Source organism: Balaenoptera ricei, chromosome 12, assembly GCF_028023285.1.
Source record: "Balaenoptera ricei isolate mBalRic1 chromosome 12, mBalRic1.hap2, whole genome shotgun sequence".
NCBI classification, from domain to species: domain Eukaryota; kingdom Metazoa; phylum Chordata; class Mammalia; order Artiodactyla; family Balaenopteridae; genus Balaenoptera; species Balaenoptera ricei.
Genome location: NC_082650.1, coordinates 77796377 through 77868465, shown reverse-complemented (window position 1 = coordinate 77868465; position 72089 = coordinate 77796377). Strand labels below are relative to the sequence as shown.

Here is a 72089-nt window from a genome sequence, read left to right as displayed (position 1 = left end):
AACATAATTTTATTGTAATAACAGAACTTACCACTCAGTCTTTGACAGTTCAAGTAGGTGAATGACAATAACAATAAAAAAAAAAAAGATAAAAATGATCTGGTTGATCTTATTAATAAAAATTAGCAAGTAGACATATATCAAACTCTGTGGCCAAAATAAAGCCCAGATGGTCCCCAACTTATGGTGGTTCAATTTAACAATTTTTCAACTTTATGATGGTGTGAAAGTGATATGCATTCAGTAGAAACTGTAATTTGAATTTTGATCTTTTCTCAGGCTGGTGATATGCTGTATAGTCAGCCAGGAGATCATGAGAGTAAGCAACTGATAAACTCACAACCATTCTGTAACCATATAGACATTCTGTTTTTCATGTTAGTACAGTGTTCAATAAATTAAAGGATATATTTAACACTTTATTATAAAATAATCTTTCTGTTAGATGATTCTGATCAACTGTAGGCTAACGTAATTGTTCTGAGCATGTTTAAGGTAGGCTGGGCTAAGCTATGATGTTCTATACTGTAAGTGTATCAAATATATTTTCAACTTATGATATTTTCAATTTATGATGGACTTATCAGGGCATAACCCCATGTAAGTCAAGGAAGATCTGTACCCCTTTTTTTTAAGCACCCACTTAAAACTTATGAAAATTGCATTGTACTCACAAAGACAGCATACCTTCAATAAAGTAGTTATACTGTGTACAATCTGATCACAAAGCAATGACACTAGACATTACTAACAAAGAATAAACAAATAGAATAAAATGAGCTAGAGGATTTTTTTGCATAAACACTTCTCAACAACTTGTGTCAAATAATAAATTTAAACTTTGTTTACTAATTAGATCCAAATTGTTGACAGAGTCAAATACAAGACTTTAAATGCTTTAATTACTAGCAAGCTATATTGAGTAAAAAGATAAATTTGAATCCTGAATGTGTGCTTCAAATGGTAATTGCACAAGCATAGAAAGGCGGATATTTCATGAGCACAAGCTCAGTAAGAACCTGCACTGTCTCATGGAGGACGAAGAAACCAATGCAATCTTGGACTATGTTAATAGGCATTAAATGACTGGATAAATGCCAGAGATGATCCCCATTCTACTATGTATGGTGTCAGCCTCCATTTCTCTCCCATATCCCACCTCAGGTGTAGAAAACATCATATAGCTCAATGGAAGGAGAAATAAAGAGGAAATACTAAAAATATTGGAAAGAGTAAAGAATCTCTCATTTTCCTTTTTCTGCCCCACTTCCAGGGTCAAGACAGCGTAAAATATGGTGGGATGAAGCAAAGATGATGGCTATCTTGTCAAAAGAGATAAAGAGATGAGCAATGCTTTTGTCATCTCTTACTTTCATTTCTCCCAGGGATGGTGATTTTGCAAAAATGTGCATTTGGGGTTGGAGGATTCCTTTTCATTAGGAAGCTTTTTTTTTTCTTAATTTTAAGTATTTCATTTGTTTTTCTTTTAATTTTTATTGAAGTATAGTTGATTTACAATGTTGTGTTAGTTTCACTTGTGCAGCAAAGTGAATCAGTTATACATATACATACAACCACTCTTTTTTTTTTTTTTTAAAGATTCTTTTCCCATGTAGGCCATTACAGAGTATTGAGTACAGTTCCTTGTGCTATACAGCAGGTTATTATTAGTAATCTATTTTATATATAGTAGTTTAGGCAGAGAAAACCAGCAGGGTAGAGACCCAGGAGAGAGTGCAAGGAGGAGCTGGCTGCGTGTGAAACCTCTTAGACCTGTTTTTTTTTTTTAATTTATTTACTTTTTGTTTATTTATTTTTGGTTGCGTTTGGTCTTCATGGCTGCGCGTGGGCTTTCTCTAGTTGCAGGGAGCGGGGGCTACTCTTCGTTGTGGTGCGTGGGCTTCTCATGGCGGTGGCTTCTCTTGTTGCAGAGCGTGGGCTCTAGAGCGCAGGCTCAGTAGTTGCGGCGCACGGGCTTAGTTGCTTTGCGGCATGTGGGATCTTCCCGGACCAGGGTTCAAACCCATGTCCCCTGCATTGGCAGGTGGATTCTTAACCACTGAGCCACCAGGGAAGCCCTAGACCTGTTTTTAAGAGTGACAAGGAAAGGGCATGCTCAAGTTTCCTCCTAACTAGCTTATCATAGTAGGAAAGCTAAGAAGGGATTCAGGACAGAAGCATGATCACAGAAGGAAGAAAGTGCATGTGGCCGAGATGACCTCCAGCTGCATTTTCTGGTTATCTTGAGCTCAGTAGGCAGCAGGACAGCAGACAGATGCAGAAAATGAGAATACCAAAGTCATTGATCAGGCTAGGTCAAAGGAATGTGTTCAGGGTTAAGTGCCACATTTTAAGTAGAGAAGGTGATAAATCAGAGAACTTCTAGAAAAAGAGAACTGGGGCTGAGAAAGAGTCTGAACACCACATTCTATGAGGAAAGGTTAATGGTTAGCCTGCAAAAAGGTGAATTGGGTCAGGTGACTTCATTAGCATATGAGAGGCTTCCATGTCTCTATTGTTTCAAAAGAGTAAAACAAGGTGGGAAATGGTCCAGATTATAAGGCGGCCAAATATGCCTCCAAATTAGGAATGTTATAATAATTCTAAGATGAAAGGGTTGCCTTATGGAGCTAATGGCCGTGTCTAAAATAAAAGATTATCTTATAGTTCATAAAAGGAATTTATGACATCCCTGCTCTCATTCATTCATTCATGCATTCATTTTATTAAGCATCTAGTGTGAGCCAGGCCTATGCTAGGTGCTGGGGAGACCAAGAAGAATAAAACATGGTCTGGCAAACAAGGAGTTCTCATCCTCTGGAGGATACTGATACTATACAAAAAGGGTGATGGGAAGGAAACCAACAGAAGGGGAACCCGCCCAGACCGGCAGGACTTGACTTAGGTAATTCTAGGAGAAGAGGTCTAGGAAGAGATGCATCAGACCTCAGAACCTCCCTCTGCAATGTATTAGCAACCACACAGGTGAAGACTGAGGGGCCAAGGCCCCCCCGGAGGAAGGGCTCCCCAGGTCCAGGAGGGTGAGCTTGTAGGCCTAGAACCTTAATCGAGATCTCCCTCTGCGCCCTCAGGATTATTAACATATAAATAACCAACTTAGTCATGTCAGGACTGATGACCTTGTGAAAAGTTGAAAATAATATATACTGCCATAAATATAATCTCTACTAGATGCTCATACAGTTTACACTCACCAAAGTGCCTGCCTACCATCTCAATAAGAGCATCTGCATGAGGACAAAAGGGAAAACAAAGCCCTAATTTTTTTTGACCTTTGATTAGCATAAGGAGGGTAGGCTTTGCCAGCATCAGCCTCATAAAAATAACTGTGGGCATGGGAAGAGGAAAAGGAAAAAAAGTGGGCAGAGTGATAAAGGAAGATAAAGTTAAGTACTGTACATATAACCAACATCTACTTCAAGTCAGTACAATATATCACAATTGTTTTTCATTACATACCATTTTCTGGCAGTACCCACAGGGGAAGATGGTAAGGTCACCAATGTGGGTAGATGGCATTAAGGCCCACTGAGTGAGGACACTCCAGCACCCTGAGTTCTCTCTCTCTCTCTCTCTCTCTCCTCTACTTCTCTCTAGATAAATAGATGATAGATAGATAAATAGATAGATAGGTGAGACATTACTCAGTAAGAGTTTGTGACCTCACACCTTTACTCCACTTCTTTGGTCACTATTCAAATGCATATTCTTTGGAAAAATAACATATTATTCTAGTAGACATTGATACTCTCTAGGGCTGGGGTACTCTGGGGTATCACAGCACTTCAAAGCTTGACTTGAGAGGGGTTGAGGAAATGAAATGAGAATCTGCGTAAACTGATGAGCATGGTGTTGCCCATATAGGAGGTGAAGGCTAGTTTCCGCCTTCTATAGCTCTGCCTCCTGTATCTTGCTGCTCCCCTCAAAAGGGTAAAAGAATCACGTTGCTGGAGTCATGCTAATTCTCTAACTAAGTGGTCCAGGCTTGGGGTGATGACAAGAATAAATTTCTTGTCTGCCTCTCTTCTTTACCGTAACACGTTATCCTGACAACTATGTACCGCTCCCTTTCTCTTGGCAAAGGATAATCCCCCCTAAAGTGCTGATTCCCTCTGTTCATCCTTCTTCCAGAGAAAATGAGCTTTCAAGCCTTGGTTTCTCTTCCATTTCACTCAACTACATTAAATTCAACTCAACACCTCTCTAGTGTCTTTTAAATTGTATATGCTACGCTGGGCTCAGCTACCTAAAGTTACAAAGTGCGCAACCGTGGTGTTCCTGGACACCTAATAAATTCTGAGAGACTCAGGCCAGGCTAAGTGTGGTTGGAGGACTTCTCGTAGATGGGTCTCACTTCACTCCTCGCTTTTAACCCGAGGTCCAGGGGGAATGCTGTAAGTCAGCCTTCACTCGTAAGCCTTACAGAGTTCTGCACATGCTCAATTCTTTTTTGGTTTTATCACAATTCTAGATTCGAATGAAACAGCTACATTGCTGCCTTTGAAGCCCAGATTAACTCAGTTTGCTGAGGCCATGATGAAATTTATCTGATATCAAGGATTTGGCAATGGAGGCATTAAAAGGTAGGCACATCTTTTCCTGTGACCATAGGGCGTGGCTAAAGCAATAAACCTACTTTATTTCCAGACACAACTAGCATTTGGCAAATTGGCTCATGCTTACAAAATTACCAGCTGAAGGAAAATTCTTGCCATCCAGGCATCTTTTCCCCTGGCCCCCCAATGTGTTTTGATTAATGCTCAGTACACATCTCTTGTTTTGAAATGGCTTAAAACGATGACGGTGTGATCAGAAAAGAGATGCAAGACATATTATCTATGGAAGTTCCAGAGTTTTCAAAGGTACCAAGGGTGTGTGTATTCTAGTCCAACCTATAGAGAAGGTAAGAGGTAACAGGTACACAGGCAGGTGGACTTGGCCCTCATGTGACCACAGCCTTCTTTGACACCACCTAAGTTTCCTAGCCTCTCATTCTTGCAGAGAATTTTTCAGGAAGACAGTACAACACTGATGCCCAGTCCTCAGGGTGACACATCTGTGCCTGTTAAGGGGAGGCTACCTTATTAATTCAAAGATTTTAACTCCTAATACCTAACACTCACTGAGTCTGTGCCATGTGGAACTACGTATGTGAGGCACTTTACATGAATTGTCTTATACAAGATAGATAATATTATTATATCTACCTTATGAGATCAGAAAACTTGGGTTTAGAAAGTCATTGAAACAATACCCCCAGTAAAAGGCAGTGACCAGGCCTCACTGAACCCAGAGCCACACTCTTAATGGCTGTGCTGGGCTTCCACGGGGAGAAGAAACACTTTAGAGTCAGGACAGCCTGGCCACTATGATCCCCTACAAGACCAATCTCTCTCTTCTTGTGCCATAAGCCAGATTATTTTGATCAAGCAGAATATATTGTGCTCACACCCCTACACGTATACTTTTCACAGAGAAAGTCCTCATGGATGTATACAGAAAGTAAAGATATTTACTAACCGTCACATCTGTGGGAAAAGTGTACATCGCTGTAGGGCTCGTCTCAACGTAAAGTGATAAGGTGTTTACCAATTTCTTGCAATTTGAAGAATTCTGGTAAGTCTTTTCTCCCTTCTCAGAAAATATGACATACTGATGTTGGAAAGCATATTGTATACAGTCCACTCTTTTGCTGAAGACTGCCTCAGCAGTGGTATCCCTCTTCTAAAATGCAAACATTACTGAAGAGTAACATATGAAGTCATGAACAACTTCGTGTAAATAGTTTTATTAAAACCCGCAGTGCCTATGAGCCAGAGAAAGCGCTTGCAGTGTTTGAATACACAGTGGGTCTCAGCAAAAACCAGACTGAAAAAATCCAATAGGTATCTTGGATTCGTCTCAAAAGCAGTGAACAGGTTTGCAGACTGACCAGCATAAAAGGGGTGATGGTACATCTTCTGTTTTAAGGGGGATCTAGATGTTTCTGTTTTCTATCATAGCAGTAACTTTCTTAATGCAATTTTGGTATCTGGATTATTTCCAGATGTTATCTGTGGCCTCTAGGCATTTTCAACATTCTCACAGTCTATGCCTAATAATTAATTTGCTTACAATAAAACACGCTGGGGTATTTTCTAAACTTTCCTACTGAATAAAAAGATAGACCTGGACATCCATTTCTGGGAAGATGGAGTAGACATGTCTTTCTCCATTCCTTCTACTAAGTACAACTAAAAACCATGGATGTTATATATAAAACAAACAGAAGAAGACTCTGAAAGGTGGAGAGAAGATGACAGATTGGCTATGGAAATCAGGACCCAAGGAACAACACAGCAGTGAGTTCTCTGGATTTTCTTTTTGCTTCCTATATCCCAAACCGAAAGCTGGAAAAGTCAAAAACAACGAAATGCCAATGGGTTCAGATTAAAAAGCCCCCCAAAAGTTTGCTCTCTCCCTAGCCAAAGGGTCATAAAAGGGAAGAAAGAAAGGAAGGAAAGAAGGAAGGAAGGGAGGAAGGAAGGAAGGAAGGAAGGAAGGAAAGAAGAAGGAGGGCAGGAGGGAACACATTTATACACGTGCTCTATCCAAGCCAAACATAAGAGAAAACCTGTAGCACCAGCTACACATGCCAGCAAAGGCTCAGTGGGAGCCTAGACTTCCACCCTCATGAAGCTGTAACAGGGCACCTCAAAACCCTCACCAGGATGTTGTCAGAGAAGGCTAAATATGGAATGGAGTTTTCATCCCCACCTGGTGGTAATAAGCCATTCGGCCCATACAGTGTCCGCGGAGACCATGTGGGAAGTGTGGACTGCCGCCCTCACCTAGCAGAATGAAGGGCTCCCTCCCCATTGGGGTGGTGTCGGAGGACACATCATGGAGAGTTCGGTCTTTCCAGGGGTAACAAAGCCCCAAAACACAGCGACAAAAACTCAAACAGTCCTATTAGAAAGTAGGCAAAGGACGTGAAGAGATATTTTATCAAGAATATAGAGATGGCAAAAAAGTACATGAAAAAATGGTCAACATCATCAGCCATTAGAGAAATACAAAGTAAAACCACAATAAGATATCACTTCACAGCTCTGAGAATAGCTAAAATTAAAAATAGTGACAATATCAAATGCTGACGAGGATTCAGAGAAACTGGATCTCTCTCATTGCTGCTGAGAATGTAAAATCCTACAACCATTCTGCAAAACTTTTGAGCTTTCTTTAAAAATTTAAACACGCAGCTACCATGTGGCCCAGCAATTGTACTCTGGGTACATCTTTTTTTCCCCAGGGAAGAAAGGCATGTTCACATAAAAACCTGTACACATATTTTTATAGCAGCTTTTTTTGTGAAAGCTCCAAACACGAAACAACCCAGAAGTCCTTCAACAGGTGAATGATTAAACAAACTGAGGTACATCCATACCGTGATGCAATAAAACAAACTGTTGCTCTACAGAACAGCTTGGGTGACTCTCCAGAGAGCTATGCTCTGCGGAAAAAGCCAGTCAGAAACAGTTGCATACTGCATGATTCCATTTTTATAATGTTCTTGAAACAACAACATTATAGAAATGGAGAACAGATTTGTGGTTCCCAGGGGTTAAAGGAAGGATGGGGACAGGTGAGAAGTGGGTGTGACTATCAAGGGCGACAGGAGAGATCCTTGCGGTGATGGGCATGTCCGTATTTGACTGTATCACTGTCAACACCCTGGTTGTGATATTGTACTCTAGTTCTGCAAGATGTTACCCCTGGGAGAAACCGGGAAATGGGTACATGGATATTTAGGTATTATTTCTCACAGTTACATGTGAATCTAAAATTTTCTCAAAATAAAAAGCTTCATTAAAAAAATAATACCCAGAAGCCTCCAAATAAAATAAACACAGGTTATTTGAAATATATATATATATATTTTTTAACATCTTTATTGGAGTATCATTGCTTTACAATGGTGCGTTAGTTTTGCTGTATAACAAAGTGAATCAACTATTCGTATACATATATCCCCATATCCCCTCCCTCTTGCATCTCCCTCCCTCCCACCCTCCTTATCCCACCCCTCTAGGTGGTCACAAAGCACCGAGCTGATCTCCCTGTGCTATGCAGCTGCTTCCCACTAGCTATCTATTTTACATTTGGCAGTGTATAGAAAGATATATATTTTTTGAGTTGTATGCTACTTGACATCTTCTAGCAGATGTTTGGAAACTGTGAGAAATTTGATCATGGAAATGAAAAGACCTGGAAGAGGGATGGCAAATAGAATGGAACTCGGAGGCATTCTTGACAGGACGTGTGATGGTGAAAAAGCGTGGTCTGTTATCATGGGCCTTGAGAGTAGGGGAGGTACAGCCAATGTGCCACATAATTGCCATTCCTGACTCAAGGTTTATCAGTAGGGTCTCTGACAGCTTGGGAGCTCCAGAGACTGGAACTTTCCAAAACAGTACCCATTTTACTTTCACTCAAACCCCCGAGTTTAAAGACAAGTGTCTAAATCCCCTGGGCTGTCTCTCTAGCTGTGCCCAGTGAAATCCTGGGCTACAGAGTTGGCTGTTTGACTGATGTTCTGTTCTGATCATTTGCTGGCCCACAAATACATTATGCAGTTCATTGCTCAGGAAAATTTTCTGTTTGTTTGAGTTACAGGGATTAAAAGCATTACAGCTTAATCCCTTTGATGCATCCAGGCCATTTTGAAATTGGATGTTTTTCTATGAACTCTCCTACTGGGAACCAATTCACTGCCACTGTAGCAGCAGAGCCCGGCAATCCTGATTAATTACAGAATTTCTGCCCTTCTGCCTCTCTGAGTCTTTTAAAAATATCTAATAACAAAAGCACTTAGCTAAATCTATGGTGTTAATCAATGTTTCATGTAATTTGGAATAAGAAACTTCAGAGCCTTTCTCAATACAAAGAGTAGAGGAAAGAGATAAGAACTAGTAGATTAAAGAAACCAGTGTTTAAGAATTCATATGAGTTAAAGACGCAAGCCACATCAACTCTCAAACTTACCGAAAAACAAATCCATGTTAGAAAATCAGCACACACTCAGTTTATTACAGTTCTTGAAATGGAGAACATGAGTTTATAAATTAAATTATACATTCAATTCAGAGGCTGTAATGCTGCTGTCAGATTTATAGCCTCCAATTTACAGACCAATAATAACCTGTCAAGGAAGGAGGCTGACTGCTCATCAGATGGGCTTTGGGTAGATGGTTTACACTGAATGTCCTCCATATGGGAGCCAAGAGATAAATAAGGACCTTGACTTTGCTTCCCTTTGTCAGTGGTGCCTATGGAGAGAGGTCTATCAGAAGGACGTCTGCTGTAGTAAAAATGAATATTATACTTCATTTTCTGCACTACAGAAAATGGAAGAAAGCAGTGTCGGGGAAATTTTAAGCAATTCAAATGTAGGCTAGCTCATGTTGAGAAATAACTCTGCCCACTGAATAATAACAGAAAAAGTGGTGACCTCAGAAGAATTAGCATCACGGGGAGACCACAGGATGGAACGTGTGCTTTTATACTTAAAAACCAGAATTTGTACAAACTTAAAATTCACAACCATTTCAACCTATTATTTTTCACAGGCAACCTTGTTACTATTTGGCAAAATATTTATTTCATACATCAACAAGGATCAGCTCTACGCATGACTGTTTTTTTACTGTATTATCTTATTTTCTTACACTCGAAGACGTGATTCATTTCTTGAGGCCTACTTTATAGACTTATGCTAAAGAAGGACCACAATGCCGGGGAATTGTTCGTAGTTGCTTAAGGACAAAGCAGCATGCTAAATAAATTGTGAAATTATTACATGATGCCTACACATACACCGTCCTTAGAAATGAATTTAGCCATTTTCACGTGTACAGTGAAATACGCCTCTTTGAAATTTGAGAGATGAAATTCCTTTAAGAGGTGTCACTTGTCAATCTCATAAGAAAATCATCATCTCTGCTTTTCCCTAAATATTTTCCTGGGTGTTGTATTATTTCCTTAAGATCATCCGTGCATTCAAACATTGTAAAACCATTTCTTTTACTTAGCAAAATTGATTCACTTGGGATATCATAGACTAGTCACAGGTTTTCCATTTTTATTTTCTAATAAATATTTTCTTCCCCTTTTCCTTCTGTATTTGCGGTTTACTTTTTGTAATTTGAGTTTAATCATTGTTACCAGTATACTTGGGCTTCTAGATTTGCACAAGGCATTATGCTAGATGCTGGGAGAGATACATAGTTATGAGTCCTAGTTTCTGCCCTCCAGGTAGCTTGCATTCTGGTGGGACAAAAAAAACACATAAATCAAACCCAGAAGGAGCATGACTGAGGGCCTCGCTGCTCAGAGGGTTCTCAGACAGGAATTCCCATCTGGGAGTTGGTTAGAAATGCAGAGTCTGAGGCCCTCCCCAGTCCTGTTGAAGCAGAAGCTGCATTTTAACAAAATTCCCAGCTGATTAGCATTCTCAGTACAGTGTGAGGATGGAGCAATGGGGCTGGTGTTTGTTGAAGGTGGATTGAGTGTGCTAAAAAAACAGTTCCACACAGTAGAATTGGCAAAACAGTTTCAGAAGAGCTGCTTCTCTGTCACTTTCTAGTGTTATCTTTAGATTTTGAACTTACCTGGGTCCGAGGATAGCTGAACAAGGTAAATGGATGTGGATCCATTTAAAACAAATACTTTAAAGGCTTTTAAAATCTCTCAAGTTAAAAGATGCCCCAGTTCTGCTTATAATTTTATGTATTAGATTTTTTTAATGTAATTCAGAATTCTCCTGACCTCACTAGCTTAGTAATTGAAAATCAGGTCAGATTTGCTTAAATACTCAAATTACATAGATTTCTGGCTCCCTGGTGATCAGAAGAGCAAAAAAATGCAGTTATTCACCAACCCAACCTCTAACACCTTACTCTTTAAAATTTTTTTTTATTGTTGTAAAATATAGTCAACATTAAATTTACCATTTTAGCCATTTTTAAGTATATGATACAGTGGCATTAAGTATTAATACATTCACATTGTTGTGAAACCATGACCACTATCCATTTCCAGAATTTTCATCACTTCAGACAGAACCTCTATATCCATTAAATAATAATTTCCTCTTGCCCCTTCCTCCAGCCCCTGGTAACCATCATTCTACTTTCTGTCACTATGAATTTGACTAAGTACCTCATATAAATGGAATCATACAATATTTATCCTATCATGACTGGATCATTTCACTTAGTATAATATCTTCAAGGTTCATCCGTGTCATAGCATGTTTCAGAATTTCATTCATTTTTTATGGCTGAATAATACTCTGTTGTCTGTATATAACACATTTTGTTTATCCACTTATCTGTTAGTGGACATTTAGGCTGTTTCCACCTTTTGGCTATTGTGAATAATGCTGCTCTAGCAGCTTACTATTTTATGTTACTGAGTGGAAAGCTATTGAAAGCTACCCTTGCCTCGCTGTTAAGCTGGACAATGCAGGCACCTATCATGGAAGCCAGCGGCACATGTGTATTGGTGTCACTGGGGGGAAATGTACCCCATCCCACTCTGTCATTGCTGAAGTGCAGCATCACTGCCAAAACCAAGGCACTCCACTGAAATTTCTAACCACCGTTGCTGCTGATACTTTTCACCAATACACAGAATTCCTAGGGGGAAGGAGAACACATCCTCCCCCAATGATAAGCTTACACTGACCTGGCTGTCACATGTACAGTACTGTCAGCTGTATCCCATCGTTCAGAGGCAGCCACTTCCCCCAAAGCACCTGATAGCACTCCTAGGTGGGTTAGAGGTGATCCTAGTACCAGTCGAACATTCCAGAACCAGTTCTCCCTGCCAACAATCCATGCCCTGCGGTGCCGTCTAATGAGCCAGTTTGGATCTCTTTCTTCCAACGTCTCTCAACTACCTCTCGATGACTTTAATTTCAGAGCAGCTCATTAGTCTTTTCTTGCCATCTCACCTCTGTGAAGGTTACTACCTGTCCCTTGGAGGTGTTTTTAAAACTTTGAATCACAGAGTGAAAGAACTGAGATCTTGTGTGTCAACTTGAATGCATACTTAATTATAAAAATTTTTATTTGCAATGTCGGAAATTCAGAAGTCAATGTTTTTTTGTAAGCACTAAAGAAGTATGATAGAAACTTATCCTAGCAAGACTTTACAAGGTAGGGTCGAATTCTAATGGAATTGAGGCAGTTTCTTATCCTTAATGTTTCCTCCCTTTTTACAATCTCTGTCCAGCAACTCTTGGTTAAATAACGTATGCTCTGAGACATGAAATTAAAACAGAACTAAGAAATAAATTATTTTAAAACCAGAAAAAAATAAGTGTTTCCATCCCATGAGCCTCTGTGTAGCAAGCACTTTCTTAGAATGTGTACCCCATAACCTCTAAGATCTATAGAGCCCTGGGTTTCGTGGAGGGGCTTGAGGACTCCATCCACCTACAGAACCAGAGCCAGGCTCCGCTAATCAAGAAGTCCCATTGTATTCTCTTCCAGAATAGGGGTGAGTATGTGCTTCATGCCTCCGTGTAACAAAAAGATGCCATTCAAGTGGTTCTTCCCAGACCAAGGAGTCCACCCAAAGGAGAATAGACAGCTCTTATTCAAGACATGGGGAAGGAGAACTTATTATAAATGATTTTCCAACCCACAAAAGAATTTAAATCTGATTTTTTCTGGATACTCTATTTATACTCATGTGCACTCAGCTTTGGACGTCAGCTGGGATGGGCCCACGAGAACTCCAATTAAATCAAGGAGTAGCCCTCTGAAAGAAGAACTCATCCTGGAGGGAAAGAGAATCAGGCAAATGAGCTTGACCCAATAACGAAGCCTCAGGTGTCCGAGGGTCATGGCAGTTCTGAATCCCGTATGGCACATATCTCTCAGTTCCAACGCCACACACAAACAGCTGAGTGCTAGAGAGCAGAGGTATTCTGAGAAAAAACTGGAAGGGCTCTCTTCACTCAGGACTCTGTAAGGCACTGAAGCTTAGTGACACCCTAGTGACAGTATATGACACAAAAGAGGTGGTTGGTGGGGAGTGATCACTCCAGTTCCGCAGGGAACATGATGGAGTTTGGGTGCCAGCATGACGTGAGTGCCGTGATGGCCCAGCTCAGGCTGCAGTCGAGGAAGCGTGCGGGTGGAGGCCGTGTGCCTGGCATGAGAGAGCAGCACTGGGGTGACTGGAGTGGCCGCGATGCCTGCACAGGGCTTGGTGCCCACAGAGATGCTGGCGCCAGTTGGCGTCATCATGGTTAGAAAAGGCTGTGGGGAGACCCTGGGGAGGCAATTCCATGCAGCTTTGCTAGCCATGGGCTTTTGCTTAAGGGGACTGGGGCAGGAGAGGAGGAAATGGCGAAAGCTGAGGTGCGTCTGGTAGGTTCTGTGCCTGAGCATGTGGGATTCACTCCTGGGGACTCCCAGCAGCACCCGGGTGGACAGCCTCAATGTGGGTGAGATGAAACTCTGACTCAGGCTGTCAGAGGGCTCCCATTACTTTTACCCTGGATTTCCTTGAACTTTCCACAGTGCCTTCAATTAGGTACATATATGCAAATTTGAGAATGTTTCTTTAGGATAATCAGAGAATCAGAGCTTCACTTCTTACCTCATTTCCAAACAGGATTTTTTTTTTTTCACTATGCTGTTTGTTTCTGTGTCTTTGATGTTTTTAAGAGTGAGGAACATTTCACCAATCTCTGTGTTCTGTCTTCTTATAATGGATAGCAGGGATCACAACTTCAAGGACATTGAGGTGATCAAAAAGTAAGCATGTGTGAACGTATGACATGATGGCTATAAAACAATAGGGAGTGATGGAGAAGGTGTGGTCCCCGTCTAAAGGCACACTAGTTCACCGAAAACAAAACCAAAACCAAATTCCCTGCTGGGCCAGACAAAACCTATCTTTGGGCCATATTAAGCCAAGAGGTCACCAGGATTATCACTTTACCCATTCTTCTAATCCTCACCATGTGGACAGTTGATCTTGTTCCCACAGAGCTGGGATAAACCATCTGAAGATGGTTAACATGGATGGAAACCAAGAGAAGCATATTATAGTATCCCTCCAATTATCCCAGGAGCAGGGCAAAAGCAAGGACCGTACTGCTTTATCTTTGTATTCTGTGTATTAAGTCCTTTTGCAAATACTAGTCATCGTGATCTCATGGGGAAATCACATCAGACAAACGGGAGTGTTAATATTTAACGATCACTAGGGCTCATGCCTTGCTAGGCACTATCCTGAGAGTTTTCTGTCCACTGCTTTCATTTGCTCTTCCCAACTCACCTGTGACGTAAGTACTATCATTTTCTCAACTTTACGGGTGAGGGAGTGGAGGCTAGAGTCACACAAGTGGCGAAGGGGGACATTCCGTGGCTCCAAAGTCCATGATTGTAACCCAAATGCAAATACTTCAGATAAAGCAAGAGTGAGTCAGTGGTTCCAAGATTGTGCAAGAGGGTGGAGGGAAGAAACTGACCGTAGGTAACATTTAACAGGGGATTACTGCTGGCAGAGACAGGCCCTGGGAACATTCTAGAGAGGATAAAAGCAGCGGGTCCAGGGGAGCTTGGTGGTGGGAGAGGGCAGGTGGGTAGGGGTGGAGTGTGGTCTGACGGGGCAGATGGAGGCAGTGTTGAGACCACACTTTCTCCCTCTCCCCCACCTCCTCCACCCCCATCTGTCCACTGACACAAGTCCCAATGAGAAGAACTGAACGTAAACTTAGAAAAAATACTGTATTTCATCTATTGGGAGCACATTTGACTTTCTCTCCATCTCCCACCCCACCCCCGGGGGTCTGGCCTCTATCAAGTCAGGAAAACAGAAATGTAAACATTAGTAATGTGGAGAAAAGGACAGAGCCTCTTCCATTCACAGCTCACCAGAGGTGTGCTCTGCGGGGTGGGTTTGATTGTATTGCAGATGTTTCCCTCAGAGGGAAGGGCCAGAAGAGATCAGAAAGGTAAACCCCAACCCACAAAAAAGCCTAGACAGGTAGAGCCAAGCGCTGCTCTGCCTGTGTCTGCACACTGTGACAGGGTGAGTTCTAGTGCTAAGGTTTCCCACAATGAACAGAATCTTCCCACGCTTCCTAATGCCCCTCTGCCATGGTCAGTTTTATGTGCCATACTGGCTAGGCTACAGGGCCCATATATTTGGTCCAATATTAGCCTAGATGTTTCTGTGAAGGTAATTTTTAGATGAAATTAACATTGAATTCAGTAGACTGCGAGTAAAGCAGATTGCTCTTCATAATGTGGGTGGTGGTGGGCCTCATTCAATCAGTTGAAGGCTGACCTTCTTTTTCCAGTGAGGAAAAAGACTGACCTCCCTGGAAGGAGAGGGGATTCTGCCAGAAGACCACCTTTGAACTTGAACTGTAACTCTTGTAACTCTTCCCTGGGTCTGCAGTCTGCCATCCTACTCAGATTTTGGACTTTCTAAGCCTCTACAATTGTATGAGCCAATTTCTTAAAATCTCTCCATAGATGATAGATAGATAGATAGATAGATAGATAGATAGATAGATAGATAGATATTGATAGATATAGATATATGACGTATACATATCCTGTTGGATTTTCTGTTTCTCTGGAGAAACTTGACTAATACACACCCTATTTTATCAGTTCTAAGATGTACATATTTTCACATTTTAACATCCCTGAAATCATAAGATATCTTGTTAATTTTCTTTTAAATGAAATATGATTGTTCTTAGTATTTGACAAAGTATTGAACATTCCCCCAGCTAGATCTAAATGTAGAACATGAAGGTCAATAGTTTGCTGTGTTGAGTCACCTGATTGTAGTATAATCACCGTCCATGATTTGGGTCACCGTGCAGTGACCTCTCTCCAAAGATCCAAGAACTCTGTGCAGCTTTTTTTTTTTTTTTTAAACATCTTTATTGAAGTATAATTGCCTTACAATGGTGTGTTAGCTTCTGCTTTATAACAAAGTGAATCAGTTATACATATACAATATGTTCCCATTTCTCTTCCCTCTTGCATCTCCCTCCCTCCCACCCTCCCCATCCGACCCCTCTAGGTGGTCACAAAGCACCGAGCTGATCTCCCTGTGCTATGCGGCTGCTTCCCACTAGTTATCTATTTTACATTTGGTAGTGTATATATGTCCATGACACTCTCTTACCCTGTCACATCTCACCCCACCCCCTCCCCATATCCTCAAGTCCATTCTCTAGTAGGTCTGTGTCTTTATTCCCGTCTTGCCACTAGGTTCTTCATGGCCTTTTTTTTTTTTTTTTCCTTAGATTCTGTATATATGTGTTAGCATACTGTATTTGTTTTTCTCTTTCTGACTTACTTCACTCTGTATGACAGACTCTAACTCCATCCACCTCATTACAAATACCTCCATTTCATTTCTTTTTATGGCTGAGTAATATTCCATTGTATATATGCGCCACATCTTCTTTATCCATTCATCTGTCGATGGACACTTAGGTTGCTTCCATGTCCTGGCTATTGTAAATAGAGCTGCAATGAACATTTTGGTACATGACTCTTTTTGAACTATGGTTTTCTCAGGGTATATGCCCAGTAGTGGGATTGCTGAGTCGTATGGTAGTTCTATTTTTAGTTTTTTAAGGAACCTCCATACTGTTCTCCATAGTGGCTGTATCAATTTACATTCCCACCAACAGTGCAAGAGTGTTCCCTTTCCTCCACACCCTCTCCAGCATTTATTGTTTCTAGATTTTTTGATGATGGCCATTCTGACCGGTGTGAGATGATATCTCATTGTAGTTTTGATTTGCATTTCTCTAATGATTAATGATGTTGAGCATTCTTTCATGTGTCTGTAGGCCATCTGTATATCTTCTTTGGAGAAATGTCTATTTAAGTCTTCTGCCCATTTTTGGATTGGGTTGTTCGTTTTTTTGTTATTGAGCTGCATGAGCTGATTGTAAATCTTGGAGATTAATCCTTTGTCAGTTGCTTCATTTGCAAATATTTTCTCCCATTCTGGGGGTTGTCTTTTGGTCTTGTTTATGGTTTCCTTTGCTGTGCAAAAGCTTTTAAGTTTCATTAGGTCCCATTTGTTTATTTGTGTTCTTATTTCCATTTCTCTGGGAGCTGGGTCAAAAAGAATCTTGCTGTGATGTATGTCATAGAGTGTTCTGCCTATGTTTTCCTCTAAGAGTTTGATAGTGTCTGCCCTTACACTTAGGTCTTTAATCCATTTTGAGTTTATTTTTGTGCATGGTGTCAGGGAGTGTTCTAATTTCATAGTTTTACATGTACCTGTCCAATTTTCCCAGCACCACTTATTGAAGAGGCTGTCTTTTCTCCACTGTATATGCTTGCCTCCTTTATCAAAGATAAGGTGACCATATGTGTGTGGGTTTATCTCTGGGCTTTCTATCCTGTTCCATTGATCTATATTTCTGTTTTTGTGCCAGTACCAAACTGTCTTGATTACTGAAGCTTTGTAATATAGTCTGAAGTCAGGGAGCCTGATTCCCCCAGCTCCATTTTTCGTTCTCAAGATTGTGCAGCTTTATCTAATTATTTCTCTATACCCCTTCATTCAGATGCCATCTGTAAGCTCTGAGAAATATATATATATATATATATTTTTTTTTAGGGGATGCAAAATATGAACCTTATGAGGGAGATAGAGCCTAAAAGGAATGTTTTGAAAGAGGGGAAGAGGAAAAGAAAATGGTCAGTAGTTCTCCTCAAATAAGCCTCATTGCATTACTTAAGCCCCACTTTTCTTTCAGCCCAAGTTTATAGCATTTTAATCAATAACTGTGCCTTCTATATTCTGTTGCATGTGGCATTTTGTTTTTCTACCTGGTACATTTTCAAAAGAACTGGAAAACTGGCCAGTACTATAACACTTTTTTGACATGTCAACTCTTATGCAAAACTAGGGGCTCCTTGAAGGCCGGACTAGATCTGAGGTATGTGTGTATCTCTAGGACTTAGCATGTGCACTCAGAGTACATGGACACTTGTCAGTACATGCATGTCATTGAATGTGTAGACTACAGTGTGAAGTGCTGACAAATGTCCAGGCATCCAAGAGAGCCCTCAGAATCTAGGTACTCAAGTGTGAGTATTTGTCTCTCTTTTAGATATTTATATATATCACATTCTCTCTCTTATATTAGACGAGTGTGTGTTTGTGTGTGTGTGTCTGTGTGAGAGAGAGAAAGAAGTTGAGCAAATGAAAGAGAAAATCTCTTCTAGGTTGTGAATACCTTGAAGGTGGCTTAGTCAAAATAGCATGGGTGTGGCACCATCAAAACATTGGTTTAAGTACCGGTTCTGCCACGTATAGGCTGTTTGACTTTGGAATATTACTGAACTTTTCTAATCTTCAGTTTTTGTACTTGGAAGGAAAGTGAACATTATAATTATCTATGTTGAAGAGTTTCGTGAGACTTAAACATAACTTCTGAAAGAAACAGGCACGTCACATGCTCATAGAAATGGTAGCTCTCATTGTTCTGCCACCATCTCCTGCTGTTTCTTCTGTAGCACTAGATACAGGGCCTTGCACTTGGAAGAGAGTCATGTTTGTTGAATGAGTCACAAAGAGGTGTCTGAAAAAAACACACACACTATTTTTGGCTCTCTATACAACATGTAATAAATTTTACAGCCTGACTCGTATAGGTACAAAGAAAAGAATCATTCATGATGTGATTCTTTTTTCATCCCCAATTTTCAGTATTTTCAACTGAGGAATCATCAGCTTCATTGTATTATTCATGTTCTAATCTCTCTCTCATTTAGAAATATCATCTTCACTTAAATGAAAGCAACGACCAACCAACCAACCAACAGAATTCCAGATACTTTAGTTAAACCACAGAAATTACCCCAAGTTCATGGTTTTACTAATTTGAATTTTCACATGGGGAACCAAAACGCTTATTTCTAGTTTTTAAGAGATAATCACAATACAGACATCCTAGTGTCAAAATTATTTCCTCTCTCATTTCTTCCTTCCCCCTTTTTCTCCTGTCTTCTCCCCTACCCCTTGTCCAAATTCCTTTATAATAAAACACTGTACTAGTAAAATAAAGAACATAAGTATGTGGATTTTACTTACAAGAGCAAAGTCCTTTCAGACCAGTTTCATCTCATAACGTTGTCCATGTGAACAGTACTTTCATCCCTATTTTACAAGTAGGGACATTGAGGTTCAAAGAATGTTTATGACTAAACACAGTGAGTCAGTGGTAAGGGTCATGGAAAATACATGTCCTGGGCAGCATGCAAATGACTTCATCTTATGTGGGTTTGGCCATGTCAGAAGTGAAACTATTTCAGTAATTTTGTGAACACGATTTTCTTCACGTTTATCCCTCTTCCTGTCTGGCTATCCCCAAAGACCTAATTATTGAGTAAAGCTCGTTGAGAGCTAAGGGTGAGTGCAAATGCCTGAGAAACAACATAACAATATACAGAAAGTGCCATGTGACAGAGTTTCTCTATTGAAGGAATTCAGGAAAAGACTAAATACTGCCAAAAAGTTTAAGTTCCAAAGTTTTTGGGTTTTTTTTCCTCCTAGAAAAGTGCCTTTTTGGCTCTCACTTCATAAGAGAATGACAAAGTCTTTACAGTAAGTCCCTTATCTCCTTTCACTTTTTGAATCTTAAGAACATGATTAATACCACGTATTTGTGATTCAGCTAATGAATTCACTGATTACACTTGGCAAGTGACACCCATGCCAACAGCCCCACAAAACTTAGGTACTAATGATGATTTCCTTAAATTTGGAATTCAAGATAAAATTGGGAAATCCGTCAAGGATGAGTACGCCTTTTAGGTTGTCCTATCACGTGAATTTGAAATCTGCGGCGAAGAGCATGCAGCGAAGTATTTGTTTTATATCACTTGTTCATTTTGAAAGTTTTCCAAGTAACTGCAGACTAAACTGAAAGCAGGATGTTGTGTTAATCAGTTCTTAAACATGAATATGGCCCTGCCAAACTGGCTTCCTTGAAACCTCTTTCATTTGCGTTCCCCTCCTGTTTTCTCATGTAAGAGATGAAGATAAATGTGCAGTGCCCTTAACCCATTTTGCTACTTGGATTATTATGTTCACACATTTACACACACACACACACACACACACACACACACACACACACACGGGGTGTACCTAATTATCCAGGAAAAAGACCACTAAATATTCAAACTATTTTTGCCCAAGGCTCTCCCCCCCACCCCCACCCCCGCCAAGGCTCTTTATCTGCCTGTCACTCTGTTAGTGGCCGTTTTCCTTCCCTAAAAATGTGTAAGGGGACTTCCCTGGCGGTCCAGTGGCTAAGACTCCGTGCTTCCACTGTAGGAGCACGGGTTCGATCCTCAGTCGGGGCACTAAGATCCCGCATGCCAAGTGGAGCGGTATGGCCAAAAAAAAAAAAAATTCTGTCAGGACGACAAACCCCAGGAATTTCAAAATAAACAACTCCTCCTTCTCTCTGGGACCTTGCCCTGCTTCTTCCGACCTTTACCCTAAAGCCCAGTGACCTTATCAGCCAGTCAAGCTGACTTGGGTTAGGGTTGACCTAATGAGAACTTGAGCGTGCCATTGGCTATGTGAATGTTCCTCCTCTCCAGAAAGAGACCAGAATCGTGAGGATGGAGCCCTCAGTGGTGGTCTGGTCTGGCTGCAGAGAAATCAGCTGGCTTCTAAGGACCCCTGTGATGTCTTGTCATCAAGTCTCTCAGCTGGATTACAGCTCGGTGCCTTCCATGCGGCCACTCTCAATAACAATGCAAGGCTATCAGAGGGAAACTTGAACTGGCGAGAACGTGGTGATTGTGCTGGAGCTGCAGCTGTGCAGGAAACTGGGCACAGGGTGACACGCATGGGCTCCAGAAGGGCCGAGGCCTTCCGTGTGGCTTCCAGGAACAATTCAAGGTGTTGATTCTGATTTATAAAACTGGCTGTGTTTTGGATTCTAGTTACTTTAGAAATCAGCTCTGAGGTTATGGTTAAAGAGTTCCCAAATTTACACCTCAGACACCCAGAAGCGACACCTTCGCTGGGAGAGCCAAGATGGCAAGAATTAATGGCTGCCTTCATCTGACAGAATCCTACTTTGTAAATAGACATTTCCCCCCGGCTTGCCTCACTGAGTATGAATACTAGTGTGGAGGAGGTACCGCTTGGAAAACTTTGCCCTTCACACCTTAGTATTGCTGAGTGTTAACACATTTAAAATCCAATTTTTAAAAAGTGTAACAACAAATCCCAGTGTATATTTTAATAAGATACCTGTTTATGAGTCCATACCACATATTTAATTGTATTAGATCATATATTTGAGCCATTGTCTTCTCACTGGCAAGCACATATTCCCATGACCAATAAGATTTGAATAAATTAAGTGTAGGTACCCTGTAAATACATTTTTTAAATCTGCCTTTTATTTATACCAAGTTTTTAAGAGGATTTGGAAGGTTTGTTTTGTGTGTGTGAGATTGATTTAACCTGCGTAAGCTTATACCATTCCTACTATATCCTAGTTACTCAGCCGTCATCTCATTCTCCCAAGAAATTATGATTATGCTTGAATGATCCAGTGAACTATTGGGGTTGTCTGATAATTGACCGTAAGGATTCCCTGGAACCAGCAACATCATTGACAGTCAATGACGCTCTTTTTCTGTAGTCTACAGAGTGCTTTAGGACCATTCTGTAACATTCTTTTCACCTGCAGGTCGTCTTCCTAATATTTTCTTCACAACGAATAAAACAGAAGCAGAATGTGTAAGAGCTTTGCCCAAGGCCATCCAACAGGTTAATAACAGAAGTAAGATTGGCATACTGTATCTCCTTGAAGAAAGCTTTTTATGTATGTGCATTTCTCTACCAACTAAATTACCCTGTAACCTATCAGCAAAGTCAGTCTCAAGGTAAATTGTTCTTGTTCTCCTGTTAAAACATGGATAATGGGCGCACATATCTGAGAAAGCCACATGTAGGAAATACGCAGAGCGAGAGCCAATTCAAAAAAAGCACGTAACTGATTATGCACAACTGAAGATACATAGCTTTGAAACTGAACAATTATCAACAGCTTCAAATACTCTTACATTGGTGTAAAATGCTGGGGAGACCCAAAGTTATTCATTCCCTTTCACAAACTTACCAGTACAGTCATTAGCCTAAAAATTAAAGATTGTTAGCAATGCCTAACCACCTAATTGCCCAAGTAACTGTCTTTTCTTTGACAGTCCTCATTGTCTTGAGCATGAAGGAAGTGGCAAACCAGTAGGACTGTTATCTATTATCTGTTACCACTGAGAGCAGTGATGCATTGTGACACTCGGAGAAAAAGCCTGGGGAGACTCATCCGATAAAGGTTGTGCTAGACGCTGCCTTCATCTTTCCTTCAAATGACTCACTTATAACTGTGGGTACCCCAGGTGTGTGGGGCAGGGGGAGAAAGAAAAGAGAGAGATTTGGTAGAAGAGTTTGAATAGGGTGGGCAAGGGATGACTACACGAAAATAAGTCATCTCCTGGTCCTGGTCCACATGCCTGTGAGTCAAACACACACACACACACAACCATGAATTACTTATCTCTCCAGATTTCTTTCTGTTTTTCACACCTTTATTGAGATATGACTTACATATAATAAAATACACCCATTCTAAGTATAAAGTTCAATGAGTCCTGACAAATATATACATCTATATAACCACAACCACAATTAAGATATAGAATATTTCCGCCACCCAAAAGAAGTTCCCTCATTCCACTTTGCAATCACCCCTACCAGCCACCACCCTGGGCAAACACTGATCAGTTTTCTGTCATCGTAGATTCATTTTGCTTGTTTTAGAATTCCCTATAAATGGAGTGTCTCCTTTTCTCAGTAAAATGTTCTTGAAATTTATCCATGACATCGCATATAATAAGAATAAAATAATCTCTTTCTTTTTAATGTTCAGTAGAAGTCCATTGACTAGTTGTATCACAATTTGCTTATCCATTCACTTATTGATGGATAGTTGTGTTGTTAGCTGCTTTTTTTTTTTTTTTTTTGGCTATTATGGATAAATCTGCTATGGCTATTCTTGTAGGATAGACATGTAATTTACTCATTCTTGGGATTGTTGGGTCATATAACAGATATATGTTTAACTTTATAAGAATCTGCCAAACTGCTTTAAAAGTAGTTGCACCATTTTACTGGCCCACCAGCATTGTTTGAGATTTCCACTTGCTCTAGTTTTTTTACTTTTAGCCGTTCTAATGGATTTGTAGTGGTCTCTTAATGTGGTTTAAATTTGCATTTTCCTGTGCACTAATGTAGTTATGTATTTTTGATGTACTTAGCTGTCATTTGTATATCTTTGTTTTTAAGTGTCTTTTCAAATCTTTTTCTTTTTTTTAAACTAAAGTATAGTTGATTGACAATGTTATATTAGTTTCAGGTGTCCCTACAGATGATTGAATGGAGAAATGTATACACTAGGTGGCAGAACACAGGATGAATTCACATGCCAGGACCCTTGGTGTATACAGTGGACACTGGGTAGCACCTATCAAAGCCACACTTGTTCTAGTCACTAGACAGTACGCGAATAGAAGTAAATCAAAAGGAGCTGCAATTGTAACACTGTTTTACTAAAGCTAATCTGGCTGCCAAGTATAATCAAAAGAGATTTTGTTTGCTTGATTTAAGCCCTAGAGCTTGTAGCTGTTGGCGTTTATGATTAAGACATCCATTTTGAGAAAATCCTTTAATTGTTCAGCTTTTTAAACCTTAATGCCTGGAGACCACTCTGAAGGTTTTCTTGTCTCCCTTGTGTCCTACATTCTGTAAAATGTCAGCCCCACATCATTCTTCCAGGATCCAGTGGAAAGCTGACCAGAAACATCATGAAATGTGATGACCAAACACATTAAAATAAAAGTTATCTCTTTCCCATGAATGGGAAACTATTATAAAATTTTAGATAGCTCAAAATTAAAATTAAGTTTCAAATAATCCTAGAATCAGTCAATATGAATTATGGGATAACAGCAATGAAGAAATCATGTTTCTATAAACACTTTCATCCTGTAGAAAACATTTTTTAAATATTCTTAATGAAATGTTTCAAGAACCTAGATTGAAACAAAGAGAAAAACTTATTTGAAATACTGATAGGAAGTCTGATTGAATTATTTTGGTATAAATTAGAAATTAAATATAGATAAATATTAGATATTAAAATAACATCAATTAGCTATAAAATGGTGTGGCGTGTAAACATATTCTGATTGGACCCTACAAGATCCATAGATGGATTTCAGAGTTAGCATATCCTGTAAAGTTGTATGAAAACTTGTGTACCTATATGAAGATATCTTCCATCCAAATCTCAAATGGGTCCATGACATATATAAGAAAGCTTTAAAACCACTGACCCAAAGGATATATTTTATGCAATTCAAGTCTTTTTTAGTAACCAGTAATGCTTTTCTTTTTTTCTTTTCTTTCTTTTTGTAAGATTTTTTTTTTTTTTTTTTGATGTGGACCAATTTTTTTAAAGTCTTTATTGAATTTGTTACAGTATTGCTTCTGTTTTATGTTTTGGTTTTTTGGCCAAGAAGCATGTGAGATCTTAGTTCCCTGACCAGGGAACGAACCTATTCCCCCTGCATTGGGAGTGCGGAATCTTAACCACTGGACTGCCAGGGAAGTCCCCTGCATTGCTTTTTTTTAATGGTTCTTCCAACCCAAAGTTGTTGTACTTACAACTGGTAAGGCATTATCTCAAACTTTTGTAATATTTGGTCTGTGCACTCATTGCAAAATGCAAATTCCTTTTCATCATCCATGCTGTACAGAGAAAAGGAAAGAAGAACCTAATAAAGATGATCATAAACTAATAAGAGTGGTTTTAGAACCTTAGAGGATTTATTTAAAAACCAAAACGTCTGTATTTTTATGTCTGTGGTAGGTTAATTATGCTTCTTGAACTTGGAGAAGTGGCCTCCTGTATTAGGTGTCCTTTGTGTCCCAGCAGTGCATTCCTCTCTCATCACCCAAGCAGTATGTCCTAGGGGTTCCTCCTAAGAGGGCTGCGTGGGTCCGTCCGTTGTGGTGTCTATGTAGGTGGTCTGGTAGGCTTGGTTGGCCCCCAGTCTGGTTGGTTGCCAGGCCCTGCCTTGTGCAGAGGCTGCTGGCTGCTGTTTAGTGGGGCCTGGTCACAGGTGGCTGGATGCAGAACCCTAGGGGGCCCCAGGGCTAGTGCTGCCTCACTGGTGGGCGGAGTTAGGGTTCTGAAGATTCTGGGCCTGTTGCGCACCCACTGGCAGGTGAGGCCAGATCCTGGGGTTAGTGCCGGACCTCTGGCAGACAGAGCTGGTTCCTGGAGTCTGGCTGCAGGGCCCAGGGATCCCAGAGCTCACTTCAGATCTTGTGGGGGGTGGTGGGGAGGAGTTCCTGACACAGTTGGGTATGGGGTCCGGGTGTCCCAAAGGTTACATTGGCCTGCTAGTGAGCAGGGCCAGGACCCAGCTGGTCCCAGGGTAGGGTCTGGCCTGCATTGCCGGATTGTGGTTTTCTTGCTTCTGGTGTCTGCCCCCTGGTGAGGGGGGCTGGTCTAAAGGCTTGTGCAGGCTTCCTGGCAGGAGGGCCTAGAGCCCGCCCACTGGTGGGTGCAGCTGGGTCTCGGCCCTCTGGTGGACAGGGTCATGTCTAAGGGCGTGTATAGAGGTGGATGTGGGCTCTTCAGTCTTTAGGCAGCCTGTCTGCTGATGGGTAGGGCTGTGTCTCCACCCACTTAGTTGTTTGGCCTGAGGCATCCCAGCACTGGTGCCTGCAGACTCTTGGATGGGGCCAGGTATTGGTGCTAATAACCAAGATGGCAGCCTTCAGGAGTGTTCATGAGGTTGAATATTCCCCAATATGTCTGACACCAGTGTCTATGACCCCAGGGTGAGCTGCAGGCCACCCCCTGCCTCTCCAGGAGACTCTCCAAAACCAGCAGGTAGGTCTAGCCCGGGCTCCTATCATATTACTGCTTTTGCATGAGATTTCGTGTGGGCCTTTAAGAGTGAAATCTCGGGCTTCCCTGGTGGCGCAGTGGTTGAGAATCTGCCTGCCAATGCAGGGGACACGGGTTCGAGCCCTGGTCTGGGAAGATCCCACATGCCGCGGAGCAACTGGGCCCGTGAGCCACAACTACTGAGCCTGCGCGTCTGGAGCCTGTGCTCCGCAACAGGAGAGGCCGCGATAGTGAGAGGCCCGTGCACCACGATGAAGAGTGACCCCCCGCTTGCCGCAACTAGAGAAAGCCCTTGCTCAGAAACGAAGACCCAACACAGCCATAAAATAAATAAATAAATAAATAAATAAATAAATAAATAAATAAATAAAAAATTTAAAAAAACCCAACAACACGGCTTTATTAAAAAAAAAAAAAAAAAGAGTGAAATCTCTGTTTCCCTCAGTCCTGTGGGGCTCCTGCAGTTAAGCCCTGCTGGCCTTCAAAGCCAAAGGCTCTGGGAGCTCCTCCTCCCCATCCCAGACCCCCGGGCTGGGGAGCCTGACGTGGGGCTCAGAGGCTCTCCTGTGGGAGAACCTCTGCAATATAATTATTCTCCAGTTTCTGGGTTGCCCACCTGGGGGCTATAGGACTTGATTAGATTATATCACAAGTTTGCCCCTCCCGCCTGTCTCATTGTAGTTCCTTTTTTATGTCTTTATTGTAGAAGATATTTTCTGGTTCCAGTCTTTTTTATTGATGGGTGTTCTACAGATAGTGGTGATCTTGGTGTGCTCATGAGAGGAGGTGAGCTATAACTGAATCACTTTGCTATACACCTGAAACATTGTAAATCAACTATACTTCAATAAAAAATTAAAAACAATAACATATATATACTGCCCAATTTCATTATCCATAAATTACAAAGCAGTTTTACTTTTTTAATTATCTTTCAGAGAGAGAAAAAAAACTTTCTCTGCATTTTAAAGGTATTCATAGGCACTATAATTACCTTATATAAGATTATTTGGCAATATGTTTAATGGTTTGAATACTAAATAGTAACCTTTAAACAGCATGCACTTTCTTTACTTAAACAAATAAGCAGTCTTTCATTTCCAGAACAATCTCATAAAAAATTGAATAGCTTCTCTTCTTTACTGTCCAGGAGAAATGAGCAAAGGCCAGAATATTTTTTTTATCCAAAAAATGTATTTTTCTTCTTCTCCAGACTTCCGTGTATCAAAAGCTTCGTAACTAGGGGGGACAAAAAAAAAGTTTTCACAAAACTGATGGACAGTCCAAAGTTCTCTGTGCAATGGAAAATAACTTGTCAACACAATGAGGAATTAATGCTCAATTGTTGTCAATATGTATCATGCAGATGAAAGTAATGCTCAATTGTTGTCAATATGTATCATGCAGATGAAAGTAACACATGGTTCTTTGACAATTTGTGTCAACTTGTTTTACTAACATTATGTAAACACAATTCAAGTGAAATTTTGAAGAAGCCGTAGACTGCCAGTATTGAAACCTTGTCTTTATGTGTATTCTGGTTAAGTATCATCAAGTTTTTTTTGTTGTTGTTGAAATATAGTTGATTTACAATGTTGTGTTAGTTTCTGGTGTACAGCAGAGTGATTCAGTTATACATATATGTGTATATATACATATATGTGTATATATATACATATATTCTTTTTCAAATTATATATATATATATATACACACACACACACACACACATCTATATTCTTTTTCAGATTCTTTTCCCTTACAGGTTATTGCAAAATATTGAGTATAGTTCTCTGTGCTATACTGTAGGTCCTTGTTGATTATCTATTTTATATATAGTAGTGTATGTATGTTAATCCCAAGCTCCTAATTTATCTCTCTCCCCCTTTCCCCTTTGGTAACCATAAGTTTGTTTTCTATGTCTGTGAGTCTGTTTCTGTTTTGTAAATAAGTTCATTTGTATCATATTTTAGATTCCACATATAATTACTACCACATAATTTTCTTTCTCTTTCTGACTTACTTCACTTTTTATGGTAATTTCTAAGTCCATCCATGTTACCACAAATGGCATTATTTCATTCTTTTTTATGGTTGAGTAATATTCCATTGTGTATATATACCACGTCTTATTTATCCATTCATCTGTTGAAGTAACACCAAGTTTTGAAAGTTGACTACAGACTCATGTAACTCATAAGGCATGATCTCAAACTTTTGTAATTTACAGCCTCTGCACACATTACATCCCAGTTAGTCATAAATGGACTCCAAAATCAAAAGAAAAAAAAAATCAAAGGAGGAAAGCAAAAGATGTTTAGACATTTCACTTTTGGTCAAGTTTTCAAGGGTTTGGTTATTGGTTTTCTATATAATATTACCTTGCAGGACAACATTCAAACTCCTTATTCTCTATATTCATTTTTTATAACTTTATCCTAGAATTACATGTCTAGATTTGATTCCCAGTTTAGCAGTGTGCTTACGGTCATGGGCTTTGGGACCAGACAGACCTGAATTCCTGGACCAGCTCCACCATCTACAGACAGAGAGACCTCGGTCACTTATATAATGTCTGTAAGCCTTCATTTTCTTGTTTATGAAATGTGTATGGTTCACTTAATACTCCAAACAACCTGACTCATAGTGTTTCTATGAAGAAGATCAAATGAGCTGATCTATATAACTGTGCAATGTCTGGCACAGAGGAACTGCCCAGCAACTGTCAGCCATTGTTATGAAACTATATCTATACAAATGTCTGCTCCTGCCTAACTGTTAACTCACTGTATGCTAAGGTGTCTTCTGCCTCATCTCCATCCTTCTCGGAGGATGCCCCTCTTCCAAGTGCCACTCATACATGAAGGCTCTCTGATATACCTCCTCATAAAACCTTCTGTAAGAATTTTCTCACTCTTTTCTCATCACATAATTATTGACTACATATATCATTTGATAGTTAATTCTTTATTGACTATCTGCTATCTATCTGTATTTTCGTAAACTATTAGTTACACTATTATTTCAATTTTTGTGGTTTATGATGTCAAAGATTTATGTTCAGTATCACAAACCAGTCTGTAAGTTCTTTAATGGCAAGCATAATCTTTAGCTTTTTTTATTTTCCATAATACCTAATAGAATGTCCTGTCCTTGAATGCACTATATAGTGTTAATTTAACTTGAAGTCTGGGAGATTGGTTCAAGATGGTGGAGTAGAAGGATGTGCTCTCACTCCCTCTTGCGAGAGCACTGGAATCACAAATAACTGGTGAACAATCATCAACAGGAAGACACTGGAAATCACGAAAAAAGATAACCCACATCCAAAGACAAAGGAGAAGCCACAATGAGATGGTAGGAGGGGTGCAATCACAATAAAATCAAATCCCATAACTGCTGGGTGGGTGACTCACAAACTGGAGAACACTTATACCACAGAAGTCCACCCACTGGGGTGAAGGTTCTGAGAGCCCCATGTCAGGCTTCCCAACCTGGGGGCCCAGCAATGGGAGGAGGAATTCCTAGAGAATCAGACTTTGAAGCCTAGCGGAATTTGATTCCAGGACTTTGACAGGACTGGGGGAAACAGAGACTCCACTCTTGGAGGGCACACACAAAGTAGTGTGTGCATCAGGACCCAGGGGAAGGAGCAGTGACCCCAGGGGAGACTGAACCAGACCTATCTGCTAGTGTTGGAGGGTCTCCTGCAGAGGCGGGGGGCAGCTGTGGCTCACCAAGGGACAAGGACACTGGAAGCAGAAGTTCTGGGAAGTACTCCTTGGCGTGAGCCCTCCCAGAGTCTGCCATTAGCCCCAGCAAAGAGCCCAGGTGGGCTCCAGTGTTGGGTCGCCTCAGGCCAAACAACCAACAGAGGCGGAACCCAGCCACACCCATCAGCAGACAAGTGGATTAAAGATTTACTGAGCTCTGCCCACCAGAGCAACAGCCAGCTCTACCAACCACCAGTCCCTCTCATCAGGAAACTTGCTCAAGCTTCTTAGATAGCCTCATCCACCAGAGGGCAGACAGCAGAAGCAAGAACTACAATCCTGCAGCCTCTGGAACAAAAACCACATTCACAGAAAGATAGACAAGATGAAAAGGCAGAGGGCTATGTACCAGATGAAGGAACAAGATAAAACCCCAGAAAAACAACTAAATGAAGTGGAGGTAGGCAACCTTCCAGAAAAAGAATTCAGAATAATGATAGTGAAAATGATCCAGGACCTTGGAAAAAGAATGGAGGCAAAGATCGAGAAGATGCAAGAAATGTTTAACAAAGACCTAGAGGAATTAAAGAACAAACAAACAGAGATAAACAATACAATAATTGAAATGAAAAATACACTAGAAGGAATCAGTAGAATAACTGAGGCAGAAGAAAGGATAAGTGACCTGGAAGGCAGAATGGTGTAATTCACTGCTGCGGAACAGAATAAAGAAAAAAGAAGGAAAGAAATGAAGACAGCCTAAGAGACCTCTGGGACAACATTAAATGTACCAACATTCGCATTATAGGGGTCCCAGAAGGAGAAGAGAGAGAGAAAGGGACCGAGAAAATATTTGAAGAGGTTATAGTCAAAAACTTCCCTAACATGGGAAAGGAAATAGCCACTCAAGTCCAGGAAGTGCAGAGAGTCCCATACAGGATAAATCCAAGGAGAAACACACCAAGACACACAGTAATCAAAGTGGCAAAATATAAAGACAAAGAAAAATTATTGAAAGCAGCAAGGCAAAAACGACAAATAATATACAAGGGAACTCCCATAAGGTTCGGCTGATTTCTCAGCAGAAACTACAAGGCAGAAGGGAGTGGCATGACATATTTAAAGTGATGAAAGGGAAGAACCTGCAACCAAGATTACTCTACCAGCAAGGATCTCATTCAGATTCAATGGAGAAATCAAAGGCTTTACAGACAAGCAAAAGCTAAGAGAATTCAGCACCACCAAACCAGCTCTACAACAAATGCTAAAGGAACGTCTCTAAGTGGGAAACACAAGAGAAGAAAAAGACCTACAAAACAAACCCAAAACAATTAAGAAAATGGTAATAGGAACATACATATCAAAAATTACCTTAAACGTGAATGGACTAAATGCTCCAACCAAAAGACACAGGCTCGCAGAATGGATGCAAAAACAAGACCCATATATATGCTGTCTAGAAGAGACCCACTTCAGACCTAGGGACACATACAGGCTGAACGTGAGGGGATGGAAGAAGATATTCCATGCAAATGGAAATCAAAAGAAAGCTGGAGTAGCAATACTCATATCAGATAAAATAGACTTTAAAATAAAGAATGTTACAAGAGACAAGGAAGACACTACATAATGATCAAGGGATCAATCCAAGAAGAAGATATAACAATTATAAATATACTTGCTCCCAACATAGGAGCACTTCAATACATAAGGCAACTGCTAACAGCTATAAAAAAGGAAATCAACAGTAACACAATAATAGTGGGGGACTTTAACACCTCACTTACACCAATGGACAGATCATCCAAAGAGAAAATTACTAAGGAAACACAAGCTTTACATGACACAATAGACCAGATAGATTTAATTGATATTTATAGGATATTCCATCCAAAAACAGCAGATTACACTTTCTTCTCAAGCGCCCATAGAACATTTTCCAGGATAGATCACATCTTGGGTCACAAATCAAGCCTCAATAAATTTAAGAAAATTGAAATCATATCAGGCATCTTTTCTGACCACAACGCTATGAGATTAGAAATCAATTACAGGGGAAAAAACATAAAAAACACTAACACATGGAGGCTAAGCAATACGTTACTAAATAACCAAGAGATCACTGAAAAAATCAAAATACCTAGAGACAAATGACAATGAAAACACAATGATCCAAAACCTATGGGATGCAGCAAAAGCAGTTCTAAGAGGGAAGTTTATAGCAGTACAAGCCTACCTCAAGAAACAAGAAAAATCTCAAATAAACAATCGAACCTTACACCTAAAGGAACTAGAGAAAGAAGAACAAACAAAACCCACAGTTAGTAGAAGGAAAGAAATCATAAAGATCAGAGCAGAAACAAATGAAATAGAAACAAAGAAAACAGTAGCAAAGATCAATAAAACTAAAAGCTGGTTCTTTGAGAAGATAAACAAAATTGATAAACCATTAGCCAGACTCATCAAGAAAAAGAGGGAGAGGACTCAAATCAATAAAATTAGAAATGAGAAAGGAGAAGTTACAATGGACACTGCAGAAATACAAAGCATCCTAAGAGAATACTACAAGCAACTCTATCCCAATAAAGTGTACAACCTGGAAGAAATGGACACATTCTTAGAAAGGTATAACCTTCCAAGACTGACCCAGGAAGAAACAGAAAATATGAACAGACCAATCACAAGTAATGAAATTGAAACTGTGATTAAAAATCTTCCAACAAACAAAAGTCCAGGACCAGATGGCTTCACAGGTGAATTCTATCAAACATTTAGAGAAGAGCTAACACCCATCCTTCTCAAACTCTTCCAAAAACTTGCAGAGGAAGGAACACTCCCAAACTCATTCTATGAGGCCACCATCACCCTGATACCAAAACCAGACAAAGATACTACAAAAAAAGAAAATTACAGACCAATATCACTGATGAATATAGATGCAAAAATCCTCAACAAAATACTAGCAAACAGAATCCAACAGCACATTAAAAGGATCATACACCATGATCAAGTGGGATTTATCCCAGGGATGCAAGGATTCTTCCATATACGCAAATCAATCAGTGTGATACACCATATTAACAAATTGAAGGAGAAAAACCATATGATCATCTCAATAGACGCAGAAAAAGCTTTTGACAAATTCAACACCCATTTATGATAAAAACTCTCCAGAAAGTGGAGAGGGAACCTACCTCAACATAATAAAGGCCATATACGAAAAACCCACAGCAAACATATTCTCAATGGTGAAAAACTGAAACCATTTCCTCAAGATCAGGGACAAGACAAGGATGTCCACTCTCACCACTATTATTCAACATAGTTTTGGAAGTCCTAGCCACGGCAATCAGAGAAGAAAAAGAAATAAAAGGAATACAAATTGGAAAAGAAGAATTAAAACTGTCACTGTTTGCAGATGACATGATACTATACATAGAGAATCCTAAAGATGCCACCAGAAAACTACTAGAGCTAATCAATGAATTTGGTAAAGTTGTAGGATACAAAATTAATGCACAGAAATCTCTTGCATTCCTATACACTAATGATGAAAATTCTGAAAGAGAAATTAAGGAAACACTCCCATTTACCATTGCAACAAAAAGAGTAAAATACCTAGGAATAAACCTACTTAGGGAGACAAAACACCTGTATGCAGAAATCTATAAGACACTGATGAAAGAAATTAAAGATGATACCAACAGATGGAGAGAAATACCATGTTCTTGGACTGGAAGAATCAATACTGCGAAAATGACTATACTACTCAAAGCAATCTACAGATTCAATGCAATCCCTATCAAACTACCAATGGCATTTTTTACAGGACTAGAACAAAAAATCTTAAAATTTGTATGGAGACACAAAAGACCCCAAATAGCCAAAGCAGTCTTGAGGGAAAAAAATGAAGCTGGAGGAATCAGACTCCCTGACTTCAGACTATACTACAAAGCTACAGTAATCAAGACAATATGGTTCTGGCACAACAAGAGAGATATAGGTCAATGGAACAGGATAGAAAGCCCAGAAATAAACCCACACACATATAGTCACCTTATTTTTGATAAGAGAAGCAAGAATATACAATGGAGAAAAGACAGTCTCTTCAACAAGTGGTGCTGGGAAAACTGGACAGCTACATGTAAAAGAATGAAATTAGAACACTCCCTAACACCATACACAAAAATAAACTCAAAATGGATTAGAGACCTAAATGTAAGACCGGCCACTATAAAACTCTTAGAGGAAGACATAGGAAGAACACACTTTGACATAAATCACAGCAAGATCTTTTTTGTTACACCTCCTAGAGTAATGGAAATAAAAACAAAAATAAACAAATGGGACCTACTGAAACTTAAAAGCTTTTGCAAAGCAAAGGAAACTACAAACAAGACGAAAAGACAACCCTCAGAATGGGAAAAAATATTTGCAAATGAATCAACGGACAAAGGATTAATCTCCAAAATATATAAACAGCTCATGCAGCTCAATATTAAAAAAACAAACAACCCAATCCAAAAATGGGCAGAAGACCTAAATAGACATTTCTCCAAAGAAGACATACAGATGGCCAAGAAGCACATGAAAAGCTGCTCAGCATCACTAATTATTAGAGTAATGCAAATGAAACTACCATGAGGTATCACCTCACACCAGCTAGAATGGGCATCATCAGAAAATCTACAAATAACAAATGCTGGAGACGGTGTGGAGAAAAGGGAACCCTCTTGCATTATTGGTGGGAATGTCAATTGATATAGCCACTATGGAGAACAGTATGGAGGTTCCTTAAAAAAGTAAAAATAGAATTACCATATGACCCAGCAATCCCACTACTGGGCATATACCCGGAGAAAACCATAATTCAAAAAGACACATGCACCCCAGTGTTCATTGCAGCACTATTTACAATAGCCAGGTCATGGAAGCAACCTAGAGGCTCATCAACCGACGAATGGATAAAGAAGAGTGGTACATATATACAATGGAATATTACTCAGCCTAAAAAAGGAACGAAATTGGGTCATTTGTAGAGACATGGATGAATCTAGAGACTGTCATACAGAGTGAAGTGTCAGAAAGAGAAAAACAAATATCGTATATTAATGCATATATGTGGAACGTAGAAAAATGGTACCGATGAACCGGTTTGCAGGGTAGAAATTGAGACACAGATGTACAGAACAAGCATATGGACACCAAGGGAGGAAAGCAGTGCGGGGGGTGGGGGTGGGATGAATTGGGCAATTGGGATTGACATGTATACACTGATGGGGATAAAATGGATGACTAATAAGAACCTGCTGTATAAAAAAATAAATAAGATAAAATTCAAAAGCAAAAAAAAAATGATTAAGATGGTAAATTTTATATTATTTGTATTTTACCATGATCAAAATTTAAAAAAATAATTTAAGTCTGTAGCTGTGAGAGATAGAGAGAGAGAGAGACTTTCCAAAATTATCTCAAATATATTTATGTCTACAAACCCAGGCCTGTAGCACTGAGCTACACAACTGGACTTGGAGGTATGAGAAATTGTTGTAGCCAGTGGTATCCTGAGCTAGACTGTACTATTGCAAGAGCCAGTGATGTACATCTCTTTCCCAACTCTGCATACAAGGAAGTCTCATCAGCAGTTTGAAACAGGCCATAAAGGGAGCATTTATACCATGGGAATATGCAAAGTGAAAATCAGGGCTTTCTCATTCTCATCTCTTTAGTTCTTCTCTTTCATTCTCTTTCTTTCTTCATTTCTTTTATTCTTTTCTTTCCTCCCTTCCTTCCTCCCTTCCTCCCTTTATTCCTTCTTTCCTTCCCTTCCTCCCTCCCCCTCCTCTCCCTCTTCCTCCTCCTCCTTCTCATCCTTCTCCCCCCTTCCCTCCCCCCTCCTCCTACTCCTTCTTTCTCTCTCTCTCTCTCTCTCTTTCTTCCTTTCTTGGTGACCAAGCTGTTTTACATTTACCAGCACATCACTGGTTAGAATCCACAAAGAGAGATTTACAGCCATCCATAAGGTGTATATAGATTTAAATACATCTTTAATTATTGCGCAAACTCAGATAATCTGTGCTTCTTTGCCAAAATCAGAGGGCATTCTCTGCACATGGAAATAACCTAGTCATACTATTAGTGGAGAGAATCTATAGTTACCATTTAAACATTAATTTCCTTTGCAAATCATCCTGATATTTAGCAGGGAGTCCATGTATTTGTATAGTTCAGCTATGGCTTAGTAGTTATTTTCCAGGGATAGTGTGTATGTATAACTTGTAATCCTTCCAAACCACGAGCACCTTAGAGGAATTCACTAGATTAAAGACAAGTGTCAATCAAGGGCTATATTAATGACCGTGCTAGGCTCAGAGTATTTACACAGGAAAAAAAAAAAAAAAAAAAAATATATATATATATATATATCCATTTATTAATTAATTCTAAAATCTAACATTTCTGAAGATGAGACGCAATTTAAAAGAAAAAGAGTATGTTCTGGAAACTAAACACTTATCAATGCACAGGTATATTCTCAGCCTTGGAGATGTACATAGAGATTACAGCAGCTTTTTCTTTATGTGTCTCTTTTTGTCATTTGTTGTGTAATTCAAGCTTCAGTTTTTAAAAGTTTCCATTGTCTGTATTAGGTCAGCCATATAATCCTTAAGAAACTTACGTTTGTTCTTTAAAACCATGAGCCAGAATGTTGTTGTTTTAAAGCACCTCCAATTCAGATCCTGGAGTCAGCTCTGAGCCTCCCTGCATGGCACCCAGGAGAAGCATTCTGTAGGTCATTGTGAAAAGGAAAAAGGAACCAGGGGAGGGCACATTAGTACAATCTTGGTTTACATGTGGTACATTTTTCTGCCAAGAAAAGATTTCTTATGAAGGCAAATATAAACACCACTGAAGATAAAAACATCATTCCACACCAGAATCACATACTGGAAGTCCAGTGATCCATCAGATACACTCAAGACAAGACTTTATTGTAGATGAGCCTAGAAATATATCTCGAATCTCAGGAAAACCAGAAACTTTCTCTTACCACAGAGGCACTGCTATAAATCACCTTAAGCGAGAGACCCAGAGGAGAGCTGAATCCCTAGGACACAAGTGGAACAGACAAAGGACTTCTAACTCCCTTGTGATAAACAAAACTTTAATGACCAGATTTCCTCATTTTGTCACTTCCCAGTTTTTCCAGTTCAGGATTCAGGTCCTGGAAGGCTTCCCGTGCTCCCCTCCTCCCTCAGTGGTCACCTGCAGACAGACTGAATCTAGGGCCCACCTTCTCTGTTAAAATGGGGACCAGCCATGTTACAGGCATGTTAGTATTGTCAACTGAAAAAAAAAGCCCAACCTAAAAGTTGAGAGCTATGTTTTATTCAGTGGACAAATCTGAGGACTTAAGCCCAGGACACAGCATCTCAGATAATTCTGAGAGACTGCTCAGAAGAGACAAGGGGGGGGAGCCTGGATATATTGGAGTTTTTGCAACAAAAGACCAGGTAGTCAGAATATCAAAAGATGACTGTTAATAAAGGAAAACCAGATATCTCAAGTTAAGGAATTTAGCACTTTTCTATATATGGGAAGATGCAAGAGACTGGGGTCTCTGAAATCATTCCTTTGATATGCATCTCAGCTATCTGGGGCCAGTATCCTGTGCTTTCTCATCCTGAGTCTCCTCAGGGTGCACCGTCGGGGTGGCTGCAGCTGCTGACTGCTAGATGGGGGGGCGTCCTGCCTCCACCCTGAGTTCCCTCAGGGTTCACCTCAGGGCGGATGTAATGTGATGGCTTGATGGCTGCAACATCCTTTGTTTAGTGATATGGCAAGCAATACTTTAGTCCACAGTATTTAGGTGAGGATCTCATGCAGATGTTAACAGAAGAAAATAAGGAAATTTTTTGGACAGAAATTGCACATCTCTGGAATACATTCTGTGACAGGAACAAACATTCCAAGCACTTGCCTTTTGTGGGATCACTTGAACCTCTGTGCTCACATTCTAAACTAGGAGGGCATCCACTACGGAATGTCTAAATAGAGACCCGAGATTATGGTGCTTCCTAGGGCACGGCAGCAAGGAAAAACATCCCAACTAAAAAGGCAGTTTACTCTGTAAACAGTAATTTTAAATTGACATTTGACTTCAGATAAGTTGAAACATCTGAGCCTGAGTCCCATGCCAAATTAAAACATACATAAAAACCATACTTTGGGGTTACAAAGCATTCAGAGGTGGAGTGGGGATGTAAGTATATTCCTTACACAGACCTGTTCCTAAACATGTCTCTTCCGTGTTTAAAATGCATCAGTTGTTTCCCATTACACCATATAATCGAGTCCAGTGCTTCAGAATCGCATGCAAAGTGCTGATGGCTCAGCTTCTCCTGCCTCGCCAGCCACTCCTAGCACCCTTCCTGAACATTCTTTGTGCTGGTCATGTTGCATTTCTTTCAATGATCTTGTTCTCAGGCCTTTATACAAGCTGCTCTGTACCCAAAGCTCTGACTAATCCCCGTATATTGGGGGGTGGGGTCTCAGCTTGGACCTTTCTTTTTCTGGGAATCCTTTGCTGAGTCCTAAAGGCATGGTTAGGGGCTTCTCATGTTTCCCCCACACCCCAGCTGCTTCCTCAAGTGACACGACAATGTCTTCTAAGAGTCCACTCCCTTGTGTGTCTCTACTAATGGGCAGTCCGCTTGCTAAGGGCAGGGACTCTGTTCATTCCATTCATGCTGTGTCCTCAGTATACTGCCTGCCTGTTAATAATCATTTGCCTAATTAATGAATACATTAATCTCTTATAACTTTATTCTTTTTTTAATTTATTTTTAAATTTTTAATTTTTTAAAATTTTTTTAAAAAATTTTATTGCAATATAGTTGATTTACAATGTGTTAGTGTCAGGTGTACAGCAAAGTGATTCAGCTAAACATAAATAAAAAAGAATAAATATATATCTATAAAAAGAATATATATTCTTTTTTTAGATTCTCTGTCATTATATGTTATTACAGGGTATTGAGTATAGTTCCCTGTGCTATACAGTAGGTCCTTGTTGGTTATCTATTTTATATATAGTAGTGTGTATCTTTTAATCCCAAACTTCTAATTTATCCCCCCTACCTTTCCCCTTCGGTAATCATAAATTTGTTTTCTGTGTCTGTGAGTCTATTTCTGTTTTGTAAATAAGTTCATTTGTATCATTTTTTTAGATTCCACATGTAGCAATAACAAATGACATTTGTCTTTCTCTGTCTGGCTAAGTTCACTTAATATGATAATCTCTAGGTCCATCCATGTTGCTGCAAATGGCATTATTTCATTCTTTTTTACGGCTGAGTAATATTCCATTGTATACATGTACTACATCTTCTTTATCTATTCTTCTGTCGATGGACATTTAGGTTGCTTCCATGTCTTCGCTACTGTAATAGTGCTGCTATGAATATTGAGATGCATGTATCTTTTTGAACTATGTTTTCCTCTGGATATATTCCCAGGAGTGGGATTGTAGTTCTATTTTTAGTTTTTTAAGGAACCACCATACTGTTCTCCACAGTGGCTGCACCAATTTATATTCCCACCAACAATGTAGGAGGATTCCTTTTCCTCCACATCCTCTCTAGCATTTATTGTTTGTAGACTTTTTGATGTTGGCTGTTCTGACTGGTGTGAGGTGGGACCTCATTGCCGTTTTGATGTGCATTTTTCTAATAATTAGTGATGTTGAGCACCTTTTCATGTGTCTTTTGGCCATCTATATGTTTTCTTTGGAGAAATGTCTGTTTAGATCTTCTGCCCATTTTTTGATTGGGTTGTTTGGTTTTTTCTTTTTTTAATATTGAGCTATGTGAGCTGTTTGTATGTTTTGGAGATTAATCCCCTGTCAGTCACATTATTTGCAAATATTTTCTCCCATTCTGTAGGTTGTCTTTTTGTTTTGTTTATGGTTTCCCTTGCTGTGAAAAAGCTTTTAATTAGGTCCCATTTGTTTATTTTTGTTCTAATGTATAGAACATTATTCTATAATGATTAAAGACCACATGTGCCTAAGTGGTTACTGTCATTGCAGGGAAATTCATGAGAGAAGAGAACTTGCCCTGTCCACCATTGTATCCCCAGCACTAATATCATACCTGACACACAGTAGATGCTCAATAAATATTTATTGAATAAAAAAATTTGGAATATTGAGTAACATTTAAAATGTAATTAAAGTCCTTGACATAGTGGTTAATGTGATGTTAATATTAATATCTCTAACAAGAATGCTAAACATTTTCAGATCTGTTAACATAATAATAACCCAGGGGGGAAATTACTATTCTTTCTATAGCAATCATTGCTGCTGTCAATATTTATAACTTTGCCTACTGCAGATCAAGAACTTTTTCTCTCTTAGGTATTGTCCTGAATAAATAATTCCTAGTCTGTTGCATAGTGTTTTCAGATTAGCATCTTTGAATTTCAGTAACAGCTAGTCTCCTTGCAATAGGTTACTTTGCAACTACATAAAAGTGCTTCCTGGCTCCCATAATAGAAACACGGTTGGGTTTCTGTATTCCTCAAAGAAAAAACCAATGAGAAAAGATATTTGTACACATATTCACCTGGACAGCTTTTGGAAAAAATAAAAATAACTAGAAGAGTATCTGAGGGATGTTCTAGTTCAGTACCACACTTAGAAATGAATGGTTTCTTCCTCCTTTTAAAAGGAAGAGGGTGGCAAGTAGTATTTGATCAGTCTGCTCCAAATAGTTAAATATTTCTCCTTTAAAATAGCTGTAGTCCAGCAGGCTTCCCTGGTGGTGCAGTGGTTAAGAATCCACCTGCCAATGCAGGGGACACGGGTTCAAGCCCTGATCCGGGAAAATCCCACGTGCCGCGGAGCATCTAAGCCTGTGCACCAGAACTACTGAGCCTGTGCTCTACAGCCCGCGAGCCACAACTACTGAGCCCATGAGCCACAACTACTGAGCCCGTGTGCCACAACTACTGAAGCCCGTGCTCCTAGAGCCCATGCTCCATAACAAGAGAAACCACTGCAATGAGAAGCCCACACACTGCAACGAAGAGTAGCCCCCGCTCACCACAACTAGACAAAGCCCACGTGCAGCAACGAAGACCCAACACAGCCAAAAATAAATAAACTTTTTAAAAAAACACTAGTGCACACACACGTACACACACATCACTCACAGTCATTACCTTTTTACATAGTGCAGTTTGCATAACTAGTATCAGTGATGGAAACTCTATCGCATACCTGTCTGACCGAGAAGAATGGAGTTGGGTATGCACAGACTCATTACCACATCACATCCACACAAACGGTACCCTCCACCACTCCCCATGCCTCTCCCTCTCATTTTGGTGAAACAGTCTCTTTTTTTCAGTCCTAAGTTGAGAAGATATATTGAGTTTCAGACTGAATACTGTGCTACAAATTATATTGCTATGAAAATACATCCCTATTCTATTTTTAATAAAATAAAACAAACACATCAAAAATTATTTGAAATCCATTCATATCTAGAGAAGTGACTGAAGGTTGAGCTTCCAGTGTTAAGAAAAATGACCAAGTGAAAAAGTTGACACAGCTTGCGTATTTCCCGTCTCTCTCACATAGCACCACATCGCCTCCATAGCTCCTTGCTTGTGCCCCTGACTTCTCGAAACTTTCTTCTCCCTATTTCAACCCAGGAATCATCAGGCAAAGCCAGTAAAATCAGAGGTGTCCTTGGAGTGGCTCCGATTTCAGAAAACCCACCCTATGGTAGGCAGAGCAACCATGTGTGGTTAGAGGTACCCACATGGTGACCTGGAGAATATGGTATTTTTATTCATAGTCCGAGCATCGGGAGAAGCAGGGTGAGAGGGTGACAGCAGTGCATCTTAAGCAGGTGGCAAAAGAAGAGTCTCAGGAAAAGCAGGGTGGGTGATACTGGCTCTCCAGGTAGATTACTCATCAGGTGATGTGTCAGGAGCCCGGACTCACATTCAAAGTCAGGGACTCAAGAGAACAGATAAGAATAAAGCAGGGTTCAGGGCCAAGGGAAAAGGAGGAACCAGAAAGTTTCCTAGAATAGAACCTTGAAAACAAAGATCAAGGTAGGAGCAGGTTGCCAGGCTGAGCTGGGGTCCATACTGGGTTACCGTTGACTCCGTGCCGGACCACGAGTGTTGGTCTAAGTGGCTCATGACCATCAGGAAAAGGGTATGCTGGGCCTTGAGGTAGGTTTAGAGACAGCAGACTTGCAGAGGAGGGATAGGTAGAGGCTTGGAATTGATTTCTGGACGTTTCTCTAATCTCAAGTTGTCCATCAGAATTTCCTGCCCTGGCCTCAGGGCTTTCCTTTCTATACAAATTTATCCTTTTCTATTTATATAATCTTAACTGAAGGATGGTTTACTGGTTAAGATTGTTCCTTTCCCCATCTTCAGAAGAACCTCAAAAGTCAAAATAGAAGCAAATGCTCAGCAGAATTAGCCCAGTGAGCAGAGTATAATACTGAAGCTGTTTTGCCTCTGCTTCTCACAATTTTGATCTCATACAGGATGGCAGCCAGGTTAGAAAAGTACACTTGAGAAAACATGTTGCACTGATAAAAGGTAGAAATGCCTGACTGAACATGCTTCGGGATGAAATAACCATAGCTGAGCTTGTGTCAACAACGGTACCTCACTGTCATTAAAATTAATCTATCACACCCAGTCGGTCTTCCCTCTTAGCTGCCTTTATCCTCTATCAGGCCTCGTTATTGCTAACTCAGATTCTTAGAGTTCTCTCTTCATCAATCCCATAGCAACTGATTTTCCCTGCTCCAATCCCTTTATTTATTTATTTAGGCTGCACATGGGAGCTTAGTTCCCCAACCAGGGAGAGAGCCTGTGCCCTCTGCAGAGGAAGTGCGGATTCCTAACCACTGGACGGCCAGGGAAGTCCCTCCAATCCCTTTTAAGTATCAAAGCCACCACGATTTTTGTCAACTCTGCTATTCTGTATATTTCAATAGTTCCATATCACCTACTGTGAATTAAATTCACTTTAAAAAAAGTGACTCAGGGGCTTCCCTGGTGGCGCAGTGGTTGAGAATCTGCCTGCCAATGCAGGGGACACGGGTTCGAGCCCTGGTCTGGGAGGACCCCACGTGCCGCGGAGCAACTGGGCCCGTGCGCCACAACTACTGAGCCTGCGCGTCTGGAGCCTGTGCTCCGCAACAAGAGAGGCCCCGATAGTGAGAGGCCCGCGCACCGCGATGAAGAGTGGCCCCCGCTCGCCGCAACTAGAGAAAAGCCCTCGCACAGAAACGAAGACCCAACACAGCCAAAAATAAATAAATAAATAAATAAAAAATATTAAAAAGAAAAAAAAGTGACTTAAACATGGTTCCAGTATTTCCTTTCACCATCCAACCTGTCCCCAGAGGATCTGTAAACTTTGATTATTCCTGGGTTTTGTAATACGTTTACCGCTTTCTCACTCCTGGGCCTTAGTCTCTGCTGTTTCCTGCTGGGCGTGCCCTACCTCCATCTCTACCTGACAAAATCCTACCCATTCTTCTAGATGCCGCTTGAATGTGTAAAGTATTTCCTTTCAGCCACAGGGCTTTCCTCACGTCTTCAAGTTTCCATGGCTCTCTGTCTCTCCTGCTTACTATATTCATCACATCCTGTGCTGGGTTAAGAGTTTTGTGTCCACGCATATACGGCTTGTTCCTAGTAATCTTTTAATATATGTTTGTTGAATTTAAAAGAAGCAAAGCATTATTCTTGTATATATAGACACACATACATGCACACATATGAGCTACGCATGAACAACACTATTTTATAATAGATTAAGAAATTCAGAATTCTTAAAAAATAGGTGATACCCATACACTAAGACTCTATAGAGAAAGTACAGAGATTCAAATCTAATGGGGACATGGTTACCATGTAAAGTGTATTTTCAGTCTTCAAAATGTGGTTTTAACCACCACCTTCTAGAAAAGACTCCCATCTGAAAAATGCTTTCAGAATCTGTATGAAAACCACCGTGTAGTCAAAATGAGAGAAGAGAATTGAGCTAATTAGGAAGTCATATTAAAAAATCATAGTTTGACCATTCAGTCATTCTGGTGAAGTCTACTGAAGCTGAACATAACCAGCTTGATAAAGCTTTTTTTAGCTTTATCAAATCATGCAATTAATTCAGAAGGAAATCTCTACTGCAAGGTTTGTTTTATTTCCTTAGTAGTGGTTTTGTAAATAACTTAAAGCACTCGGTCAGGATGTTATTAGTAAATAACTTAAAGCACTGGGTCAGGATGTTAAAGCCTTTTTTTTTTTAATTTATTATTTATTTATCATTTATTTTTGGCTGTGTTGGGTCTTCGTTTCTATGCGAGGGCTTTCTCTAGTTGCGGCAAGCAGGGGCCACTCTTCATCGCGATGCACGGGCCTCTCACTATCGCGGCCTCTCGTTGCGGAGCACAGGCTCCAGACGCGCAGGCTCAGCAGTGGTGGCTAACGGGCCTAGCTGCTCCGCGGCATGTGGGATCTTCCCAGACCAGGGCTCGAACCCGTGTCCCCTGCATTGGCAGGCAGATTCTCAACCACCGCACCACCAGGGAAGCCCCTAAAGCCTTCTTAATTTAGAAAATCTGGCCTCTGGCTTCTTGGTGTCCAAATAGTGCTGGGGGGGAAATGACATATTGCCCATAGCTCTGAAAGTAAACATGATCAATAACCTGTAACCCAACCTGACATGGCTTTCAATTTTAAATGAAATCATTATTGTCCTTTTTCAAAAATATCCATGACCCTCTCCCCCCAAAAACAAAATATATACCCAAACCACTAATCTTGCTTCTGCCTCAGCAAAACAAGTTTTGTAGTGAAAAGAGAGGAGCTAAGAGGGTAAAAAGATTTGGATTCTAGTTCTAATTCAACCTCTGGCCATGTAAACTTGGGTGAAACACCTCCCCATTTAAATCCTCCATCTTCAGTCTGTAAAATAAGGCAATAACACTGTTGCCTTGCCTATTTCATGATGAGGACTGAATGAATTAAATCAAGGGAAAGGATTTTGTAAATTGTTAAGCACCCAAAACTCTGATGATACTAATGCCAATTCCCACTGACTCTCCAGTAATCTCCAGCCAGCGACCCTACAGTTGCCTTCCTCCAGAGTCCATTGTTTTCTGGTTGCTCATACTTGTGAGGGCCTGTGGCTTTTCCTGTCTGCCCATCTGAGCCTTGTGCTTCCTTCAGAGACTTTATTCCCCCAAGAAACTTTCATCCCTAATCAACCCACCCAAATCTTTGTTTTCAGAATTCTGTTCACACTTATACCCTCAACCTCAAAAAGAGCATTAGTTTATGACTTGGTGTACTCTAATTATTACAATTTGCAAGTTTTGAAGCCACTAGAGTGTGAATTTCTATGTATAAATATTACATCATTTACCTCTTTTATTTCTTTTTAATTTTTATTGAAATATGGTTGATTTACAATGTTGTATTAGTTTCATATGTACAGCAAAGTGATTCAGTTTTATATATATATATAAAACTATATATATAAATTCTTTTTTTAAAATTCTCTTCCATTATAGGTTGTTACAAGACATTGAATATAGTTCCCTGTGCTATACAGTAGGTCCTTGTTGATTATCTGTTTTATATATAGTCCTATGTATATTTTAATCCCAAACTCCTAATTTATCCCTCCCCCCCTCTTCCCCTTTGGTAACCATAAACTTGTTTTCTATGTCTGTGACTCTATTTTGTAAATAAGTTCATTTGTGTCATTGTTTTTAGATTCTACAATATAAGTTATAGCGCCTACCTCAGGGCTGGGAACACAGCTTCTATAAAGGATGAACTACTTGTTTTTCCAACTTTCTTTTCCCAAAGTTATGACTAAAGGGCACTTTGACCCCCTAATTTTCTGAAATCTAATCCATCATAAAGTTCCTCTGTTTTACCTTCAAAATAAAGTCTCAAATCTGCCCACTTCTCTCTCTCTCTCTCCTCTCACAGCTAAATCTCACCTACAGCCCTTCAAAAGCCTCTTTGCTCCCACTTCAGCGATAGCTTTCCACTAATCCACTCAACTAATCCACACAGCCAGAAAAATTCACTTTTTAAAAAATAAATTTATTTATTTTATTTTATTTATTTATTTATGGGTGCATTGGGTCTTCGTTGCTCCACGCAGGCTTTCTCTAGTTGCAGCAAGCGGGGGCTACTCTCCATTGTGGTGCGCGGGCTTCTCATTGCGGTGGCCTCTCTTGTTGGGGAGCATGGGCTCTAGGCGTGCAGGCTTCAGTAGTTGTGGCACACGGGCTCAGTAGTTGTGGTGCACGGGCTTAGTTGCTCCGCGGCATGTGGGATCCTCCCAGACCAGGGATTGAACCCGTGTCCCTTGCATTGGCAGGCGGATTCTTAACCACTGCGCCACCCGGGAAGTCCCCAGAAAAATTCACTTTTAAAAATCCATTTATGCCTGCTTTCTACTTAGAATCCTTAAGTGACTTTTCATTACACTTTGACTAAATTCCCGGTGCCCAACAGTGGCCTCCGAGGCCATGTATGATGTAGCCCCCGCCAACCTCTCCAACCTCACATCATGGGCCACTCTCCCTGCTTGCCCTCCTCAGCGACGTGGCCTCCGTGTATGGTCAGATCACCTGAGATGGCTGTTCTCTTGGTCTCTGTACATCCCCTGCCTGACCAGCACCTGCTTCACCTACACCTGCTCACATGACTGACCTTCCTACATACTTGCCCCTGCCCCAGCTGGTGATTATTCTAACTTTAAATCAGAATATCTCCACCCATTAGCTTATCAAAGGGATGATAAGGGGCTCCTCTGCTGGTTTCCCTGGTAGCCAATAAGCCAACCTGATGTCAATTCCCCCTATAATTGGCTACCTCACCCTCCCCCAAGGAGCGAAGCCTGCCGCCATGTCCTGTTCTCTGTCTGCTGCACACGGTGGGGTGTCACTCCAGGACCTTGCTTCAGACAGGTAAGCTCCCCCCATCCGTGAAGCCATTGATGTCTCTGTCACTGACTCCAGGCTCTTTCCTTGGTCTTGAGGATGGGCAAGCACAGGCCTTGCTGGCCTGCTGTGGTACGGCCCAGCACTTGTTGGAGCAGCCTGGAGACCCAGGAAACTCCCGTGAGCGCCAAGCTGTCGGGGAAATCAGGCCGCGGGATGGAAAGTTGCAGGGCCCCGACCACGATAGCACGTGGGGCCCGAAAGTTGTGGGTGTGATCTCGGGGTGGCCGTCCACTGATGTGGGACCTGAAAGTTGTGGGAGGCAATCCCCGAAGTTCCAGGGGTGATCCGGGGGTGGCCATCCACTAGCATATGGGGCCCTGGGGTGGATGATGAATGGGGGCCGCCAAGAGAGGCCAGAGAACTCATACAGACACCCCAAGGCTGTTGAGATGTTGGCTGCCGCTACCGTGGGAAAAAAAAGTTCAGTAATAAGCTGGTGGCCACAGCTGTGGGCTGACTGTTGCCTTGTATGTTAAGAAAGGCCACAGAGGCTGAGCTAACAGCAGAGGCGAAGGTCAAGTTGAATGCTAGGCCACCAGGCTGTTTCTTTTAGAGTCAGGCCTTCCCCTCCCCAGGGGGGTGGCTCTGGGTTTGTGAAAGCCAGGGGTGGCCTTACCTTCCTTATAACCGGACGGGGCACCGCTGCCACCGACTCTTCTCTCCATTGACCCGGTAAGTGCTTGGCTCCAGAATTTGCCCACATCCTGGCAAATGGCTGTTCTTAGCGTACAAGGTGTCTTATTCACGATGCTCTTTGGCTGCTGGGGTCTGTAGTGTATCTGTGGTGTCTGGTGGCAGTGCCCCCTACATACCTGACCCCAGGGATATGCGGAAGAGGGGTGGACCAAGATCGTAAGGGTCGGTCGTGCAGGGTGTGTAGGGGTGGAGTTCATGGTCAGGCCGCTCAAGATGGCGGTTCTCTTGCTCTCTGTACACCCCCTGCTGGACCAGCGCCTGCTTCACCCTATGCACATGACTGACCTTCCTACATACTTGCCCCTGCCCCAGCCAGTGATTGTTCTAACTTTAGATCAGAACATCTCCCCCAGGATAGTTTATCAAAGCGGTGGCGAAGGGCGTGCTCCTCCGCTGGTTTCCCTGGTAACTGATGAGCCAAGCTGATGTCAATTCTCCCTATAATTGGAAACCTCCCCCTCCCCCCGGGAGCAAAGCCTGCCACGACATCCTGCTGCCCGTCCGCTGCACACGGTGGGGTGTCGCTCCAGGACCTTGCTTAAAACATGTAAGCTCCCCCATCCATTAAACTGTTGATGTCTCTGTCGCTGATGCCGGGCTTTTTCTTCAGTCTTGAAGCTGGGCAAGTACAGGGCTTGTAGGCCTGTGGGGTGCAGCCCAACAAAGCTCCTCTGAGAGACCGTGGTCATGTGCCTCAAGGCCTTTGCACGTGTTGTTCCCCTGCCAAAGCATTCTTCCCTGGCACTTTGCATAATCAGTTCCTTCTCTTCACATATAGAAGCATCTTGCTTTTTTTCATCCTAATTCCTTCTCTTTAGAGGGACTGTGTAAGCAATTCCATCTCTGTACCCTGTATATTGCCTTCATCTTACTTATCATGATGGGTAATTATTAGTTATTTTCTAGTTTATTGCTGTATTATTTCTCTTTTCCCTAGATTGTAAGATGCATGAAATTAGGGACCATGTATGCTTTTTCCATCATTATGTACTCAGTACCTAGTACAACTGCCTGACACATAGAAGACGCTCAAATGAAATATAACAAGTGAAATTGAGTATTGAGTATATGTCAGGTACTAGAAGTACAAAGAAAATAATTCTAGGCCTCTGTCCCAAATCAGGGCTTCTCTTTGTCCCACCTCCTACTCCTGCATGAGAGTCAGTTTATGAGTACATTACTCCAGATAGGAAAATTCATAATTATACATATTTTGCACATAATCTGTGCAAAATGTTATGGACATTTTCAACAAACAGTGCTGGGAACACTAAATATCCATGTCAAAAGAGTAAAGTTGGACCCATACCTTACACCATATGCAAAAAATGTAATATGGATCCAAAATCTAAATATAAGAACTAAAATGATAAAATTTTTTGGGGGAAAGGCTTCATGCCATCAGATTTGTTAATGACTTCTTGGATATGACACCAAAAGCACAAGCAACAAAAGTAAAAATAGATAAGTTTGACTACATCAAAATGTAAAACTTTCATGCATCAAAATATACTATCACAGGGTGAAAAGCCAATCCACAGAATGGGAGAGAATATTTACAAATCATGTATCTGATAAGAGATTAATATCCAGAATATATAAAAACTCCTACAACTAAAAGAAAGAAAGAAAAAAGAAGAAAAAAAATACACTTAAAACATAGGCAAAGGACTTGAACAGACATTTCTCCAGAGAAAATATACAGATAGCCAATAAGTACATGAAAAGATACTCAACACCACTAATTATTAGGGAAATGTAAATCAAACTCACAATGAGATACCACTTGACACAAATTAGAATGGCTATTATTTAAAAAAAACACCCAGTGTTGGCAAGGATATGGAGAAATTGGAACCCTTGTGCACTGTTGGTGGGAATGTAAAATGATGCAGCCTCTGTGGAAAACAGTATGGCAGTTCCACAAAAAATTAAAAATCGAATTATTGCATGATCCAGAAATTTCATTTCTGGGTATATATCCAAAAGAATCAAAAGCAAAGACTTGAACAGACATTTGCACACCAACGTTAATAGCAGCACTATTCATAATAGCCAAAAGGTAAAAGCAATGCAAGGGTCTATCAATAGATGAATGAATAAACAAAATGTACATATCAACATACAATGAAATGTTATTCATCCTTGAAAAGGAAGAAAATGCTGACTCATGCTGCAACATGGATGAATCTTGAGGACATTATGCCACGTGAAATAAGCCCGTCACAAAAGCACAAATATTGTACAACTGCCATGTATGTGGTCCCTAGGGTGGTCAAATTCATAGTGACAGAAAGTAGAGTGGTGACTGCTAAGGGCTGGGAGAAGGACAGATGGGGAGTTATTGATGAATGGGTATAAAGTTTCCATTTAGGAGGATGAAAAAGTGCTGGAGATGGATGGTGGTGATGGTGGCACAACACGTGTGAGTGTGCTTAATGCCACTCAACTGTGCATCGAAAAATGGTTAAAATGATAAAATTTATAACTATATTTTATCACAATAAAAATAGTTTTTAAAATGTTATGGTACTATGAAAGAGCAACTAGCTGGATTGGGAGGGATTCTGGTGAGGGAAACAAGGACTTCACAGAAGAGGTCACTTCTAACCCGAAAGAAGGGAAAAGATATTTCTGGACAAATGGAAGAGCATATACAAAGGAAAGTATGAGAGTGCAGGGTTTGTTCATGGGATGACAGTTTGGTGAAAGCTGGTATAAGCCTGAGCTGTAACCACAGAAAAATCCCAACAGCTCTGAATCAAAGACATTTTAAGTTACATTCTATTTACTTGAAACTTGACAACCTGTGTATGTTGTGTTTGGTTATTCACCAGACTGTAATAAGTCAGAAGACTCACTTTCCCCTTCCCGCTAGATTCCAGACAGCTTCTTCAATTCAACAGTGAACTTGAAGGTGAGAATTTTGCCCAAGAACTAGAGAACCATGTTATAGAGATGCAACCTTTTCACATCAAGTCTGAATCCAGATTTCAATATCTAAAAGCTAGAGGAAGAAGAACTGATACCAGTACATTCCCAGAACCAAAACATCTAGCCTAATTTAAGCCTGGGGAGAAGTTTTAATTCTCCGCCTTAAGACGCTTTCAAGAGTCATTAAAAATCTCATTATACTTTGTTCTCACTAATCTAAAAAAAATGTTGTCTCAAGCCTAAGGTTAATGCTTTATCTTGCATAGTTAATTGTACAGGTCTGTTATAAGTAGCCAAATAAATCTCACCTTCTGTTGCCACTCTGACTATAAAGAGTTGACTATGGTGAAGAGATGTGAAAATCATAATACTCTGTCAATATGATTCATCATGGGTTATGTCAAGGCCATAAAAGTGTGAAGCAGTGTTTCCATTACCAAAAGCAATTGGATAGTAAGACCTAGGGAAGAACCTGCTTCAATTCAGAAACGGATCAGGATGATTCACACATCTTTCAGAGACCTGTTCTAAGGTCCAGGCTTCTCCCCTATGTGAACTCACCAAGATAAGGTTTCACCCACCAAAAGACCTAAATGAAGGAAGGAAGGAAGGAATGGGTTTTAAACCAAAAAAGAGTCTGAGACAGTAGAACCTCTTTTGTCTGTTTCACTGCATTAAATATGGGTTAAATGCCTTCTGAGAAGGTAATTTGCAGGCCTTCAAGTGAAACATAAAGGCATGTCTTCTGGACAAAAGAGTTGTCCGTTTTGATCATTTTTCTTCCTTGCGTATGTCATCTCACTTGACCCTGCTGTGTTCTTTTTTTCTCTACTCCATTATAATCTGCATGAGAACCTCACTTAGTTCAACATCCTCCGCCCAGTGCCTTCGGGGAACGGAGGTCGCTTCTGTATTTTGGGTTTGGTTTTTCCCATAAGTATGTTGTAAAAACTATATTCTTCCTTCATATCAAAACCCATGCAGTTTCTTTTTTCTAATTTTAGTTTCCCTCTGTGAACAGCAACCTGCAATCACAATTTTGGCAGATAAATATATTACAGGGCTTTTCCTTTTATGAGTGCTGTTGTTGAACTTGGGCATATAATATGGGAGGTTAAAGAACAGTTTTCATGCCAGCCATTAATCTCCTCCTCCTCCTCTTTGCTCCCATCACACTCCCATCTCCACCTCTATTACTGCATATACCAAGTCCAGTGTGTTCGGTAATGTATTATCTGCTCCATGAGGGTAAATTACTCTTTCATTCAACAAGCATTTATTGAGTGGCAGCTATAGGCCAGGCACAAGACTATTGGTTGAAGATACAAAGAAAAATCAGAGTCTCACTTCTCAAGGAACCCACTTTTCTCCTACTTCATCATATGCACTGTCTATACATTTTGGTGGATTAAACTAAATCACTAGATAATGCCTCATTAAATGAGCAAATGTTTCTGTCATGCTCTCCCCATACAACATCACATGCTTGTTTCCTCTCAAAGGTTTCCAATAGCAAATATTCAAGGAACTGTGGCCCCAAAGATGGCAGAGGACAGGAAGGGAAAGGTCTATCCAGGCAGTACAGGAGGTGAAGGAAGAGCCTGGGGAACGTGGACAGCAGGAATTGATCATGTCCTTCTGCATCTATGTCTGTAGTAAAGGACAGCTTTGGATGGCTCTACATCACACGGGGTTTGTTTTTTTTTTAAATTGATGTATAGTTGATTTATAATGTTGTGCTACTTTCTGCTGTACAGCAAAGTGACTCAGTTATACACATATATACATTCTTTTTTATGTTCTTTTCCATTATGGTTTATCATAGGATATTGAATATAGTTCTCTGCATTATACAATAGGACCTTGTTGTTTATCCATTCTGTATATAAAAGCTTACATCTGCTAACCCCAGCCTCCCACTTCATCCCTCCCCCAACCTCCTCTGTTTTCTATGTCTGTGATTATGTTTCTGTTTCATAGATAGGTTCATTTGTGTCATACTTTAGATTCCACATATAAGTGGTATCATATGGTATTTATCTTTCTCTTTCTGACTTCACTTAGTATGACAATCTCTAGGTCCATCCATGGTGCTTCAAATGGCATTATTTTGTTCTTATTTATGGCTGAGTAGTGTTCCACTATATATATTTACCACATCTTCTTTATCAACTCCTCTGTCGATGGACATTTAGGTTGCTTCCATGTCTCAACTATTGTATTGATGAACAGTGCTGCTGTGAACATTGGGGTGCATGTATCTTTTCAAATTATGGTTTTCTCTGGATATATGCCCAGGAGTGGGATTTCTGGACCATATGGTTGTTCTATTTTTAGCTTTCTGAGGAACCTCCATACTGTTTTCCGTAGTGACTGCACCAACTTACATTCACATCAACAGTGTAGGAGGGTTTCCTTTTCTCCACACCCTCTCCAGCATTTGTTAGTTGTAGACTTTTTAATGATGGCCATTCTGACCAGTGTGAGGTGGTAACTTGTTCACACAGGATTTTTCTACTTTTTGAACTTGACCAACCTTAGAATCCAAAGAAGCTAAAGTTGAACTCATAATTCAAACTTTTCACAAAGTTTGGGCAAGTCATCAACTAAATGCTTCTTTTATGTCTTCATGTGGTGACCTGTGATCTGACATACCACAGACATAGGTATCTAGACCGAGATGAAGAAAGAGACTGTCTAAGTGCTAAGGGCCCCCTGACCAATTAATATCACAACAAATAATTTATGGATTAGGAGACTTAGACTCTCCACAGGCCTCTTAAAGTTTATTTACATTCTTGGTTATGTTATAGATTAAACCAAGTTCATGTTTTCATGACTTTCTATTTAGGAAATCCTTAAAATTAGTTAGAAAATAATAACGTTCGTCAGTAAGTTAACAGTTATTGAGCGCTGTTCCGTGCCAGGCCATATGTTGGGTGCTGCAGGCACAAAGGTAAATATGACACCTTCTCAAGAAGCTCCCAGTCCAGTGAATGGACAAACAGTTAAGTAAACGTGCTGAGGGGGCCAGATTTTTCATCCCCTTTGACTCACAATTGCTCGAGTCACATGTGTCTTCCTTAGAACTAAAAGAGAGTATTTGCTAACTTGATTGCCTAACCTTTTGAGATACAAATTAGAAAAATAGGGAGAAAGAAGAAACAGGAAAGGAAACGGTAGCAGGGGATGAAGGGAATAAAGAGCCTAAATCAGACGGCTGAAAGAGAAAGGATGAAGCAGGGAGATAAAGAGAAAAGTCACAGGGAACTAAAGCTGAAGAGAGCATTTTGGAGGCTGGTATGTAAGCAACTCTGGAATATAAGAGTTTATCATGTGGAGGGTAAGAAAACAGAAGAATAGAGAAAATAATTCTGAGAACAGTTGTTCTGAGGTAGGAGTTGAATCTCCTTTGTTGTTTGGTTGAGAGAGAAAAAGTTAGAATATATTATGAAATCATTTTGGGCCAGCCAGGCCAGGCTTCTTTATGTGTGATTCTTTACAGAGACTGACCCACATGGGGCCCCAACATTTAGAGTGCATTTGGAATACAGGCTCTATAATGGGACTGCATAAATGAGCATGACTGCTGAGTTTCACAGTTTGGGAACATCAACATTATTTAGCTAAGAAGAACTTTTCTCAGGCTGAAGGGTTCTAATGGGTGATTTATTTCAATGTAACATTATCTTGCATTGCCAGTGAAAGCTCCAGGAAAGCAGGTGATGCATGAATGGTTGAGTGGCATTAAAAAAAAAAAAAAAAAAAAGCAACGTAGGTATTCAATAGTAAAAAGATGGAAAACAGATGGAAAACGGAGAACAAAGCAGAAATTCAACAGCTGAATACAGTTGGAGGAGGTAGGGAAGGACACAGGCAGTGTGTGGGCCTATGAGCTGATATTTGTCATCCTCAGTTCTATAGAATACTGCAATCCTGCTGACACTTGTTTGATTTTCTTTTTTGATAAAGAATAGGTGACTTTAGGGCTTCCCTGGTGGCGCAGTGGTTGAGAATCTGCCTACTAATGCAGGGGACACGGGTTCGAGCCCTGGTCTGGGAAGATCCCACATGCCGCGGAGCAACTAGGCCCATGAGCCACAACTACTGACCCTGCGCATCTGGAGCCTGTGCTCCGCAACAAGAGAGGCCACGATAGTGAGAGGCCTGCGCACCGCGATGAAGAGTGGCCCCCGCTTGCTGCAACTAGAGAAAGCCCTAGCACAGAAACAAAGACCCAACATAGCAATCAATCAATCAATCAATAAATAAATCTTTAAAAAAAAAAAAAGAATAGGTGACTTTAAAGAAAAACAGAGCTGGAGGAATCAGGCTCCCTGACTTCATACTATACTACAAAGCTACAGTAATCAAGACAGTATGGTACTGACACAAAAACAGAAATATAGATCAATGGAACAGGATAGAAAGCCCAGAGATAAACCCATGCACGTATGGTCACCTTATCTTTGATAAAGGAGGCAAGAATATACAATGGAGAAAAGACAGCCTCTTCAATAAGTGGTGCTGGGAAAACTGGACAGCTACATGTAAAAAAATGAAATTAGAACACTCCCTAACACCATACACAAAAATAAACTCAAAATGGATTAAAGATCTAAATGTAAGGCCAGACATTATAAAACTCTTAGAGGAAAACATAGGCAGAACACTCTATGACATAAATCACAGTAACATCCTTTTTGACCCACCTACTAGAGAAATGGAAATAAAAACAAAAATAAACAAGTGGGACCTAATGAAACTTAAAAGTTTTGCACAGCAAAGGAAACTGTAAACAAGACAAAAAGACAGCCCTCAGAATGGGAGAAAATATTTGCAAATGAAGCAACTGACAAAGGATTAATCTCCAAAATTTACAATCAGCTCATGCAGCTCAATATCAAAAAAAAAAACAACCCAATCCAAAAATGGGCAGAAGAACTAAATAGACATTTCTCCAAAGAAGATATACAGATTGCCAACAAACACATGAAAGGGTGCTCAACATCACTAATCATTAGAGAAATGCAAATCAAAACTACAATGAGGTATCACCTCACACTGGTCAGAATGGCCATCATCAAAAAATCTACAAACAGTGCTGGAGAGGGTGTGGAGAAAAGGCAACCCTCTTGCACTGTTGGTGGGAATGTAAATTGACACAGCCACTATGGAGAACAGTATGGAGGTTCCTTAAAAAACTAAAAATAGAGCTACCATATGACCCAGCAATCCCACTACTGGGCATATACCCTGAGAAAACCATAATTCAAAAAGAGTCATGTACCACAATGTTCATTTCAGTACTATTTACAATAGCCAGGACATAGTAGCAACCTAAGCGTCCATCCAACAGATGAATGGGTAAAGAAGATGTGGCACATATATACAATGGAATATTACTCAGCCATAAAAAGAAACGAAATTGAGTTATTTGTAGTGAGGTGGATGAACCTAGAGTCTGTAATACAGAGTGAAGTAAGCCAGAAAGAGAAAAACAAATACCGTATGCTAACACATATATATGGAATCTAAAAAAAAAAGGTTCTGTTGAACCTAGGGGTAGGACAGGAATAAAGACACAGATGTAGAGAGTAGACTTGAGGACACGGGGAGGGGGAGCGTTAAGCTGGGATGAAGTGAGAGAGTAGCATCAACATATATACACTACCAAATGTAAAATAGATAGGTAGCTGCATAGCACAAGGAGATCAGCTTGGTGCTTTGTCTCCACCTAGAGGGGTGGGATAGAGAGGGTGGGAGGGAGATACAAGAGGGAGGGGATATGGGGATATATGTATATGTATAGCTGATTCACTTTGTTATACAGCAGAAACTAACACACCATTGTAAAGCAGTTATACTCCAATAAAGATGTTTAAAAAAATTAAAAAGTAATAAAAAATTTTTTTTAAAGAATAGGTGACTTTTAACCTATGACATTAAAAAAAAAAATCTGTCATGTTTTCAACAAATACAGGAACTTTTTTTCCCTTTAGGGGAAAATATGTTTCTACCTCTATTCCTTCCCTGGTGATATAATATTATAGGAGTAGATATTCTAGACCGAAAGCAGGTCAGCATGAAATATCATGGCATGTACAAGAGACTGCAAGTTGTTTCTTGGAGCTATAACAGGAGATGAAGGGCCATGTATAGAGCATTTACTCTGGGCTAGACTCCAGGATGAGCCCTTTACTTGTACCATTTCATAATCCTAATAACAATCCCAAAGAAGGTACTATTATAATACCTATTTGATAAACTCAGAGGGATTAAATAACTTGCCCAAGATCACACAACTAGCAAACAACAGAATCAGGATTCAAATAAACAACTAAATTCCAGAGCCAATGTCCCAATCATGGGACCTATTGTCCCCTCATATTGTACAGGAGGGTCTGAGCTCTGTCCTCTAGGTCTGTGCATCTCTAACTAGGGCATGTGTTCAAAGGTACATGAAGCCAGAAGATATATGTGGTCATTTGCCTAGCAAATCAATTGTACTCAAAGGTCTGGAAGGGAACATTCTCAGATAGGTGAGAAGATGTTAAAAGGGACGAATTTTAAAACATCTTCTAAGAAAAAGAAGAACATATTGTGTGTTAATATGCAAATTTTTGTGAATTATAAAGGTGTAAATCATGAGTTTTTTTTAAAATTTTTGTTGGGGAATAGTTGATTTACAATGTTGTGTTAGTTTCAGGTGTACAGCAAAATGAATCAGTTATACATATACGTATCCCACTCCTTTTTAGATTCGTTTCCCATATAGGCCATTACAGAGTATTGAGTAAAGTTCCCTGTGCTATACAGTAGGTCCTTATTAGTTATCTATTTTATATATAGTAGTGTGTATGTGTCAATCCCAATCTTCTCATGCCTGTGGTCATTTTAGGCTATGCTCCCTTTCTTCCAGGCTTACCCATCTTCACTCTTTTTTTTAGGGCTTTCAAAAAGATTTTTGTGAAATATTGCTCTAGGCATGAGAGCCATGGAGAGTTTCAATAGCATTGTGTTCAAGTTTACATCGGAAAGCTTTTTCACAAGGAGGGAGGAACATGAGGAGAGAATCAGTCTTCACTGATAGAGTGGAGCTTGGATTTCAGGACGCTGAGCTCATTTTTAGACAGAGTGAGTCTGAGGTGCCTAGGAACTTCCAAGTGGACATGTCTATGTGGACCATTGTATGTGGGTCTGGAACTCAGGTGAGATCTTCCACAAAGACCTTGTGCCACCTTCTTGTACTACCAGCATTCACAGTGGGTTCCCACCTAGAACTTAGAACAGTGTCTGGTACAGAGTAGGCGCTTGAAAACCCTTTGTTGAATGAAGGAAGTAGAAAAAAGAGTACATGTACTAATAATGTGTTTGATAAGAGATTCTGTTTATGCTAAATTACAAAAATATTCAGAATTAAAGGACCTTCTATATCTTTATATGTGTTTATTAAATTCATAAACACTTTATAGGGTTCCTATGGTATAATGATATTTATCTCTCTAAGGAGACCACTTTCAAGAGCACAAAGGCTCCCTGGAGTACTACGGCATTATAAATAAAAGCTTTGGCTTTCAAAATGCCAATTGTTTGTTACTCCTATAATGCAGAGATGTTACTAAAGGTAACTGTTCATAAAGAGCTTTTGAATAAACCCTTCTACCAGAGAATAGGGGCTGTGTTTTGACTAATCTCTGAGAAGATTCTTGGCTGCCACCACCATGTGTTCTGCCAAAGTTTGGCTTTTCTTTTTCTTTCTTTTTTTAAATATATATATATATATTTGTAGCTATAGAAATCTCATTACCATTCAGTTCAAACATACTGCCTTGTTTTTACTTTGTGTTATGTAAAAACATAAGCATTTGTTATTTTGAGCATTACGTTTTGGACACCAAAACGGAGGAGTGTGAAACTTTTGAGGAGCACTAAAGAAGAAGAAACAGGAAACTCAAGGCAAGACATCCCTCCAATCCCAGCAGCACGGAGAATAGGACATTTGCTCCTTATTATTTAAAAAGCCTTTTAAAACTCCCGTGGGGGCTTCCCTGGTGGCGCAGTGGTTGAGAATCTGCCTGCCAATGCAGGGGACCCAGGTTCGAGCCCTGGTCTGGGAAGATCCCACATGCCGTGGAGCAACTGGGCCCGTGAGCCACAACTACTGAGCCTGCACATCTGGAGCCTGTGCTCCGCAACAAAGAGAGGCCGCGACAGTGAGAGGCCCGCGCACCGCGATGAAGAGTGGCCCCCGCTTGCCGCAACTGGAGAAAGCCCTCGCACAGAAACGAAGACCCAACACAGCCAAAAATAAATAAATAATAATTTTTTTAAAAAAGGTAGTGAAGCAGAAACAGATGAGTTAGTTTAAAAAAAAAAAAAAGTCATGTGGGAAAGGAAGCAATCCAAGGATCTTTTGATTCCTTTTGGTTTTGGCTAAGAAAATGAAATTATTGAGAAAACCCAACCTTTTATAGAATATTGCCATTGAAAGGACTTTTCAGTGGGTTAAATACTGTAAAGTCATTGTTTGTTGGGCAATACAGAGTGGAGGAGAAAATAAAAATAATTATTGAAGAGTAGTTGGGTGGGTGGGTTTGCACAGACTTGTATTCCAGTGTCAGAATGTGGCATCAAAGGCTTAGTTTGCTGGGGTCACTTTTGTTATCCTAGGTGACCAGGTGCTGTATTAAGGCAAAAGCAAGGTACTCTTTCTGTCAGGTTTTTGGAAACAGACCACACGCCATAGTTCTCAAACCACCTTCCCTTAACCCTGACCTTTTGTATAATGCAGGTCAACTCGCTTCCTCTAATGACTTGTAAACCCATCAATGGTTGTGGATTTCCATGCACGGGCCTCGCTCTGGCTGCTTCTCTGAACTCTGATTACTTAGCAAGCGCAGGAAGGCCCGGGAATGCCAGAATTATCCAGTCATCACTCGGGGGCACTTTATAGACCTCTTCTTTTCTTCAGAATACTCTTTCTTCCTAGCTTATTTCAAATCCCAGGGTCATCGGGATGATAAAGGGCACTTCTTAACACTGGACAACATGGTGGAGGTGAAAATCTGTTGTAAAATCTGAGGGATGTCCTTGGTATCCTTGGCAACGAAAGACTGGCCAGCTGGTAGAGTTCTCTGAAGCCTGGCTGCTTGATCACCTAAAGATCTAATAAAAATGGCAAAAGCATTTACTTGAGGGTTGCTTGTTAGGATCTGGGCAAACTTGGCAGGATGTATTCCATAGCGTGACAGGTTGGCATCACTTAAGACAATGACAAAGTACTCGGTCAGCTTCTTCTTTGACGATTTCCTTGATGGCGTGTTCTGTCCCCTCTAATGTGTGGTCCCCACTCATTGCAGAACTGAGCGTGGATGTGCATCGTCTTGAGAATTTCTAGCCTTTGCTTATTGTCCTTGGGGATTTTGTTAATTGGAACTAGAGCAATGTTGTAGCCATCTCCAGAGTGTCCAGCGATGTCATACTTGAACTTCTCCTCATAGTTCTCAAAGGTCTCCATGAGCATACACACGGCTTCCATCGAGCGCTCAAGCCAGCCATCCACCCCATTAAGGCGGTACATGCTGCCAGACACGTCCGCCACCAGGCGCAGGCGCTTGGGTTTCTGTTGGGGGCTGCCCAGTTGTAGCTCCAGCTCACCCCAGCGTTTGTAGATGGCTTTTTCTCCAGTCAGCCCATCAATGATCTTGGCATCATCTAGTTCCCCAGTAGCTTGGTGTCTTAGCCACTGTCTTTCTTTACCTTTAGCCTGTAAATTATCCAGGATAATTCGGAGGGAGTGCACCTGCTGTCGAACAGCCCCTGAAAACCTTTCATAGGTTGCGGCATCATATTCCCTCATTTGGATCTCCTTTAGCCTCTGTTGAAACGCTCTCTGGCCCATCTCTCTCGCAGCTCTCTTCACCTCCTCAGGAACCGCATCTTTCTCAGCCTTAGAGACCTGGTACACTGCATGGCCTGCATCCAGCCGGTAAGGACCTCCTTTGCCGCCCAGACCTCTCTTCCCCCTGTGCTGCCAGCCCAAGTACTGCCGCCCACATGCGGCATGTTGTCTGGGTCCTCCTTGCCGTGTTTGGGGGAACTCACGTCTTCACCGCTCTCTCTGTTGATTGTTACCTGCATAAGTCTGCCACCTTCTCGTCCAATCATGTTTCTCCATTCCATGAGTGACCACTGCAGATGTTCCAGTCCAGTTTCCCAAAGCCGAATGCGACCTCCCATATCAACAGTGATAACGCCACCTTTGCCCCACTCAGCCAGCAGTGCATCTGTGTCCGAGATAGTAGATAGCCACGTGGTATATGGTGAGAGAAAGCCTGATCCAGGAATAGGGATGTGTCAGAGTCTCTTTGATTGGAGATCAGTGACTTCTATATAACCAGCTATTTGTGGAGGGATAACATCGTTTGGGTAGATATCTTTTAGAGGGATATCTCCTGGGGGCAAAATCCTGACTATCTGATTAGTATCCAAAAGAGTCACACAACTGCTCTGCTTTGGGCTTCCAATTTTCTTCTTCCCTCCATAGAATGTATCAGTGACCCTTGATTTATGCAAAGATGTTGGCCTTTTCCAAGAATAAACTTCACTAAGTGACATGAGATCTGGGAAACCAACAACGACTGTAGCATAACTATTCTCATCTGAGAGAATTCGGTTAGGAGAGGCAATCTTTTGTCCCACAGCTGAACTCAGATTTTCAGATGATAGTTGATGACTTGAAATCTTATGAGGTATGCTGAAGTCTGTTTCTTGTGTGACTGCAAACCCTGTGCTAGGCAGCTCCTCTTTCAGCACATACAACTGGCAAACGCTACTGTCCTCAGATGCGATGTGTGCAGGCTTAGTTAAAAGATATTTCTGATGTGTTTTGCTCTCCACCAGAAGCCATTTGTCTTCTGCAACGAGAAACACTGTCTGGAGGTTGATGGGAAGTGAGGTGGTGTGAGTTCGCCCTTCTAGAACATCCAGCACAGCCAGGGTGTTCCCTTTTTCTTTGTAGAATACTAGCCAGTTTTTGTGCACAAATTCTTTACACATTTTGTAAGTTTCAGCTTCCTCCTTGTTCCACCAGGAAGTTTTCTTAAGTGTAAACTCTTCCGAAGGTAGGATGAGACGATGAAGGGCTTGGCTAGTGGTATCCAGCAACAGGATCACATTGCTCTGCTGCTCATGGAGAATCACTTGACCCTTGAGGGGATTTCCCAGCGGTGCCACTGTCACAAATGGGTGCCAGACTCCACTGGCCGTTCTTGGGAAGATGTCAAAAAGGTCCACAAAGTAGCCGCTTTTCCCAGTCATATTCATAAAGTATAAGGAAACGGGATTGCATGCAACTACATAGAGAGTATTTTCCTCATTTTCATGTGATGTAGCGATGTCGCAGATTAAGGTAATTTCATCCAATGGTAACTTTCAGGAGGCACATTCTTCAGTAAAGGTTTGGGATCTTCCTTCATGTCTTTCTATTGGATACTCCTGTACGTTTATAAGTGCTGGACCCTTTACATCTATATGATGAGTTTCTGCCGGACACAATAGTTTTTGCATTCCATTTCTTGACTGACCAATTGTCCAATAGCCCATGAAGGTCTGCTCTGGCAGAGGCAACCTGCTAGTGTTGGAGGGTCTCCTGCAGAGGCGGGGGGTGGCTGTGTCTCACCGTGAGGACAAGGACACTGGCAGCAGAAGTTCTGGGAAGCACTCCTTGGCGTGAGCCCTCCCAGAGTCCGCCATTAGCCCCACCCAAGTTTGACTTTTCTAAAACAGCAAGTGGATATATACACACAATTTTTATATGTAGGATATACATATTATATACATGTGTATATATATATATATATGTGCATATGTATATGCTTAGATTTAACTATATGTTATGCTTAGATATAACGCTATGTTATATTTGTATATATCACAGAGTAGAATTTTTCCTGTTTTCCAACCTGACCTGTGCCATACAGAAAATCATTTGAATGTTTATTTTGCCTCAGATTTTTCTTTCAGTGCCTTCATTGCTTTTCAGTTTTTTAAAACTCTACAGCTACATTCTCTAAGAAATTTATTTACTTCTGAGTTTCCTAGTTACAGCTTTATAGATTGCTAGGAGTTCTGGGACCTTTTGTTACTATGAGATTGAGTTCCAACTTTATGACTCACTTTCTGGAAATCAATTTTCTCAACCCAGAGTCCACTTAATTTCACTGGCCATGATAATTTTGAAATAAACTCTATATGTCCATAGATGGTACTTTAGAAACTATATTATCAGCTTGGGTTTACATTGAATTCCATTTTAATGTTCACGTTGGATTTTATAGTATTTGCTTCCTCTAAGTGCACTTTTAGTGGGAAAATAAAATTTTATTTTGTAGTAAACTTCACATAAAATGATGCAGGTAGGGACTTCCCTGGTGGTGCAATGGTTAAGAATACGCCTGCCAATGCAGGGGACATGGGTTTGAGCCCTGGTCCGGGAAGATCCCACATGCCATGGAGCAACTAAGCCCATGTGCCACAACTACTGAGCCTGAGCTCTGGAGCCCGTGAGCCACAAGTACTGAGCCCATGTGCCACAACTACTGAAGCCCGTGCACCTAGAGCCTGTGCTCCACGACAAGAGAAGCCACCGCAATGAGAGGCCTGCGCACCACAATGAAGAGTAGTCCCCGCTTGCCACTACTAGAGAAAGCCTGTGGGCAGCAATGAAGATCCAAAGCAGCCAAAAATAAATAAATAAATTTATTATTTTTTTTAATGATGCAGGTGTATGTATGGCTGAACATTGCTACTGTTAAGTCTTAGAGGCTTTAGTCTGCCTTTCCTTCTATAACAGTCATTAAGTGGCTATGTGTGGTGAAGATAAACTAGCCTATCATGATTCCCCTCTGAAACAATCAGAGATGTGCATTCATTATGATAGTGTCCTATGACCCCAACTTCTGTCCATCCTTCCATTCATAATGCTTTGTTAGACTTCACAGAGCCCTCAATTGCTGACCCTGCCATGAATCACTCCACCTTCTTTCCTTAATTAAAGCCTCAATCTACCCCGGGACACTCACTACTTCCCCAGAAGTCTCCTCAAGTGGAGAATATGGCTCTCTCCACCCTTGGCATCTCAGAATGAGGAAGCAGAGCTCAGATCCTCCGCATCCAGTGATGCTTCAAACCAATCCTTGGGCAAAATCCCCCTCTCCTTGCAGGTCCAAATGTTCCAGCCGTATCACATTCCACCCTCCCTTGGACTCAGAGGTCCTGTGGGTTCCATGGATAATTATCCCATACTCAGAAAACAATTTTGCACCTAACTGTGGTCTTCCTCTCCGTACCATTTTCTGCCATCATTCTGGGTGACAACCTGCCTATACAATATCCAAGTTTCACAATTTCTTGACCTTCTCATGTTCAGTTACCTTCTTCTCCACTCGATTTTAGCCACCTCTGTCATGACAGACCTGGACTGTAGTATCACTGCTCTACCTCTGCAAATCTGAATCCAACTCTCTCATTTCCTGACCACAACTTCTTACCCTCTTTCTCCAACTCCCTCCCTTAGTGATTCCTCAGTACATGTTCTTTCTGTTCATTGAGTTCTCTAACCACTCGATGACTCTTTCTCCCTATATGCACATTTCTGTCTTCGCTCCCTCCCCTAACCATCTAAAAATCTGTAATTCATTGAATCAACATTTTCTTGCCAATATTCTCAATAACATTAACCCACTGTTCTTCCAACTGCTCTGGACTAGCAAAACCCCAGTCCTGGACCAATCCACATGTCTACGTACCTATATTCTAAGGCTGAAGAAAATTACGAAAACATATCTATTGGTGCCAATACAATTTAATGCTCTTCAACCCCAACGAGATCCACAGTGCTACCTGGCAATCCTTCCATGCTCTTCCAATCAAGTCTCTCTCCCATTCTCCATAGTAGATTTCAAATCCTCGCTGCTATCCTAAAACCTCCTACATCACGCCTGTCACCCTTAGCAGATGGGCTCATCTCCTGCTTCACAGAGAAAACGGGAGCCAGCACTACAGAAGTCCTTGAGCTTCCTGCTCCAAACCTACACATTTATTTATATTTGTCCCTGTCCTTTCAACATTCCCTCCTGAATGTTGAAATACATTAAAATACATTAAATACATTAATATCCATTTTCCCATTTAAGACTAAAGCCTCCACCTGAATGCATGATCCTGTTCTCATACCCTCAGGAACTTGGTCTATCCATTATTCCCTTTCTCTTTTATTTCAGTCTTCCCCTATCACTTGTTCCTTTCCACCAGCATTAAATATACTTAAGCCTTTCACAATTAAAAACATTTTTTTTCTTCATTGACCTCATGTTCTTTTCCAATTTAATCCAACACCACGGGGTTCTTCTTTGCCTTTCTCCATTATATATACAGTTGACCCTTGAAGAACTCAGGTTTGAACTGTACAGGTCCATTTATACACAGATGTTTTTCAATAGTAAATAGGACAGCACAACAAAGTCAGAGGGTGGTTGAATCATGGATGTGGAACCATGAATTAGAGGAACTGTGGAGGGCTGACTATAAATTATACTCAGATTTTCAACTGGGTGGAGGTGGGTACCCCCAACCCCTGCATTGTTCAAGGGTCAACTGTATATGGAGAGAATTCTGATTCCTAACTGCAGTAGCAATATGCTTAATCATTTACTTTATCTTACAATACATACAAACTGTTTTAGATGACTGCAATCTCACCAACAACAAACTTACCATGTGAAGTTTAATATTTCTTTGCAACTCTTTTTGTCTTTAGAATGTATCTAGTTGAAAGTGTACATAGTACTGAGTTCAAAGTACTGACTTAAATCGAGTTTTTGTGTGTGTATGGTAATATTATCACTTTGACAGAAAGACTAATTTATTTTGGCTTGTATTCAATTGTAGGGTTTGTTTTTTCATTTTTTTAAATTTTATTTTATTTTTTGTATAGGTACAAACTTTTAAATGGTTCAGATTAAAAGGTAAACTCAAAGAAGTCTCACTACCCCGCCCCCATCCATCCCATCTCATTCCCACCCATCTCTGATGGGTAACCATTTTTATTAGGTTCTGATATTTCTTTTTTGTAAAAATTGCATATGTCTATTCTTTTTTCACCCATATTTCTTCACAAATGCTACCATATTATATACACTTCTTGTAACCTGCTTTTTCCACTTAACAATACATCCTGGTTCAAGTCTGTAGTATCATTTTATGTTATATTTACTATCAATATTAGTTATAGTTACCATTTTTCTTTCTATATCTGATATCTTTCTGCTCTTTTTTTTTTCTTACTGTTTCTTTTGGTGTTTAGAAAGGCTTTGCTTTTCTTCTAGGTTATAATTTTTCTAACATCTTTTGTAAAAAATAAAAACAACAAAAAACCTTCACTTGTCTCTTTCGGCAGCCTCTACCATTTGGCTTGTCAACTCTGATATATTTTGACTGCACATATTACCTGTACAGCAGTGAGTTTGTTCTACTTTCCACTTTTTTTGTGAGGGGTTGGTTTATTTCTATTTCATCAGAGCATAAAATGCTTATACACTCTCCTTCGGCCCTTAAGTTTTAATCTTAGATCTACATTGAAATATATTCAATGTGTACCATCAGTCCATGTGCCAGGGTTTCTCCAGTCTTCTTTAGGTTGTATAAAGCTCACCCTCTAGTTATATTTGTGAATACAGTACTCCTTGAGTGCTCACATTTTTGAAACTGTTTCCATATAGCCTTAGTACTTGAAGGACAACTTGTCTAGATATGAAATCTTTGACTTACACTTTCTGTTCTTTCTTTAAAAAAAAGTTTGGTCCAAAGTTGTCTTGCTTTCTATCTTGCTTTCACAAACTCTGGTTTCAACTTGATTTTGTTCCTGTGTAAGTTATTTGGTCTTTTTGCCTGAAGGCCCAGAGACTTTTTTGTCTTTATGAATAAAGTCTAAGTTTCACAGGATATGTCTCTGAGTTGACCATCTGGGAAGTTTTTTGAATTATAACTTTAAATAACAATTCTATTGTATCACTTTGTTTTTCTTATTCAAGGACTCCAATTATATGTATGTAAGATCATCTTTGCCCATCTTCTATAGCTATCACTTTCTCTGATTGTTTTTCTATTTTATATTCATGCTCTTGACTATTTTAATTCATTTCCTCAATACCCCTTGTTGTATTTTTCATTAATTCTGTTCTCTCTTGGTCACCTTGTAGTTTAATCTTCATTTATGACATGATTTTCTTTCTCTTCTGTTTCTTTCTGGAGTTTGCTTAGTTCTCATAGTCCTCCCCCCACCCTTCTGAATTTTTGAAGTTTCTGACTGGGGTGGTGTTTTTGTAATGTATGCAAATGTTTATTTAATGACATTATAATTTAGTTTTTCCACTCTTCATGGTTTTCAGAAGAATTTTCATCAACAGAAATGTTTTCTATTTTTTGTCTTCTTATAGTTTTTATGGTTGTTGTTACCTATTTTCTGTTTTCCAATATCTTATATTTTATTGGATTAGCAAAAAGAAATAATTCTATGTAGGCAGGTGTTGGGCATTTGGTAGCTTCCTAGTTTTCTTAGTTCAAGAACACTCTCTTCTGTTGGTATAATAAACTGAAATTTCTTTAAAAATGACAACTTTTGTGATGAGAAGAATTAGTTTGTCTTTTTATTTGTGATTCTCTTTTATTTATTTAGATATTTGTTTTCTACTGGTTTTTCCCCCTTTTCTGCCTCGCCACCAAGTTTTTTCAAGTCTGCACAAGTGGGACCCTCTCAAGTTTTCCATCTTAGGTCCCCTGCACTTTTGAGATACTTTCTTTTGACTTTCAGGAGTTAGTGTTCTCATACACAAGGTGATATCTTTTTAAAACTCTATTTTCCATCTCCACTAGACTAACACTGCCTTCTCTTTTTCATGAAGACTCTATCTGACTCTCTACTTTGATATGTGCTCCAGAGTTGCCTTTACAACTAGTTATTTATTTCCCTTCTTCCCTGTAAATGAATTTATGATAGTCTTTACCTCCTAGTTATGTCGTGGGCATGGGTCTGTGTGGTTTTACTTACTCTCCTGATCTGTATAGTTTTTAGAAGATATGTGCAGTTTTAGATTCAGGTGGCTGTAATTTTCTTTAAATTATTTTGTGTCTTGGGGTCCTATCCTAGAATCCTTCTCCTTTTACTTTTCACAAACTTTAAGTGACCTCAACCACTTGTATTCCTTTCATTAAGATTTATAGGCTAATGACTGTCAAACTTTATTTTATTGCTGGGCTCCACATTTTTTTTGAATGAACAATAAGATATCTCAACAGGTAACACCACAGTCACCCCCCACTTAACATGCATAAAACTAAACTATCTTTTACTCTCCACCTATTTCCATATCTGCTCCTCCTCCTGTGTCCCTCATCTTGGTAAATGGAACCACCCCCCAATGTGCCCTGTCACAAAAGACAGAATGCTTCCTATCACTCCTGGCCCCAGTCAATCTCCAAGTACTAATGATTCTACCTCCTAAAGATCTCAAAGCTGTCTTGCACCACTCTCCAAATTCTGTAGTTTAGGCCAACATCACTTCTTGACTGATTTACTAAACCAGCCTCCTAACTGTTGTTCCTGCTTCCACTGTTGCTTCTTCCACTCCAGAGCCCACATAATTTTGATAAAACTTTATTTTGATTGTGTCACCCCTCCTTCAAAAGGACACGCTGCCTTCATGATATAGTCTAACACTCTTAGGTCTAAATGACCAGTCATAATCTGATGACTGCTTACCTCTCTAGACTTCTCTCTCACCAGGCCTTGCTCTCTCCTTTCCCTTTCCTCTATGAAACATAAGAAACAGAAACACTGTAGAAGATTGTAGTCTCCAAATTGACCGCATTTAATTCTACATTCCACATGCTGTTCTAGAAGCATACCGTTCCCCATCAAGAGGCGTGATATACCACCTAAGCAAAATAAAGGATAAAATCATATGATCATCTCAATAGATGCAGAAAAAACACTTGACAAAGTTCAACACTCATTCATGATAAAACTCTCCACAAAGTGGGTATAGAGGGAATCCGCCTGAACATGATAAAGACTATATATGACAAACCCACAGCTAACATACTCAATGGTGAAAAGCTGAAAGATTTTTCTCTAAGATCAAGCACAAAGCAAGGATGTTCTCTCTTACCACTTTTATTCAACACAGTATAGGAAACTCTAGCCAGAACAATTAGGCAAGAAAAAGAAATAAAAGGCATTCAAATAGGAAAGGGGAAAAGTAAAACTGTCTCTATTTGCAGATGGCATGATGTTACATATAGAAGATCCTAAAGACTCCACCAAAAAATCTGTTAGAAAATAAATTCAATAAAATTGCAAGATACAAAATCAATATTAAAAAATCAGGTGGGCGCGACGCCCCGAGGGACAGTCTGAGGTCCGGCTCGGCGGGGAGGTTTGGTGGCGGGACCGGCCGGGAAAATGCCAGTGGCAGTGATGGCGGAAAGTTCCTTTAGTTTCAGAAAGTTGCTGGATCAGTGTGAGAACCAGGAGCTCGAGGCTTCAGGAGGAATTGCTACACCCCCAGTGTATGGTCAGCTTCTAGCTTTATATCTGCTTTACAATGACATGAATAATGCAAGATATCTTTGGAAAAGAATACCACCTGCTATAAAATCTGCAAATTCTGAACTTGGGGGAATTTGGTTGGTAGGACAAAGAATCTGGCAGAGAGATTTCCCCGGGCTCTATACCACCATCAGCGCTCACCCGTGGTCTGAGACAGTCCAGCCAATCATGGAGGCACTTAGAGATGCCACCCGGAGGCGAGCCTTCGCCCTGGTCTCTCAGGCATGTACCTCCATCATCACCGACGATTTCGTAGCCTTTGTTGGACTTCCCATGGAAGAGGCTGTGAAAGGTATCCTAGAACAAGGATGGCAGGCCGACTCCACCACAAGGATGGTCATGCCCAAAAAGCCAGTTGCAGGGGCCCTGGATGTTTCCTTTAACAGGTTTATTCCCTTTTCAGAGCCTGCCCCCGTTCCACCCATCCCCAATGAACAGCAGTTAGCCAGACTCACCGATTATGTGGCTTTCCTCAAAAACTGACTTATCATTCTGAGTTCAAGATCCACCTTCAGAATCCTGAATACTGACAGAAAAATGTAAAATTTTTATTTTCAATTTTATTGGATGGATTAAGCACCTCAGCATTCCTTACTGAGTATGTGATAAAATACATATCTAATATAAAGTATATTATATATTTTTTGTCCTTAAACATGTTGAATGGTTGTTGAAACAATTCTCATTTTGTAATATTTGGCAGTTTGGATGGAGCCCATCAGTATTAGGCAGTCAGTTTATATTTCCTAGTGACTCATAAAATACAGCTCTCCTGCTTCATGTAGAACAGTGGTTGTCAGCTGTTTTTTTCTGCCCCAGCACACAACACACTCCCATCTCTACCACAGGTTGATAGTTGCAGTGATGCATCTGGGGTTTGAGGAGGACTGTCCCCAGGGGCAGTATCTGAAGTGCTGGGGACTCTAATTCACCCCCTTTGGAGAATATGCTCTTTTTCTCTGCCCTCCTGAGAATCACAAATATAAAATGCTGAGATAGAGCTGAGGAACAAAGACCATCTCCCTAGTAAACCAGCTTGTTAACTCTAGATTTTTTTCTGACCGTGTGAGTACATCCATTGCTGGCAGTGGAGGGCTTGCCATGAAAATGTGACTTATTAAAGGCATTCATGAGAAGTATTAAGTTGTAATATTTCCTTTCAGAAGAAGGGAAATGTAAATGTGGAATGCATTGTTTGGGAAAGAAGCTATTAAGTGATGATACACTTTGTACGACTGTCCTGCAGCCTATTGGTTGCTTATATTTAGCCCTTGGGTCAAGTTTTGCCCTTTGGAGAAATACTGAACAAGTCTTTCATTTTTTGTGTGACAGCCCTCTGAATATTTGAAGTTGTTTATTATATCTTCAGGTTAAAACCACCCCCTAGTTCATTTATTCTGCATTTGTTCAATAAATATTTAATTGAATTCTTCAACTGTTTTTTTGAACGTAGTTTCTAGAAGTTTCACTATCCTGTCTTCCTGTGGATGTGTTCTAGTTTGTCATTGTCTCTTTTAAATTATGAATTTCTTAATTAAATAGAAATGACCTATATAGTGGTAAAAAAAAATTAAAAATAAAAAATCCATTGCATTTCTATACACTAATAATGACCTATTTGAAAGAGAAATTAAGAAAACAATCCCATTTACAATTACATTAAAAAAGAGTAAATTATCTAATGATAAATCTAAACAAGGAGGTAGAAGGCCTATACACTGAAAACTGAAAGACATTGATCAAAGAAATTGAGGAGGACACAATAAATGGAAAGATAGGCTCTTCATAGATTGGAATAATTAATATTATTAAAATGTCCTTACTACCTAAAGTAATTTACAGATTCAATAAAATCCCTGTCAAAATTCCAATGGCATTTTTCACAAAAATAGAACAAACAATCCGTAAATTTGTATGGAACCACAAAAGACCCAAATAGCCAAAGCAATCTTAAGAAAGAACAAAGCTGAAGGCATCATACTTCCTGATTTCAAACTATATTACAAAGCCATAGTTATCAAACAGTGTGGTATTAACATTAAAACAGACACATAGATCAATGGAACAGAATAGCAAGCCCATAAATAAATGCATGCTTATATGGTCAATTAATTTACGACAAAGGTACCAAGAATATACAATGGGGAAAGGACAGTCTCTTCAATAAATGGTGTTAGGAAAACTGGACCACTATCTCATACCATACACAAACATCAACTCAAAATGGATTAAAGACTTGAACATAAAACCTGAAACCATAAAACTCCTAGAAGAAAACCGAGGGGTATAAATTCTTTAACATTGGCCTTGGCAATGATTTTTTTGAATTTGACACCAAAAGCAAAGGCAACAAAAACAGAAACAAGTGGGACTCCATGAAACTAAAATGTATCTGCTTAACAAAGGAAACCATCAACAAAATGAAAAGGCAACCTATGACATGGGAGAAAATACTTGTAAATCATATCTGATAAGGGGCTAATATCTAAAATACATTAAAATGTATATCTAAAATGTTTTTTAAAAATCATACAACTAGATAACCAAAAAACAATCTGATTTTATAAAGGGCAGAGAAACTGAATAGACATTTTTTCAAAGAAGATATACAAATAGCCAACAGGTGTGTTAAAAAGGTGGTAAACATTACTAAACATTAGGGAAATGCAAATCAAGACTACAATGAGATTTCACCTTATACCTGTTAGAATGGCTATCATCAAAATGACAAGAGATAACAAGCTTTGGTGAGGTTGTGGAGAAAAGAGGATCCTTGTGCATTGTTGGTGGGAATGAATGAAATTGGTGTAGCCACTATGGAAAACAGCATGGACATTCTTCAAAAAATTAAAAATAGAACCACCATATGATCCAGTAATTCCATTTCTAGGTACTTCTGAAGGAAGTGAAATCACTGTATT

At 40.3% G+C, this 72089-nt stretch overlaps 3 protein-coding genes across 3 annotated transcripts in view; 2 read left to right on the top strand and 1 right to left on the bottom strand.

Annotated features, from left to right (window-relative positions):
* LOC132376418 (uncharacterized) overlaps window positions 1–21187 on the top strand; it is a 79194-nt gene extending 58007 nt beyond the window's left edge. The window contains exon 4 of the mRNA XM_059942083.1: window positions 20688–21187. Coding sequence (XP_059798066.1) covers window positions 20688–20998 — 311 coding nt within the window. The 3' untranslated portion in view covers window positions 20999–21187. The remainder of the gene's footprint in view (window positions 1–20687) is intronic.
* A 38065-nt stretch (window positions 21188–59252) lies between these two features.
* Window positions 59253–63969, bottom strand: LOC132376114 (von Willebrand factor A domain-containing protein 8-like). Its single transcript, XM_059941642.1, is given in 5 exon segments — window positions 59253–59785; window positions 59787–59855; window positions 59857–60518; window positions 60521–62130; window positions 63935–63969. Coding segments are annotated over 5 exon segments (2652 nt in total). The 3' UTR covers window positions 59253–59509.
* A 5007-nt stretch (window positions 63970–68976) lies between these two features.
* LOC132376417 (COP9 signalosome complex subunit 8-like) lies at window positions 68977–69651 on the top strand. Its single transcript, XM_059942081.1, has one exon. The coding sequence runs from the start codon at window positions 69022–69024 to the stop codon at window positions 69649–69651; it is 630 nt and encodes a 209-aa protein (XP_059798064.1). The 5' UTR covers window positions 68977–69021.
* Window positions 69652–72089: the final 2438 nt, after the last annotated feature.

Excerpts from the sequence above, each read along its gene's own strand:
- LOC132376417 (XM_059942081.1), top strand. The coding sequence starts at position 69,022 with ATGCCAGTGGCAGTGATGGCGGAAAGTTCCTTTAGTTTCAGAAAGTTG.